General features: G+C 48.7%; 1 protein-coding gene across 1 annotated transcript; it reads right to left on the bottom strand.

Moving 5' to 3' along the window:
• Window positions 1-39,070: 39,070 nt before the first annotated feature.
• Window positions 39,071-67,357, bottom strand: LOC138489416 (zinc finger protein 420-like). Its single transcript, XM_069617135.1, has 2 exons — window positions 67,008-67,357; window positions 39,071-42,734 (listed from the first exon to the last, which is right to left on the bottom strand). The coding sequence occupies exons 1-2, from the start codon at window positions 67,029-67,031 to the stop codon at window positions 41,754-41,756; spliced, it is 1,005 nt and encodes a 334-aa protein (XP_069473236.1). The 5' UTR covers window positions 67,032-67,357; the 3' UTR covers window positions 39,071-41,753.
• Window positions 67,358-72,089: the final 4,732 nt, after the last annotated feature.

Below are 72,089 nucleotides of genomic sequence, written 5' to 3'. Positions count from 1 at the left end.
AAGTACCACACGCAAATTCAGCAGGGTACGTGTATCTCAAGGGTGCGCGTGAAGTTTCACACGCAAATTCAGCAGGGTACGTGCCTTTCAGGGGTGCGCGGGAAGTTCCACACGCGATTGTCCTGGGTACGTGTATTACAGGGGTGTGCGGGAAGTACCACACGCAAATTCAGCAGGGTACATGTATTTCAGGGGTGCGCGTGAAGTTTCACACGTGAATTCCGCAGGGTGCGTGTCTTTCAGGGGTGCGCGGGAAGTTCCACACGCGATTGTCTTGGGTATGTATATTACAGGGGTGCGCGGGAAGTACCACACGCAAATTCAGCAGGGTACGTGTATTTCAGGGGTGCGCGGGAAGTTTCACATGCAAATTCAGCAGGGTACGTGTATTTCAGGGGTGCGCGGGGAGTACTACACGTGATTTGGCCGTGTGGGTCCTCCCAGGTGTTCCCTCTACAACCTCCACGGCCCCTGCAGGCAGCCCACACCACAGGGGACTACCCTGCATCCCTGCTCATGTCCCGCAGGCAGCCCATCCACCATGGGCATGCCCCCCAGCCAAGCCACATGTCACCCTGCACTACTGATCAACAACGCATGTCTCCCAGCACCCCCACACCCCAGCACTGTGGGACACCTGCCAGCAGGCCCCCACTCATGTCCCCCTGCACCAACCCCACCCCCCAGCATCCAGGGGCACCCTCCACCATGCCCCCACTCATGTCCCCCTGCACCCACACCCCCCAGCATCCAGGGGCACCCTCCACCAGGCCCCCACTCATGTCAAACTCATGTCTCCCAGCACCCCCACCCCCCAGCAGTGCAGGGCACCCTCCACCATGCCCCCACATAGGTCTCCCAGCACCCCCACCCCCCAGCAGTGCAGGGCACCCTCCACCATGCCCCCACACATGTCTCCCAGCACCCCCACCCCCCAGCATCCAGAGGCACCCTCCACCAGGCCCCCACTCATGTCCCCCTGCACCCCCACCCCCAGCAGTCAGGGGCACCCACCACCAGGCCCCCACTCATGTCCAACTCATGTCCCCCTGTACCCCCAACCCCCAGCATCCAGGGGTACCCCCCACCAGGCCCCCACTCATGTCTCCCACCCCCCAGCAGTCAGGGGCACCCTCCATCAGGCCCCCACTCATGTCCGACTCATGTCCCCCTGCACCCCCAACCCCCAGCACTTCAGGGGCACCCCCCACTCATGTCTCCCACCCCCCAGCAGTCAGGGGCACCCTCCACCATGCCCCCACTCATGTCTCCCAGCACCCCCACCCCCCAGCAGTGCAGGGCACCTGCCTGCAGGCCCCCACTCATGTCTCCCAGCACCCCCACCCCCCAGCACTGTGGGGCAGCCTCCACCAGGCCCCCATACATGTCCCCCCAACACCTCATGACGATCCATAATCATGGCCCCCATGCCCACTCAATACACTGCCTACGCCACCCCAGTCCCAACACACCACCAGGTATGACATCCACCCGTCAAAGAAATCACCAGCACATGAAGCATCCCAAATGGCTAGTCTGCACATCAACACATATCCGTCAAACCCACACAATGACAGCATGTGAATGATAGAACACACATTGTGACATGCATGAAACCAAAGAGAGAATACCACACATTGAAGTACAAAATTATAATGTATTAATCAGAAAAGCAAGGCAATGAAATGGAACAGAGGAAAATGCAAATAATAAATGAAATCAAGCATGTCCAATAAATGAAAAAGATGCATGAAATCCAAATGAAAGGCAATCCAAAAGCAAGTCTCCAAAGTGTTAGTGTGCGAAAATAAATCCAATGTTCCAAAATAAGAAAAAACCATTGATCCATGTGAAATTTTTTTTTAAAAAATTCCAAATCCATTGTCAAACTATGTACAAGGTGAACATCCAGGGTCCATGTGCCCAATCCTTTAAATGAAACCTATAAAATAAAATAGTACTTAATGAAGAACTATATACAAGAAGTTGGGGCATTGTCCAAGCCCCCCAAAACAAAACAACCGAAAGGAAACTTAACACTAAAGAACTATTTTCAAGGTCAGCGGGCTACTCCGACAGCTCACTTGTGGATGTTCCGGGCCAGGGCATCATCGAACTCCTGTTTAAAGATGTGAAGGCAGGCGCTCTGTTACCAGTCTTTAGCTTCTCCTCCTAACGCACGTTTTCATGACTTCATCAATCTTCAGGGAGGATGAGTTTCTTTGTTTTTTCAGGCGGGTCTGCATTTCTGTTTCAGGTGTGACAAGTTAATTAGCTCTGAGGATTCTGGTACTTGTATTTTTCGCACTGGATTTTGCTGGCAGGTGACTGGAAACAACTCCCTCCATAGCACAAATCTTCCCCTTGATGCGGGGAGGGGGAAAGCCATGGTTGTGGATCTCCAATGTAAGGCATGATGGCCCAGCTTCACTGCCTTGTGAGCCCGGGACTCCTGGAACAATGTTTAAAGATGTGAAGGCAGGCGCTCTGTTACCAGTCTTTAGCTTCTCCTCCTAACGCACGTTTTCATGACTTCATCAATCTTCAGGGAGGCTGAGTTACTTTGTTTTTTCAAGCAGGTCTGCATTTCTGTTTCAGGTGTGACAAGTTAATTAGCTCTGAGGATTCTGGTACTTGTATTTTTCGCATTTGATTTTGCTGGCAGGTGACTGGAAACAACTCCCTCCATAGCACAAATCTTCCCCTTGATGGGGGGAGGGGGAAAGCCATGGTTGTGGCTCTCCAATGTAAGGCATGATGGCCCTGCTGCACTGCCATTCCCGGGATTTCTGTAACAATGTTTAAAGATGTAAAGGCAGGGCCATCATGCCTTACATTGGAGAGCCACAACCATGGCTTTCCCCCTCCCCCCATCAAGGGGAAGATTTGTGCTATGGAGGGAGTTGTTTCCAGTCACCTGCCAGCAAAATCAAATGCGAAAAATACAAGTACCAGAATCCTCAGAGCTAATTAACTTGTCACACCTGAAACAGAAATGCAGACCTGCTTGAAAAAACAAAGTAACTCAGCCTCCCTGAAGATTGATGAAGTCATGAAAACGTGCGTTAGGAGGAGAAGCTAAAGACTGCTAACAGAGCGCCTGCCTTTACATCTTTAAACATCATCATCGAACTCCTGGTCAATGTCCCGGAGGCGGTCCTCCTCCATGGCCCCGAGGGTCCGCAGGGCCGACGACATGTTCTCCTCCAACTCCCTGCGGATTGCCTCGAGGCACTCGGCCCACCTCAGGGCCCTCCGCATGGAGTTCTCCGCCCTGACCATCGTGAGCCGTGCCTCTTTCGCCCGCTGCCGCTCCGCATCTATGGCGTGGCCCAACCGCTGCCACACGGAAGACACTTCCCGTCCTGGGTCCTCTGGCCCTCCGGCCGATGCCTGCCCCTCCGATGTCGAAGGCCCTGAGCCATCATGGCTCCCACCTCGTTGCTGCTGCTGCTGTGCCTGTGCCCGTGCCATGGCTCCTACTGCCTTGAACATCCTCCACCGGCCGGGGTGCAGTCGTTGATGTGGCCACCCCTGCTGGACGTCCGACTCCCGACTGTGGCAGAGATACCTCCTCCACCAGCCTGGCCACACCATCAGAGGCAGCTCCACAGGGCACCCAGGTGACAAATGGGTGGAAAGATGGCACGGAGGATGACTGGCGCATAGGGTGTTCAGTTGAGGAGGGGGTCGGCACCAGCTCCAGCAAACGGAGGAATCCGGCCTGGGTGACCTGTCCCAGTAGGCCGACGCGGTCAACGAGCCATTCGAGATGACGTGCAGTCTCCTCATGAAAAGACTGCAGGTCACCTCGCATGGCCCGTTGACGCAACGCCACACCAGTCAGGACAGGCTCAACCCGTACCTGGATAGCCACGTCCGCAGGCAGTGGAAGGCCAGTTGTTGTAAACCCATCCCCTGCCTGAAAACAGGTCTGGACGTAGGCATCCCTGCTGGTGCAAGATGATGCAGTGACAGGATCAGGGACAGGATTGCACACAGGCACCTCCACGGTGGCCTGTGCTGCCTCCTGTCCCTGGTCCTGCACTGCACCACTAGCACCAGTGGAATCCCCACCTCCAGACCCCGTCTCTGTCGCTTGCACGGCCTCCTCCTCCACCAAACACCCCACCAACCTGGATGACTTTGTGCCATCTTCCCCCGTTGGGCCCTGTGGGGTCCCAGCTGCCCCTTCTGCTGCCGAGGAGTCCAACTCCGACCTCCGCCTCTTGGACCTCCCCCTGGCAGCTGCGGCCTGGGACGCGGCACCGGACTCCTCACTCCCCGACGAGATGACAACCTGGGAGGGGAGCCGGGCCTTGCGTCTCCGGCTGGCGGTGCAATCCCTGCCGCTGTGCTCCACAGCATCTTCTCCGCCCTCTTCATCAGTTGACGCTGCAGACAGGGAGAAATAAAACACAGGCATCAGGGCACTGTACAATGGACACATACACACATGACAGTTGTACATGAGTGGCATTTGGAAACCTCAGACATGGCATCACATTCGCCAACACACATGTCATTTCAACTCGCACACATGAGCCATACACAGCCATATTGCAACAGGCAGCACCATCCATACACATACAACAGCATGAGCAGGCAAAGGTGAGCCAGACATCACATGCAACACAGGGAGTGCACTACACACGCACACACACCACCACACTTGCATGCATGTGTACGCCTCTGCCAACTGTTGCAGTGTTCAGATTGGCATCCATGTCACATCTGCCAATCAGGCTTCCACATCCGCTGTCACATGCATCCATGTTGCATCACTGTTGCCCCCTTGTCAAATACACATACATGCACATGTACACAGTGCTGATACATGCAGCTGAAACCAACATCCAGGTGTGACATAACGAACATGCCTACTTACATACACATTCATCCAAACATGTGTGCCCAGACATCTGCATTTGGCATGCAAGCCTACACACACAAGCACCATCCATGTCTCACACATGAGAGCCCTCGCATGTGTTAGCCTCACGGCCCTGTACACCCCCCCCATTCTTGGCCCCCTAAATACACATGTGCAACCTGCACACTACTGGCACACCACCACACGCACAGCTTACAATCATGATGCATGTACACTTACCGCTCGACCCCAGACGGGTCTGCCTCTCAAGGACCTGGACGTGGAGCGCTGGGGATATGTGTTCCAGGACCCTCATCTGATCGTCCGACAAGTGGCCCCGGCGCCCCTTACCATCCGCTGCCTTCAAGAGGCGCCGGGCCTTGTTGAGGGTCCTGGACCTGAAGTACTCCCAGCGCTTCTTGACACGATGGAATAGTCGGACTGCCACCCACTCCGCGTTGATGGCAGTCACGATATCCGTCCAGATCCGAGTCCGTCCTTCCTTGTCGGCGCCCACATTTCCGAAGAAGGCATCATACTGCCCCAGGACTTGCTCCACCAGGACACCAACTTCGGTGGCAGTGAAGCTGGTGGCCCTCTGCCTCTCTGGCTGGGGGTTGCCAGTAGTGTCAGATGCCCGACATGAAAACCCCAGAGGCAGGAGTGGGTGGGCAACTGGGTCCTGGGGCTGGTCTGTGGAGCGATGGAATCCCAGTCGGGAGTCTTCGGTTCCAGCAGGGGTGGCCACAGCAACAGCACCCCTGACTGATGTGCAGGCAGCAAATGGCAGGGCACGTGGGCAGTAGGCAATCAGGCAGCAGCAGATGGCAGGTGGGAGCGTGCTCGGGGCTCTGGGGGGCAGTAATTCGGACTTCTGGGCAGGTGCGTGGTCTTCCGTGTGCTTACGCGTGGCCAGCTTGATACGGAGTGATTTGGCACGTGAAAATCAAGCACGTCTGCGTGTGATTCGAGGAAAGGGCCTTAGCGCGTAAGCGCGTCAGCACATGTACGTGAATTCATTGGCCCAAAGGCCCCCAGCGTGTAGGCGCGTCTATGACGTTACGCGCACGTGCGTTTTCCATGGCGCGTAGAAAATTTAAGCATGTCGGAGTGTCATAGCGTGCAATTGGTGGAAACGGCCTCAGCGCGTGTGCGCATCTGTGACATGCGTGCGTGGGCGTTACCCTATGACTGCACGTCAGAGTGTCAGCTCGTGTAATTGGAGGATAGGGCCTTAGCGCGTACACGCGGAAGTGACGCTGGACGTGTGGGCATGTTTAAAAGGTACGTGTAGAACGCCATTTCCATGTACGTGCTTTCCGTGGAGAGCGAGTGGGTGAAATCTGTACTTCTTGTCGGTTCACACGCGATTTACTTCACGGCGTTCCAAGTTCGTACTCCCTGTTACCGCTGACAGCTTTTTCTCTTTTTGTCTTTTTCCTGGGCCTGTTTCCTCAAACAGAGTTCACTTCTCCTGTTGTCCTGTCTCCTCAGACAGCGTACAATTCTTCTTTTGGTGGGGGTGTTGCCAACGCGCGTATTTTTCACGCGATTATTCCTGGCAGACGGTGAGTCGCCCACGTATTTAACATCTGTGCTTGCCCCGTGTGTTGCCTACCCCTTCAGAGGTCAGTCTAGGCTGCGTGTGACACGCATACGTTCATTTTTGTGTTTCTGGGTGCCACAGCGTAGTGCAGGTTTATTTTTCCACGCACGTGGTCTAGGAGGGGTTGTGTGCACATTATCTCCCTTTTTTGGGGTGCCTGTGCGTTGCCTGACCCGTCATCTTCCCCCAGGGGTCACATACAGCCTTGCTAGAGCACTAGGGTACGAATTCCATCTAGTACCCTACCCCTTTGAACCCCAATTGCCCAGGACAATAGTTTACTGCAACTCCCATACGCACAGCAACATCAGTGCCATGGTTGGGAGGCGAGCACGCAGTAAGGGTGGCAAAGGTGGCCGAGCCACAAGAGGTGGCTGTGGTGGATACGGTAGGGGACATGGCCAGGACTTGCAGGGTGCCCCTAGCCCCCCATGTGTGGGTGACCAGTCAGGGACACCCATGCCCCCCCGGTTGAGGGTAACGTGGCTGACACCATCCCTGCTCAGCCCTTGTTGGACCAGCCCATTGTGGCACCAGACCTGGCACAGGGTGATTCCATGGCTGACTTCCAGGTCAGCGGGTCTAGGCCATGTGTGGCGGTGCACGTTGGTGTCACCAGGCCACGTAGATCAGGGGCAGCTATGTCATCTGCTGCCCCGAGTAGGCAGGGTGGGGAGGCTGCAGGGGCAGCTGCGGCTCCATTCACCCCAGCTCTGAGTCTCCCAGCCAGGACAGTGTCGGTCCCAGTCCATCCTTCTGACGTTCCCCCTGACTACATCACACTTCAGCTAATGCCTGCACCAAGTCCCATGGTGAGTGTTCATTCCCACACTCCTAGTCCACAGTCCACCGGGGCTCCTGCCCCTAGTGTCCAGAGCAGCGTAGGACACTCAGGATCCCCACCACCTTCCAAGCGGAAGAGGAAGAGTGCTCGTCCAGTACAGGCTGATGCCCCAGACACGGCTACACAGTCCGGCCCACCAAGGAAGCCTAGCTTCAATCAGGCCGAACTTGATGCACTTGTTGAGTATGTGTCAGCACATGACAGCGAAATGGTGATTACTGCAAGATGCAAGACCACACCTGCACAACGTCAGGCACACTGGCAGACCATTGCGGACCTCATAAGTGCCCTTGGATTCGTGAGGCGCACAGCTAATGATTGCTACAAGCGCTGGAATGACCTGAAGCCCAGGGCAAAGAAAAAGCTGGCCTCAAGTCATGCCGCAACTCTAGTGACTGGAGGTGGGTCTCCAGCAGAGGACATAGAACTCACTCCACATGAGTATGTTGCTGGGACCTACGTCACGGAGGAACAGTTCCAAGGCGTGGGAGACCTGCCATATTACGAGGCATTGTCCGGTGAGTGCACATGCATGTGTGTGTCATCCATGTGCATGGTGTGTGTGTGAGGGCTTCAGATTGAGTGCCAGGTGAGGGTGTGTGTGCCTGAGTGGTTTGGGTCACCCATGTGCTTCATCCAATACATTCTGCGCACCAGGATTTGGGTATTGCAGTATCCCTTCTGGCAACAGTAGACATTCAGCCCAACCTCACGCCAGTTGCCCTTGAAGTGTCATCTTGCCACAACATAGTTGCGTATTATTCTGTGTTCATTCAGGCTGATTGTCTGCATTCCACCACTTTCACTAGGTATTTCTCAGTTCTATTGTCACATGTGTGACATGGCTATGGTACATGCCATCTGTGTGATGGCATGTGTCATGTATGTGTATTGGACATGCCAATCACAGGCCAATGTGTGATGGCACTGCTAGCCAGCATGCAACAAATGTGTTGGTCTTCCATCTTGGTGTCATCAATGTGTGCCATATGCCTCCCCTTCATACGCAGTGACGGTGCATGCATGGGAGGGTTATAGTCATGTGGGACATTTGTCAATGAAGTACTGTTTCTGTTGCTTCTCAGCCCTAATTGTGTGCCAAGGTGCTAATGCCTGTTCCCATTTCTTTTCTTTCATGTCTTTGCAGGGGATGACGCACTTGATACTGCTGGGGTTGTGGAGATGGTGCAGACCCAGGAGGGGTCTCAGGCCCGACCGGGCACCAGTGAGGGACGTGGTGTGGTGGTGGGTGAGAACCCACACTTGCTGCAGACCATCATCTCAAGGGGTGTCTCTGGGTGCACCTCCCCCGAGCTCTATTCAGGTGTCGATTCGGATGATGAGACCTATGTGCGGTCGCAGGTAAGTGTTTCTAGGAGGGATTCTGTACTGTCCAACCCACCTGCACCAGGGGTAGAACCCTCAATGGGGATGTCAGTGTTGGTAGGTCCGCCTTTGGTGGTTACGGATGCAGGGTCACACTCCGCAACATCTGATCCTGTTCCTGGGGCAGAAGATCAGAGGGGGAATGCAGTCGTGCAGCCTCAGGCAGTGCCGGCACAGCAAGGCGCAGTTCGCCTTGCCCCAGACAGGTGTGGTGCCCGCCGATGCGGTGGTCGTACGCCACCTGGCAATACCGCATGGGAGCAATCCATATATGGTATGGCAAACCAACGGGCAGCATCATCTGAGATGGTGGCTCAGGCCATGGATAGGGTGGCCACTTCCATTGTCCCCCAAGAAAGGCTGATTGAACAACTACAGCAGGCAACAGACTCCATTTGCCAGTCACACAGGGAGGACATGTTGGCGTCCAACAGGGACAGGCGGGCGGTTCTGGAGACTCTGCGGGAAGCCATTTCTATTGAGTCCCAGGGCCACAGAGAAGGCCTGAGGGTGGAACTCCGTAAGCTCAGGGTAACTCTTGTTGAGCTTGAGGCTTCAACTAACACAAGGACAGAACAGCAGCTGGAGCGGCTCACACATACACTCTCAGCTGAGATGCAGTCTACTAGGGAGGAGGTCCGGGCATCCCGTGAGTTGTTGCCTGGGGACCTCTGCACGATTATCCTCCAGAACCAGACCTTCCACACCTGCATGCTTGCTGCCATGGAGGACCAGACTAGGGCTTTGCGTGCGCTGTCTCCCATAGTGCCACCACCTCCTGATGCAGCTGCAGAGAGTGAGGAGAGCAACAGCAGCGATCGGGTAGCCGTGCAGGCCATGAGCCCATGGAGGTGTTTTTTTTTCGCAAGATCCACACAGGTGGGTTTTGGTGTGCACCCTGTCCTCGGACCTCCTGGGTGGCCTCCCCCACCCCCCCTGGCCCATTCATGGCCATTTTTGATTTTTGTTTTTTTATTTTTGAATTTTGAATTTTGATTTTTGATTTTTTTGGACAGTGTGTTGCCTTGTGTGGCTCCCGTGGGCATACGCTGTATTGTGGCTGGTGTTAGGCGGAAACCTGTGCAGTTCCCTCTGGGACCACTGCAAAAGATTTAGGACTACAGGCGTTGGCGGTGAACCCACTTGGTAGCAGCCTGCACCAAACAGATTCACTTGGTAGCTGTGGCTGAGCAGTCAGACTTCTCTCAAGAAAAGTTGGTCAGTATGTGGAGTATACAAAATAGGGCAATTCTTCACAGCAAGACAAGAAAACACGCAACAAGGCTTAGTGTAAAGATATTAAGGTATTTATTTATAACAAAACATCTATGAAAAACACTATGGCACTATCACGGCAAACAAATCAAACACCACCAGCTGCGTACGGGCTGCCTCACCCCGTGCCCTTTCCCCCTCCCATGCGCAGCGGGCGTGCATGTGGTTGGGGATGTGGGGGCACCACCATGTCCACAGCCAGGCCCCGGCGTGTTGCAACATTGTGCAGGACACATGCTGCCACTATGATCCTGCACACTACTGGGGGAGCGTATAACAGCTGCCCGCCAGAATGGTCAAGGGAGCGAAAGCGTGTCTTGAGCACTCCGAATGTGCACTCCACTATGCCCCGTGTTGCAATATGGGCTGTGTTGTATCTTACCTCGGGAGGCGTGATGGGGTTCCGAATTGGCATCATCATGTGTGTGCTCAGAGGGTAGGCACTCTCCCCTGGGGAGGTGGTGATGGGGATCATTAGTGGGGTATTGGCATTACTCTGTATCTGTCATGCATGCGTGTGCTGTGGCATTTTTACTCACCAAGCAGCCATGCATCGCCATGCCGCCCAGCTTCCATGTACCGGTTAAGGGTTGGCATCCTGTAAATGAAGCTGTCGTGGGTGGACCCTGGATAGTTGGCATATACTGAGGTGATGATTCCCTTGGCATCACATACTACCTGGACGTTGATGGAATGCCAGTGCTTGCGGTTTCTATAGATGTGCTCAGATGCCCTGGGGGGACGTAGAGCCACATGGGTGCAATCAATGGCACCAAGCACTTTGGGGAATTGTGCCACCCTGTAGAAATCCTGGCTGACAGCCTGCCTTTCTGCAGGTGTTCTGGGCAGGTATATGTGCCTGCGGACTGATGGGCGTGCAGTGATGATGGCCAACGCCTGGTGTAGGAACCGTGACTGCGTGGCCTGTGACACCCCCCCACTATGGCACTTGTCCGCTGAAATGATCTGGTAGCCAAGAAGTGCAGTACATTGAGGACCTTCTCCAGGGGGCTGAGTGCTTGGGAGCACAGGGTGGGTGATGTGAGGTCATCCTCCCACTCACTGACCAGGTCGAGTATTATGTGTGGTGGAAACCTGTACCTCCCATACACCTGGTCATCAGGCATACCAAATAGGCTGGTTCTGGGTGTGAAGATTCTGGCCCTGACTATCCTTCTCCTCCTGCAGTATCCCACGGCCACTGCTGCTAGGAACGGTATATTCATCCTGGCGTCTGAGCTTGTTTGTTGTTTGCGCACTCTTTTATATTGCGCGGGACATGCGCCTGCTTCATGCTGGCGTACGTGTTTCCGGATTGGACCTTTTTTTTGGCGCGTTGTAGGCGACAGTTTAAATCGTCCCGCCCACCCCAGCAATACACGTACCCCACTCTCACAGGCCCAGTCGCGTGTGGAACTTCACATGCACACCGAAATACACGTACCCTGCTGATATCGCGTGTGGAAGTTCACGCTGACCCATAATACACTTCCCTGATGAAATCGCGTGTAAGACTACCCGCGCACCCCTGAAATACACGTACCCAGGCAAATCGCACTGCTGGGGGGGTGAGGGGGTGGGAGACATGAGTGGGGGCCTGGTGGACGGTGCCCCTGGATGCTGGGGGGTGGGTGTGCTGGGAGACAGGAGTGGGGGCCTGGTGGAGGGTGCCCTACAGTGCTGGGGGGTGGGGTGCAGGGAGACAGGAGTGGGAGCCTGGTGAAGGGTGCCCCTGGATGCAGGGGGGTGGGGGTGCAGGGAGACAGGAGTGGGGGCCTGGTGGAGGGTGCCCCTGGATGCTGGGGGGTGTGGGTGCTGGGAGACAGGAGTGGGGGCCTGGTGGAGGGTGCCCCTGGATGCAGGGGGTGGGGGTGCAGGGAGACAGGAGTGGGGGCCTGGTGGAGGGTGCCCCTGGATGCTGGGGGGTGTGGGTGCTGGGAGACAGGAGTGGGGGCCTGGTGGAGGGTGCCCTACAGTGCTGGGGGTGGGGGTGCTGGGAGACATGTGTGGGGGCCTGGTGGAGGGTGCCCTGCACTGCTGGGGGGTGGGGGTGCAGGGAGACAGGAGTGGGGGCCTGGTGGAGGGTGCCCCTGGATGAAGGGGGGTGGGGGTGCAGGGAGACAGGAGTGGGGGCCTGGTGGAGGGTGCCCCTGGATGCTGGGGGGTGTGGGTGCTGGGAGACAGCAGTGGGGGCCTGGTGGAGGGTGCCCCTGGATGCTGGGGGGTGTGGGTGCTGGGAGACAGCAGTGGGGGCCTGGTGGAGGGTGACCTACAGTGCTGGGGTGTGGGGGTGCAGGGAGACAGGAGTGGGGGCCTGGTGGAGGGTGCCCCTGGATGCTGAGGGGTGGGGGTGCTGGGAGACATGAGTGGGGGCCTGGTGGAGGGTGCCCCTGGATGCTGGGGGGTGTGGGTGCAGGGAGACAGGAGTGGGGGCCTGGTGGAGGGTGCCCCTGGATGCAGGGGGGTGGGGGCACAGGGAGACAGGAGTGGGGGCCTGGTGGAGGGTGCCCCTGGATGCAGGGGGGTGGGGGTGCAGGGAGACATGAGTGGGGGCCTGGTGGAGGGTGCCACTGGATGCAGGGGTGTGGGGGTGCAGGGAGACAGGAGTGGGGACCTGGTGGAGGGTGCCCTACAGTGCTGGGGGGTGGGGGTGCAGGGAGACAGGAGTGGGGGCCTGGTGGAGGGTGCCCCTGGATGCAGGGGGGTGGGGGTGCAGGGAGACAGGAGTGGGGGCCTGGTGGAGGGTGCCCCTGGATGCTGGGGGGTGGGGGTGCTGGGAGACATGCGTTGGTAGGCAGTAGTCCAAGGTGACATGTGGGTTGGCTGGGGGGCATGGCCATGGTGGATGGGCTGCCTGCGGGACATGTGCAGGGGTGCAGGATAGTCCCCTGTGGTGTGGGCCGCTTGCAGGGGCCATGGAGGGTGAAGAGGGAACAGCTGGGAGGACCCACATGGCCAATTCACGTGTGGGACTCCCCGGCACCCCCGAAATACACGTAGGCTGCTGGATTCGCATGTGGAATTTCCCGCGCAACCGGAGTACACGTACCCTGCTGAAATTGCGCGTGGAACTTCACGCGCACACCGAAATACACGTACCCTGCAAATTCGCGTGTGAAACTTCCCGCACACCCCGAAATACACGTACCCAGGGGAATCGCGTGTGGAACTTCCCGCGAACCCCGTAATACACGTACCCTGCTGATATCGCGTGTGGAAGTTTACGCGGACCCATATTACACATACCCTGATGAAATCGCATGTAAGACTACCCGTGAACCCATGAAATACACGTACCCAGGCAAATCGCACTGCTGGGGGGTGGGAGGGTGGGAGACATGAGTGGGGGCCTGGTGGAGGGTGCCCCACAGTGCTGGGGGTGGGGTTGCAGGGAGACAGGAGTGGGGGCCTGGTGGAGGGTGCCCTACAGTGCTGGGGGTTGGGGGTGCAGGGGGACATGAGTTGGACATTAGTGGGGGCCTGGTGGAGGGTGCCCCTGACTGCTGGTGGGTGGGGGCGCAGGGGGACATGAGTGGGGGCATGGTGGACGGTGCCCCTGGATGCTGGGGGGTGGGGGTGCTGGGAGACATGTGTGGGGGCATGGTGGAGGGTGCCCTGCACTGCTGGGGGGTGGGGGTGCTGGGAGACATGTGTGGGGGCATGGTGGAGGGTGCCCTGCACTGGTCGGGGGTGGCGGTGCTGGGAGACATGTGTGGGGGCCTGGTGGAGGGTGCCCCTGGGTGCTGGGGGTGCTGGGAGACATGTGTGGGGGCCTGGTGGAAGGTGCCCTGCACTGCTGGGGGGTAGGGGTGCTGGGAGACATGAGTGGGGGCCTGGTGGAGGGTGCCCCTGGATGCAGGGGGGTGGGGGTGCAGGGAGACATGAGTGGGGGCCTGGTGGAGGGTGCCCCTGGATGCTGGGGGGTGGGGGTGCTGGGAGACATGTGTGGGGGCCTGGTGGAGGGTGCCCATCACTGCTGGGGGGTGGGGGTGCTGGGAGACATGAGTGGGGGCCTGGTGGGGGTGCAGGGAGACAGGAGTGGGGGCCTGGTGGAGGGTGCCCTACAGTGCTGGGGGTGGGGGTGCAGGGGGACATGAGTTGGACATGAGTGGGGGCCTGGTGGAGGGTGCCCCTGGATGCAGGGGGGTGGGTGGTGCAGGGAGACATGAGTGGGGGCCTGGTGGAGGGTGCCCCTGGATGCTGGGGGGTGGGGGTGCAGGTGGGCATGAGTGGGTGCCTGGTGGAGGGTGCCCCTGGATGCTGGGGGGTGGGGGTGCTAGGAGACATGCGTTGGTGGGCAGTAGTGCAAGGTGACATGTGGGTTGGCTGGGGGACATGGCCATGGTGGATGGGCTGCCTGCGGGACATATGCAGGGGTGCAGGGTAGTCCCCTGTGGTGTGGGCCGCCTGCAGGGGCCGTGGAGGGTGTAGAGGGAACAGCTGGGAGGACCCACACGTGTGGGACTTCCCGGCACCCCTGAAATACACATAGGCTGCTGGATTCGCGTGTGGAATTTCCCGCGCACCCCGAGTACACGTACCCTGCTGAAATTGCGTGTGGAACTTCACGCGCACACCGAAATACACGTGCCCTGCAAATTCGCGTGTGAAACTTCCCACACACCCCGGAATACACGTGCCCAGGCAATCGCGTGTGGAACTTCCTGCGAACCCCGTAATACACACACACGCTATTTTTCACACAGCGGGTATCCGTGTTTGTCGGTACCCCTTTGCACCTCATTTGTCCTAGAGGGCCACAGTATGGATCATTCATCATAGCTGTATATGGGTGCTTTTTGTTAGCGCACATTTTGGTGCACATTTATTTCAGGCGCAGGGACGCTACCGTCTGCTTTCTTGTGGCGTACTTGTTTGGCCCTGTGCGCGTCTTTGACCGTGCGCTGGTTTGCCCTATTCGATTCCATGAATACGAGTTGTAGGCGAGCGTGTGGGCGTTCCGCGCACTTGCCTCCTGTACTTCCCCCGTGACGCCCATATTTTCAAGTGTTGTTCCCCATTCCGAGTGTTCCCCCCGTGTTCCGCCTACTTTTGTAATGTGCGCCGCCCTTTGTGCGATTTCGCAGCGGCCGTGGCGCACGCCGTTGGATGACCTTTGCGCCTGCGTGCGCCGCACACTTTTTCAGCACACATCCAATATTTTTCTCGCGCACGGACTTCCATGAATCGATGTGCGCTGGTTTCCCTGCGATTTTCGCAGTTGCACTGCGATTTTCGCACTTTTACTGCGAATCGCACGTTTTGGCACCTCTGCGCTGGAATTTTTGGTGCACATTAATTCCATGAATCGGCCTGTAAATTGGATGCCGCTGCGGAGGAATCCGTTAATGCGGCAGATCAGGCACTAGTACCAGCACATTTAAAGACTTTTGATGATCATATAGTATTTAGAGAACAACTGGGTGTGTTAAAAGATTGTTCTCACAAAATTAGATTGAAGAATGATGCAATACTGTAGTACAAAAATTGAGACCAGTTCCATTGAATGTAAAGCCAGCTGTAAAGGAAGAACTTGAAAGATTGCTTAGTGATGGTGTGATTGAGAGAATAGACTCTTCAGAATGGGTGTCACCTTTGGTGATAGTGTACAAACCAAATAGAAAATTGAGATTGTGCATAGACCTTAGATGTGTCAATAAATGTGTGATTCCTGATAGGCATCTGTTACCAAATATAGCTGAAATGTTAGGTGCCATTGGAAATGCTAAGATTATGAGTATGTTAGATCTAAGGTCAGTTTACCACCAAATAATGTTACATCCTATGTCAAGAGATATTACAGCATTCATTACCAGTGAAGGTTTGTTTCGGTGCAAAAGGATGCCTTTTGGTCTTGTATCTGCGGCATTGGTGTTCCAATGTGTGATGTATCATCTTTTTAATCAAATGCATGGAATTTTGTGTTTTCAGGATGATATCCTGATTTATGGTAAAGATCAAATGGAAAGTGATGATAGATTATACAAGGTATTAGATATATTTAAAGATGCTGGACTTACCTTGAGCAAAGATACATGTAAGTTCAATAGATCTACCATATCTTATTTGGGTCATGAAATATCAGAAAAAGGAATTAGACCTAAAGAGGGTTTAGTTAATAACATCCTGAATTTTCCTAGTCCAGAATGGCTGAGTATTACGCAAAGTTTATCCCTGAACTAGCCAGTAAGACATTTCAAATGATGAAGTTAATTAAAAAAAAGTGAGGTTTGATTGGAATGAGTTATGTGAAAATGAGTTCAACAATATCAAGTTAGATTTGAATGCTGCAACCACTCTTAAAGCTTTCAATCCAAACAATCCTAGTATTATTACAACTGATGCCAGTACATCACGGTCTTGGTGCTGTTTTGTCGCAAATGGATGGTAGAAGTGAGTTTCCTATTGCGTTTGCGTCACGAGTGCTAAAACAAGCTGAGACACACAATTCCACAATTGAAAAGGAGTTGTTAGCTGTAAGATGGGCTGTTGAAAAATTTAGATCATATACATGGGGATCTAAGTTTGTGGTCAAATTGCCCTATAGATTACACGTGTTTCAGCAAGGTGCATTTCTCAAATCAGGGCATATCTAGGTGCAATAAATCATGAGTGAAAATAGTACGTATGCATTCAAAACACCATATTCCATGTCGCATTGCAGAGATCAAAATGAGAAAGTCAAGAGAAAAGTTCAGTCAGCCATGACATAGAAAAAAAAAGACCAGCAATTGACATATTACCTGTATACATTTCCATTAGAGTTAAAAAATTACAGAGAGAAGGGGTGGGGGATAGGGGAGGATGAATGGGGGTAGAGAAAATCAGAGATACACAAAAAATGAAAAATTAGTGAGTGGCTGTGATTAATCAATTTTGTGCTGAATGTGCAGTAAGGTAAAGGGTCCTTTCTTATCCAACATGGTTTCTTGTAACCATTACTGAAGATGTAATAACTGGGATCAATCCCAACTGCGAGGTAGAAGGATGGGGGAGGGAGGAAAAACAGTGGCGGTTTGTATCATTAGTTATACCAAGTCTGCTTGTTCCGTTAAGTTTCGGTTCAGACCTAAAGATCCTGATCTTGTTGTGTCAGGGGGCAAAGCTTGCGCTGCCCTTGGCTCTATGTAAGTGAAAATGCATTTTTAAATCCATTCAGAGTTCTTATTAAGATGCACAGTTTCTGAGCATGCTACATTGCACTTAGGTATCAAAGAGTCATTGATTGGCACTCATGCCTGTAAATGTTTTAAACACTTATTTAAATGTAAAAAGCCATAAGTGGCAAGTGCGCTACTAATTACTGCCTTTGGCTCTATGTAAGTGAAAATGCATTTTTGAATCCATTCAAAGTTCTTATTAAGGTGCACAGTTACTGAGCATGCTAAATTGCACTTAGGTATCTAAACGAATCATTGATTAGCACTCACAGATGTTTCAATTATCCACAAACTGTGTTGTGGTTGTTTTTTTACACAGAAGATAGATTTAAATTGGGATTTGGTGTTTTCCCAAACCCATAGTTTGATACTTTGTAAATATTGCACTACACAATTACTCGAGGTATCAAAAAGAAGCAGCACTTTTTACTATTTTGTCACACCCGGTCGTATGTGGCCACGATCGTTGCCCGCTTTTACCGTCGTCACCGCCAAGTAGATTACCTTTATACCCATGGAATCCAATTTCTTCCCCTCAGTGTCTGGGGTTACAGATGAAGAAGATGACGAACTCGATGACTTCTTCCTGGCGGCTGCCGAGACCACCGAGTCTGGCGACGGTTGAGACTGCAGACACTTGGGCACTGATTCCGTCACCCGGTACTTTTTTATCAAGCCAGTCTCTCTTGGCTGGGGCTGAGGCAGGGTTCTTCAGCAGTGCCAGCCCCTTATCCCAGACGACGTCCAGGAGTGATACCGACAGGATAGCCTTCCTCTTCGCCTCCCAGTGTTGGTACAGGAAGCCCTCCTTCTTCTTCTCCTCTGGGGTGAGCTGGAAAAGCTCTGACGCCCGGTCAGTCATGGAATGAAAAGATCCCACTTCGTCCGGTGGAGAAGCTCTCGGCGCCGGTGATGCAGGATCTCCCAGTCCTGCGTCATTGTCCGTATCCGTCACTGTGTCCATCCTCAATCCCCTGGGTGGGGGGCAGCGAAGGTTGGAATGAAGGCATAGGATGTATTTGTATTTGTATTTATTTTAGTTGTAAAGCACATCAGGCCCACAGGCATCAGGGCGCATAAAATTGTAGAACAGATGTTACAGTAGCATATAATACAGAAAGAACAAGAAACAATTAATTACAAAGGCGTTATAGGGATAAGCCATATGGCTACATACATTAAGAAACAGATCATACCCAGAGACAATAATACAACTAGATCTCTAACTCAAAGTTAGGGATCACCAGACTAGTCATACAGGCTGAATCAGATAATTTGTGCGAAGAGCCAAGATTTCGATTTATACTTGAAAGAATGGAAGGACGTCTCAGTTCTAATGACGTTTGGTAGGGAGTTCCAAAGCTTGGTGGCCAGAACAGGGAAACTCACACTCCCAGCTTTTTGTTGTTTAAATCGAGGCAAGGAGAGGCTATGTACTTGGGCCGCTCTCCGGGGGCGGGCAGAAGTATGGAGGTTAAGGCGGTTAGAAAAGTAAGGAGGGGTCTTGTTAGCTAAGCTCTTGTGTGTCTGGGCAAGAGTTTTCAGACAGATTCTATGCTTGACTGGAAGCCAGTGTAGATTTAACCTGATGTCAGAGATGTGTTGGTTTCTAGGAAAATTTAAAGCCGCTCTGATGGCATTGTTTTGTGTGATTTGTAGATTTTTAATGTTGGAATGACTAGTGCCAAGATAGAGGCTGCTGCAATAGTCTATCTTGGACATATTGAGAGTTCTTGCCAAGGTGATAAAATTCGCAGTGGTCAGGAAAGGTCAACAGGCAGAGATAAGTTTGCAGGTGTAGGCCAAGGCTGACCTCACTGCATTGGTTTGTCTGGTCAGGGATAGTGTAGAATCAAGATAAATACCTAATGTTTTAGAGTCTTTGGAGACCTTTATGACATTACCGTCAATGATGAAGGACTTAAAGGAGTGGTCTAGTTATTGAGGCGTTGTCAGGTAAACTCCTCCTTTCTCCCGACTTCACCCCTGTTCCCCGTCTTTCTTTAATTCCTTCCTGCTCACCTGGGGGTATCTCTTCCTTTTCTGCTCCAAATCTCCTTCTCCAGACCGCTTGCTCTCTTGTCTGATGATAAGACCTACCCCGAGAGGAAGCCACCCTGCCCCTCTAACTCGGGGCAAAGGGGCCCCCGAACCGGGGTAGACCGGTGTAGGGGAAAAAGCCGAGCGGCACAAAAAACCCCTTGTTGCAGGTCTTGTAGCAGGGCTTGGCAGGACCACTTCCGAAAGTAATGCGACTAAGCAAAGTGGAGAGAAAGAACTAGAAGGACGTGGGAGGCAAAGAGGAACGGAAGGAGATGGCAGAGAAGGAAAGAGAGGTAAGGGAGAGAACGGTGACAGCAGCCACGGAACGGAAAACTGCAGCGTACCAACCCGAAGCCTGACGCGAAGGTTGCAACGCGCGGGCTTCCGGGTTGGATGACGTTAAATGGGCTCCGCAGAGGAGGGGCGGAAGACTAGACCGCTGCAAGCGGACGCCGACAGCGTGACGGCCGAATCAATGGCCGCCCCATCGCCAGCGTCTCCATAGCCGCCAACGGCGGCCGAGCGTGACAGTATGCCCCCCTCCAGAGCCGATCCCCCCGGGCTTACCCGGATGAGCCCGGTGAAAACTCCTGACCATTCTGGGTGCATGAACATAGGATTTGGGCTCCCAGGAGTCCTCGGAACTGGGGTAGTTCTTCCAGGATACCAGGTATTCCAACCTGCCCCTACGATATCTGGAATCACGGATGGCCGATACTTCGTATTCTTCGGGCAGGGATTTGGCATAACTGGACAGCCCTGTAGCCTTTTTAACTGAAAGGTGGGGATCAACCAGACGGAGGAGAGAGGAGTGAAAGACCGGGTGTACCCGGTGCATGGATTTGGGAAGTTGTAATTTATAAGCAACTGGATTGATCTTCTTGATGATCTTATAAGGCCCTACAAATCGGGGGGTCAATTTGGTCGAATGTACCCATCTAGGCAAGAATCTGGTGGACAACCAAACCCGATCACCCTCCTTCCAATCAGGGCAGGGCAAGCGAGCCCTATCAGAAAAAACCTTATACTTGTGCCTAGCGGCCGCCAAACTCCGTTGAGCGGTAGAGTGTGCGGCCGTTACCTGATCCAAGGTAGATTCAATAGTGGGTATATTAGAGGGTGAGGGAAAAACAGGAAGTACACTACGAGGGTGAAACCCATAAGAACAGAAAAAGGGGCTAAGACCCGTCGCCGAATGTACTGCGTTATTGTAGGCGAATTCTGCCGTGGGCAGAAGGTTAACACAATTGTCCTGATTCTTGTTGATGTAACACCTAAGGTATTGCTCAAGGGAGGCGTTAAGTCGCTCCGTCTGACCATTGGTCTGGGGGTGGAAGCCAGATGATAAAGCTCTTTCTATCCCTAGTCGGTGGCATAGGGCTCCCCAAAATCGAGATGTGTATTGGCTACCTCTGCCAGAGATGATTTTATCGGGAAGACCATGGAGTCTGAATATGTCCCTAAGAAAAACCTCCGCCATCTGGGCGGCAGACGGTATTCCTTGTAGTGCAGAAAAATGCGCCAGTTTAGTAAATGAGTCTATAGTAACCATGAGACAGGTCGAACCCTGGGATAAGGGCAGGTCTACAATGAAGTCAGTAGAGATTTGAGACCACGGTCTGTTGGGTAATTCTGGTTGCGTCAATAACCCATATGGTTTGCGGGTTGTATTCTTAGTCTGTGCGCACACCATACATGTTCTACAGTGACGTCTCACATCCTGGGAGAGCGATGGCCAAAAGAATGAGCGAGAGATCAACTCTGTAGTTCCTTTAACTCCTCTATGTCCAGCGGTCACATGGTTATGGCCCCAGACCAGGACCTTCTGCTGTAAGGTTTTGGAGGGAACATACAAACGCTGTCCCACAAGCAAAAGTCCTTCCGACCAACGGATCTGTGGACGTAGATTCCCAGGTATTAAGGTGACTAAGTCCGGTCTGGTTACCATCTTGGTTTTTTGCAGGAAGGAAGAAACTAATCCCACAATCCTGCTTTGGGGAAGCAGAGGGTTACAGACTGGAGGTGTGAGGTACTCGGAAGACTGACTTCTGGATAAAGCATCGGCCAGACTATTCTGAGTGCCTGGTATGTATGTTATAGTAAAATCATATTGGCTAAAGAAATGTGCCCAACGGGCCTGCCTTGAGTTGACACAATCCATACTTCTGAGTACCTTCAGGTTCTTATGGTCAGTACGTAGTACGAAAGGATGGGTCCCGCCTTGTAGTAGGTGTCTCCATTCTTCACAAGCGACCTTAAGAGCCAAAAGTTCTTTTTCTATTACGGAGTAATTCCGTTGGCTTGTTAAAAGAGTTTTAGAAAGATAGGCTAACGGATGTTCCTTGCCATCACTGAGTTGAAGGAGAACAGCTCCCAAGGCGTTGGCCGAGGCGTCGGCCTCAACAATGAAGGGCTGATCCTGATCCGGTTGAGACAGAATCGGCGCTGAGCAGAATCTTTTCTTCAGGTCCATAAAGGCTTGGTTGGCCGATTCCAACCAAAGAAAGGGCTTGGCATCCTTCTTCAGTAGAGCGGTTATGGGAAGCACGATCTGTGAGAAGTGATTGATAAATTTTCTATAGAAATTGGCCAACCCCAGAAACCGTTGGACGTCCTTTAGGGATGCAGGAACTGGCCAGTCCAAGATGGCAGAAACTTTTCTCGGATCCATCGAGATTCCTTTTTGAGAGAGGATGTATCCTAAGTATGGAATAGAAGGCTGGTAGAAGAGGCATTTCTCAAGCTTGACCAATAGCTGTTGCGACCGTAAACGCTGGAAGACTGTCTGCAGATGACACACGTGTTCAGAGTCGGTCTTCGAGAACACCAAGATGTCATCCAAATAAACTATGACACTGCAATACAACAGATCGGAAAACATGCGATCCATAAAGCGTTGGAATATGGCTGGTGCGTTTACTAGGCCAAACGGCATCACCCGATACTCAAAAAGGCCAAACGGGGTCCGAAAGGCAGTCTTCCATTCATCCCCATGTCTAATTCGTAGGAGATGATAAGCACTACAGAGGTCCAATTTAGAAAATATTGTGGATCCTTGGACGGCTTCTAGAATGTCTGCTATCAAAGGCATGGGGTAACGGTCTCGCACCGTGACCTTATTCAGGCCACGATAATCAATACAGGGCCTTAGCTCCGAGGAATCCTTCTTAGGTATAAAGAAGAGAGAAGCACCGGCCGGGGATTTGGAAGGTCGAATAAGGCCATTCACTAAATGGGAATCCAAATATTTGCGAAGGGCCCTCTTTTCCATAAGAGACAAGGAGAACATGCGACTGAATGGCACCAGGGCATCAGGCAGCAACTCGATGGCACAGTCTTCCGGCCGATGTGGGGGTAGTTCCAAAACCGAGTTGTCTTTGAAGAGGTCCGAGAATTTGGTCAATTCCGGAGGGACCTTACAAATATCGATGACTCCATATTGTAGAGGAGTAAGGACCTGTACCGGTTCACCTGAAGGAGGGAGTCCACAATTGTGTTTACAAAATGAGGAAGTGAAGGCCAAAGTGTTCTGTGTCCAATCTATAAGCGGATTATGCTTCCTCAACCAGGGGATTCCAAGAATTACTGGGAAATGCGCTGCTCGGATTAAGTCGAACTGTAGCTGTTCCGAATGGTGGAAGATGCGAACCGTCATGGTTTCTGTGGAGTGGGTAATAGGACCCGACGAAAGCGGGGAACCACCGACTCCTTCAACCTTCTGGACTTCCTCCCTTTGTACCATAGGGAGCCCTTGTTTATGTGCCCACGTCGTATCCATAAACACTCCTGCAGCACCACAATCCAACAGGGCCATGGTGGTAAGGACTCCCGTCGAGGTAGTCAATTGGATGGGGACTGCCATGAGACGTGAGTCCAGCGTGGTTGGGTGAGGAGCCACCGTCACTGTAAGATAGGGACTAATAGTCCGGCCTCGGTCGCTCGTCCCCTTTAGTTCCGAGGTCGTTCGTTTCCCGACCGTCTCGGCGGTACTTCGGGACAATTTCGAAGCAGATGGGAATCCGAGCCACAATACATACAAAGCCCCAATTCTCTACGGCGTCTTCTCTCTTCGGATGACAATGGAGTTCTGGCTGAACCGACTTGCATAGGTTCTTCCTTGTTGCTGGGGTGAGCTAGAGAAGGTAAGGAATGGGTACCTTGCGGAAGGGAGACAGGGGATTTATGCTTCTTTCTTTCTGTCTTGCGTTCGTTCAAACGATACTCAATCTGGGTAACTATGGAGAACAAATCCGACAGGGTTGTGGGACGAGCTATTCTTGCCAGCTCGTCTTTTATCTCCTCCTTCAGTCCACGACGGAATACAGTATACTGGGCCTGTTCTGGCCATCCTGCGGTGGAAGCCAAGCGCTTAAAGGTGGATATATACGTCAACAGGTCACTAGAACCCTGTTGAACGTCCAATAGCTCTTCTGCTGCCACATGAGTAATCTCAACTTGTTCAAAAGTCTGGCGCAATAAGGTCACAAAACCACTGTAATTATTAATCACTGGATCGTTGTTTGACACCCAGGGAGTGACCCATGCTAATGCGTTCCCTGTCATGTTGGATACCATGAACCCCACCTTGGTGTGATCAGTTGAAAACAAACCTGGTCTGAACGTGAAATACATAGAACATGCTTCCAGAAATTCTTTGAGGCGCTTCGGGGTCCCGTCAAACTTGCCAGTAGACAAAGCCATGGGAGGCAAATCGTGATCTCTGGGTTCTCGAGCAGTGATCAGCTGTCTCAATGCGAGATTGTCAGCCTTAACGTTCTGTAATTCTACGTTCAAGGCCTGGACTGCGGCCACTAACTCTTGTACTTGTTCGGGGGTGGCCATAGTTACTTCCTGGCGTTGCAATCTGTCAGGTAAACTCCTCCTTTCTCCCAACTTCACCCCTGTTCCCCGTCTTTCTTTAATTCCTTCCTGCTCACCTGGGGGTATCTCTTCCTTTTCTGCTCCAAATCTCCTTCTCCAGACCGCTTGCTCTCTTGTCTGATGATAAGACCTACCCCGAGAGGAAGCCACCCTGCCCCTCTAACTCGGGGGAAAGAGGCCCCCGAACCGGGGTAGACCGGTGTAGGGGAAAAAGCCGAGCGGCACAAAAAACCCCTTGTTGCAGGTCTTGTAGCAGGGCTTGGCAGGACCACTTCCAAAAGTAATGCGACTAAGCAAAGTGGAGAGAAAGAACTAGAAGGACGTGGGAGGCAAAGAGGAACGGAAGGAGATGGCAGAGAAGGAAAGAGAGGTAAGGGAGAGAACGGTGACAGCAGCCACGGAACGGAAAACTGCAGCGTACCAACCCGAAGCCTGACGCGAAGGTTGCAACGCGCGGGCTTCCGGGTTGGATGACGTTAAATGGGCTCCGCAGAGGAGGGGCGGAAGACTAGACCGCTGCAAGCGGACGCCGACAGCGTGACGGCCGAATCGATGGCCGCCCCATCGCCAGCGTCTCCACAGCCGCCAACGGCGGCCGAGCGTGACAGGCGTTGAGTGGTGCCCAGTATGAGGAGCTCAGTCATTTCATCATTAAGACAGAGCTCATGTTGGTCCATCCAGGCCTGAATAACCAGGTATATGTCGTTCAAGGATTTGGTGTCAACTGTATAATCTCCTGTGATGGGGATGAGTACTGGGTGTTGTCAGCATAGTTAGTTTATGAGACACCCAAATAGTCAAGAACATCAAAAAATGGTTTAGTAGACACATTGTAGAATGTAGGGGATACACAAGAACCTTGAGGGACCCCTACAATGAATAGGAGCAGGTTTAGCAGAGTCTGAAGGGGAAACAGCCCGCATGGATCTGTTGGATAGAAAGGAACTAATCCAAGCAGTGGCAGAATCAGAAAAGTGGGTGACAGATCTAAGGTTCTGGCACAATATTTGGTGATTGACCAAATTGAAGGCAGCAGAGAGATCTAGTAGTAATAACAAGGCTAGTTTCCCATTATCTTTCAAGACTTCGATTTGTGTTTTAAGATCGATCTAGGCCGTTTCAGTACCATGCCTAGGGCACAAGCCATATTGTCTCAACCCAAGGAGATTGTTAACTTCAAGATATTCCTGGATCTGGAGATAGGCCGCGCGATCTAGTATTTTGAGCATGAAAGGGACCATAGTTGTCACAATCACACCTATTAGGGAAGAGAGTTCGACACTCTCTCCCAAAACCACAGAAGCCCGAATGAATCGACCCCTCCCACCGTGGTTGGCACAGGTACCTGATCGTATATACACAGGATACCACGTGGCAGCCAATGGGGGGAAGAGGGATTAGGGAGAGGTTGTGGATAGGGTGGGGGAATTAGTAACACAGGAAAAAGGAGTAGGGAGCACCTAAGTTGGATAGGAATGGGGAAACACAGGGTTAAAATCTAACCTGCAAATATCTAACACACAAATCTGCACTTCCTTGCACTCTGGCAAGGCACATAAACCTACCCCCACACTGTTCCTGACTGACGTGATTAGATACACCTTAATACATGTACCACAGTTGATGACACATAGAGCGCACTAGACTTTCAAGCAAAATGCAACAAACAAGGGAATAATATCCCTGCATGAACAAACAAACACATGGCCCCTTTTCTGGCAAAGCAACAGAAGCACATTAACGTACATGAAAGTTAGCACATGGTAGACAGTCCCAGTTCACAGCACTAGAACCCAAGCCCAACACTTGTTTCATGTCCACTAAGAGACTTATTCTCTTAGATCTGAATTGTATGCAATCGTATTCATGTCAAATTCATGCCCCTTATAAAAGAACAATCAACTTTTCCCATTCGGACTCAAAAGCGTTTCTTTCTTAGCACGTGTGATCCGATACAAGGAAAATTTGTTTCCACAAACACACGCCGTGATAATTGATTTTGCAACCTTCTTGCAATGAGAGAACACTAGCAGGTCATAAATCACAGTGCCCACTCCCTGTAGTACTTAGCTTTAGTCCGGGAGCCCCTTGAGACTACCCGGATGAAGAAAGTGCTGCATCAAAGAAGACAGTCTGGCAGCGTGTCCACTCTCCGACCTGCGTGTTCCTCCATGTCAGTAAATCATCCAGCCTTTGGGCAGCGAAACCTCCTCCGTCCTCCTCCAAGTCAAAATAAGCCGCACCTATCTTGCGCCGTTGCTGACTGATAACCCTAATTGATTGCAATCAGCTGGCAACACGTGCAAAGACAGGACTACATAAAACGCCCAGGGGCTGCTGGAAGTTGAAGTCTCTGCCCCTGTAGCTGCCCAACCGTGTTCATCTCACGTACTGCAGCACCCCACGTCTACCCCATCCTTTATTCCTGACAGTACCTCCTCTCCTAGGGCTCTTCCCAGGACCTGGTTTCTCCGGATGTCGCAAATGGAACTGCTTCACCAATCGGGGAGCATGTACACCCATAGCTGGTTCCCATGAACAATCCTCAGGGCCATAACCTTTCCATTGGATTAAATACCACAGCTGTTGATGTTTTCGTTTAGCGTCCAAAATACGTCTTATTCATATTCCGTCTGACCTTCTTTTTCAATAGCTGGAGGTCGCTTAGTGATTACCCCTGGATCTGCGGGTTTAAGCAAAGACACATGGAACACTGGGTGTATGGGTAGAGTCTTTGGCAAACATAATTTCATTGCTGTGGCAGACACACATTGTATTATTTCATAAGGCCAAATAAATCGCGGCATGAATTTGCGAGACCCCACCAATGATAGGTTCTTAGTTGATAACCACAGCCTGTCTCCTAATTGATACTTAGGCCCCGCCTGCCGCTGTTTGTCAGCTTGTACCTTATATGCCTTTTTGGCTTGCTCCAAATTGGCGCGTGCTTTCTGTCTGATTCCAAGAAGCAACTGTTTGCGCTCTTGTAACACAGGAATGTTTTCCAATTCCGGTAAATGTTCCGGTATCCTGTTCTGTTTGTGGCCATATAAACATTTGTTGGGTGCCATGCCTAAAGAGGCACGTTTAGTGTTGTTATATGTAAATTCAGCCAACCATAATGCTTGCACCCAAGATTCCATACCATCTCTGAGATAACACCTTAAATATTGCTCGAGTGTCTGGTTAACCCTTTCCGTCCGGCCATCTGTTTGCGGGAGATAACTTGTGGATAAAGCACAACTGATTCCCAGCATCTTACAGAAAGCACGCCAAAATCTGGAAGTAAATTGAGGTCCTCTATCTGATACAATACTTTTTGGAAGACCATGAAACCTCACCACATGTTCAAGGAATAGTTCTGCTAATTTGCCTGCCCCTGGTATTCCTGCACACGGAATGAAGTGGGCCTGCTTAGACAAGTAATCTACCACCACCCATATGGTATCGAAATGACGGTCGGTGGGAGATCTATAATGAAATCCATGGAAATGTGTGTCCACGATTTCTCAGGAGTAGGTAAAGGTTGTAACAAACCCCTCTTTTTCACATGATCCGCCTTGTTGCGTACACAATTTTCACATTTGAACAAATACATTTCCACATCTTTTCTTAATTCAGGCCACCAAAAGTACTTTTCCAGAATTGCTTGCATCTTTCCTTTGCCTGAATGTCCTGCGAGTGGAGAGTTATGGCACCAATACAAAGCATTATTTTGCAACTCTTTAGTGGGTAAATACAATCGTCCATTATGATAAGGCAACCCCTCCCGCACTGTTCTGGCGGGATGACTGTCCCTCCATTTTCGCATCTGAGGTGGTCGCAAACCTTTTTTTACCTGATCCACTAGTTTCTTAGTGATAGTGCCAATAACCTTTCTGCAGGGATGATTGCCTTTACTTCACCCACTATATTGACTAGATTCTGTTGTCTGGTCAATGCATCAGCCTTTCCATTATTGCTCCCCAGCCGGAATGTGATGACAAAGTCAAATTCATTAAAATACTGAGACCAGCGAAGTTGCCTGGGACTCAGGATTTGCGCAGTCTTAAAGTATTGCAGATTCTTATGAACGGTCACCACCACTACCTGATGTCTGGCCCCCAACAGATAATGTCTCCATTCCATAAATGCAGCTCGAATGGCCAGCAGTTCTTTGTCAGTAATGGAGCAATTCTGCTCACAGCTAGATAATTTTCGAGAGATGAATGCTACCGGATGCCATACTCCTTCCTCATCCTTCTGAGATAAGATGGCCCCTATCGCCACATTGCTAGCATCCGTCTCTACTTGGAATGCTCTTGCCCTGTCTGGATGTTTCAACAATGGAGCGGTAGTGAATGCCCTTTTCAATTCCTGAAAGGCTCGCTCTGCTTCGTGATTCCACATAAATGTCACTGCCTTTCTGAGTAAATGGGTGATGGGTGTTACTATTTTCGAGAAATTGCTAATGAAACGTCTGTAAAAGTTGGCAAACCCTAAGAAGGATTGTATATCCTTTATGCACCGAGGCAAAGGCCACTCTGTAACTGCCTGTACCTTCCTTGGGTCCATTACAATACCTGCAGGAGTCAGTATAAATCCTAAAAATTCGACCTGAACTGTGTGGAAAGCCCACTTTTCTAATTTCACATACAGTTGGTACACCTGTAACCGTTTTAACACTGCTCTTACATGTTTGACATGTTGCTCTTGAGATGAAGAATAAATCAAAATGTTGTCTATATAGACAATCACAAAAACATCAATGAATTCTCTCAAAACCTCTTGCATAAAAAACGGAAAAGCTGCTGGCGCATTACATAAACCAAAAGGCATGACCAAATATTCAAACAAACCGAACTTAGTCCTAAAAGCAGTCTTTCACTCATCCCCCTCCTGTACTCGAATCAAATGGTATGTTCCTCTTAAATCCAACTGATTATAGATTTGTGCTGATTTCACCTGATCTAACAGAACTGAAATTAATGGCATCTTTCAACTCCTCCCGTAGGCCCTGGTAAAAGAGCACTGTCTGTTTCGCCACTGGCCAGTCTGTCTCAATCACCAACCTATTAAACTGAGTCACGTATGTAACTAGATCGCGTGATCCCTGTCTTAATCCTAATAATTCTTTATCTTGTGCTAGGGACACCTCCCACCTGTCAAATAACCTGCCAAACTCCGCCAGAAAACCATCCCAATTATATAACAAGGGATCATCTTTTTGAACCAGTGGCATAGCCCAGGCCGCCGCATCTCCAGTTAAGTAAGAGATAACAAATGCTGTTCTTGCCTGAATCGTCTCAAACGCTGTAGGTTTACAGAGGAAATGGAGACGACATTGAGTGATACACATCATATATTTTCTGGGATCCCCCGAGAATCTTTCAGGAGCTGCCAATGGTACACTACTGGGAGGTTGCACGATTACGGTAGACCTTTGACTGGTAGAAGCTCCCATAGCTGAAGTTGCACTAGTCCCCTCTAACAGAGTTCTTTGAGCTACTAGACTCTGTACTTGTGCCTTTAATGTGGTAGATTCTTGTCGAGCCTGAGCCAATTCAACCTGAATCTCTTGAAGAACCTTTAGCACATCGGCCAAAGGCGGAGGAGTGGTATCCATTTGGCTTGGGTGGTTGTTATTATCCCAATCTGGGGGCGGCTTATTTTTTCACAATCACACCTATTAGGGAAGAGAGTTTGACACTCTCTCCCGAAACACAGAAGCCGAATGAATCGACCCCTCTCACCGTGGTTGGCACAGGTACCTGATCGTATATACATAGGACACCGCGTTGCAGACAACAATGGTTTGTACAAGAAATGCAAACGGCACTGGTTCATAAAGGTTCCAAATTTCTTTGGGTCTCCCACAAATCTTTCTGGTGGTGCTAATGGAATATTACCCGGAAGTACCACCTGTACAGGGGTTATGGATTGAGTTTGTGGGATTGAGGAAGCAGCAGCTCCACTGGGTAATGGTGACCGCCCTGCCTGGGTTTGGAGCAGTTTCCGGGCTATATCATCAGTCTTGTCTCTGTTGATTATCAACTCGCACCTCAAGGAGTTTGTCTCAGCGCGGGCTGCATGCACTTCAGCTCGCAACTCCCCCCGGAGCTGGGACAACTGATCCACTTCCGAGGTTTCTATTGCTCAGGCAGAGTGGTTTACGGTAGGCTTCGTGTTCTGTCACGCTCACCTGGGTCTCTGCGGGAGAAATGGAGTCCTCTGGATCCTTCCGCTCGCACCTCGAGATTGAGAAGCAGACCTGCCAAGAGAGATTTGGTGTTAAGAGGGGTTTTGTGAATTAGCTTTCTAAACCTCCCTCTGACCTCCCTGTGTCCCTGTGGTTTGTCTTCCCTATATGGGGTGTGGCTCACCTTTTGTATTAGGATGGCGCGCCCTCCATCCTGCATCCGCAAGGGTGCTGAAGTCTGGGATTTGGAGCAGAAAGCTCACTGAGTTCAGGCTTGTGAAGGTGCCCTTACCGAAGTTCGCCCAGTTTCTGCACTGGGTATGTCCGTGAGTTCAGGCGAAAGAAGAACCCGCAGGCAAGTCCAACCAGTTACTTCACTGGATTGCGTGTGGTTTTTTTAGACGGGCGGTTGATCGGGCAAAAACTGAGCGCTGTAGTAATGTTTATTGTCTTTACAGGTTTCAGAGCGGGCTGCCAGCCGGTTGCGGACGTTGGAGAGAAGAGTTCTGCAAGCCTCGCCTCGAAAGGTAAGTTCTGTGGTCGCGTGGGAGATCAGGGTTTATTTTGCATGCGCGCTTACTTGTTCTTGTTATGACTAGTTCTCTTCTTTCTTCCGCAGATCGTGCCTGGAGCACGGAAGGACTGATAAGCGGGTCCGGAGTGCTGGAGAACAGGAGACCGGGTCCGGAGAGCAGGAGAACTGGAGATCGGGTACTGAAGTGTGGATAGAGGCGGTTCACCTGATCGCATAGAAAAAACAGCTGACGGTGATCCCAGGATATCCGAGCAATGAAGGGAGAAAACAGGTAAGTTCATTCCAAAGTGATGAGCGACTGAGGCAGGCCGGAATCCAGGCGGCGGCGAACGTGTGCACAAGGCAACAGAAGGCACACGAAGCATGGACCAAATCTTGGGTGTGGCTTATATAGGCAGCCACACCCAAACATTAGAGCGTGCTTTACAGTTTCTCACATTTCCTGGATGTCCCTAGGCATCCATGTTGAGAGTACAGGAAGTGGATGGGAAAACAAGCCCATAAGAAGGTGTTCCTACTAACAGTTTCTCAGTTCATGTTTTGCTTGCCAGGCCCTTGCCCATCTAGCCCCTGCTCATGTCTCAGGCCTCACCCCACGTGTTTGTGTTCCCATGCTAGTACCCATGACAGGATCAGAGTATGAATCTGTGAATTTATTGAGATTAGGAAGGATAAGAGGGAGAAGTTTATCTCTTCTTATGTCCCTCTTGTTTCTGGTCGGGAGGACAGGCGCAATTGTAGGTGGAGGGTGGAGGACTGCATCAATGTTAAAAGTAATAATATGGTGATCCGACCATGCGCATGGTGAGTTGGATAGTAGACTAACATTACAGTTAGCGTCTGCTAACCAGTCAAGAGTCCTCCCTTTGAAATGGGTAGGTTCTTGGATGTGATGGGTGAATCCAAAGTCAGTTAAGGTATCAGCAAAGTCTAATGCAGTGAGGTTGTTGAGATCTTGTTGGCCCAAGTTGAGATCCCCTAAGAGGATGATTTGCGATTTAGTTTTAGATTTGTCTAGAAGTAAAGTTGTGATTTCATCTACAAAGGAAGTTGCAGGGCCAGGCGGTCTGTAGGTGTATGGTCGCCGTTTGATTGGCAGAGAGTGGTAGTTTGACAGACAGTAGCTCAGCGGAATCAATGTTTACATTAGGTATAGCTCTCAGACCAAGAGAATTTTTATGAATAAAGGCAACTCTACCTCCTCTAGATTGTGTAGTATGGCGGTCACATCTAGTGATGGAGTAATTGGGTGGTATCGTGAGGGAGAGTACAGGGCCTGAGGCTGCATGTAGCCAGGTCTCAGATATTGCTATAAAGTCAAGCTCTTGAGTCTTAATAAGATCAGCTATGTCAAGTGCATGTGCTGAGAGGGATCTGGCATTGACAAGAGCACCCTTAATCTGTATATTTTTACATACTGGAGCTATAATGTTATGATTAGTTTTAGTGGTGGGAGTGGAAGGTATTGGATGGAAATACGGTCATGCAGCCAATCACAGCTATCCCAGCCAAATGGAGGCTAAGTGTGCCGAACAAAATTGTGTTCAGCCATCTTTAAGTATTGGCAGCCTTGTGGATCTTAATGGAGGCAAGAAGAAAACAGGAATCTTGCAGCAAGGCACAGATCTTTTGTCTCCTCCTCCTCTTCGCCGGTGGCTGCCCCGGTGTCAATGGGGTCACCCGTGGTGCCGCTGGTGCTGTTGGAGCTGTTGGCAAACCGCCTCTGAATCTCTGACACCAGCATGTGGAGTGTTGAGAGGATATCCTGCGATAAGTCTCTAGGAAGCACCTGAGGGACAGGGCGTTGGGCCCAGCACCCATGTCGTAGTCCCAGTCGACGTTGTTGATGTCGTCGTCTTCTTTGCCGCCGCCTCCGGTGGGCATCTCTTCGACATTCCCATCGTCGTCACCACTGTGGGTGGTGTGGACAGAAAGTATCTATTCCTCGTCTGCCTGGTGTTCTTCTCTGCTCCCCCCTCCTTCGGATCCTGAGGGGTCGGTCCTGGGCTAAGCTCTGGCATCCTCTTCTCCAGAGTCTTTTCTATCGGCTTGAACAAAGACTCTCGCCTGACAGGGAGAGACACTCTGGCTGCCGCCGTGGTGCCCTGAACAGTGTTAGCCCGTTTTGCCTTAGAAAGGGAGGCCATCACCATCTCAATCGAGGAGGATGATTTGGCCTGGATCACATGGCCCTTCACGGGGAGGTCGGCCATCTTGTCCTGCTTGACCTTCTCCGTCACGGGCAGCTCGGACACCTTGTCCTGCTTGGCCTTCTCCTTCACGGGCAGTTCAGACACGTCCTGCTTGGTCTTCTCGCAGTGCTTGGCCTTGTGTTGGGCCCCCATGGATGGAGCGCCCTCAAAGGACTTAGAATCCCGCTTAGGTTGGCTGGATCCAGAAGAGGCATGACCCTGAGAATCACCTGGGGTAGAGGCCCTGGTCTTGAGCAATGCCACCAACCGGATGTGTCGATCCTTCATTGTGCGCTTGGTGAAGCCATGGCAGATCTCACAATCCTCTTCTTTATGCGCCAGGTGTAGACAATACAGGCACTGGGAATGCTTGTCAATTAAAAAAACATTCTGCAATCCGCATTTGGTGCACAGCTTGAAGAGGGAAGCTCCGTCCTTCTTCTCCTCCGAGATTATTCCAGCGCGGTGTAGGCCTGAAGACTTCTGGAAGCTTCCAAGAAGAACACTCAATGATTTATACCTTTGCGGGGAGATGAAAGGTGCCGAAAAGCTGGTCCCCGATAATCGGAAGGATAAACAAAGGCGCACACAGTCTCAATTGAACCGAAAAGAGAGTTTTCCTAGCAAAACACAAGAAAAAATGCAGAAAGCTCGAAGAGGGAAACGCAAGGATTCCTAACACTTGAATGTGCTGTAAAAATATGAAAATGCCTGCCAGAGGAGGGGCTTAGGTAGAGGGCAGTCATTGGCTGGGGCAGTATGACCCAGTGCTCAGTGATTGGTTCATAGGAGAAAGACAGTTTAGAAACAAAACTGAAACAGTTTTTTCTTTTACTGAGGATTCCCAGCCTGATGACAGGGAATATTCATGAGCATGTGACTCCATGCCAGACCCCATGCTGGAGAAGGCTACCTTACACAAATAGGTTAAATGCTAAATATGGCTACTGTGAGAAACCTAGGGATGTTCTCCCAAGTAGAGCCCATCCATATCTGATAAGTCCCATAGGAGCCCAAACCCTGCTGCCAATAAAAACCACAACTCCCAGAATCCCTGCTATCATGCCTTCTACCTGGATATTCCCAATCATTCTTCTTCATGTTCCTCTGATAATTCATTCCTGAACATCCAATTTATCTTGATAAAACACTACTGTTCCCACAATCCCTCTGTTCAGTTAATGATCCCGGCTATTCCCATTTGCTTCACAAACCCTACCAATCCTGTCCCTCTGATTATCATTTTCCGAACTCACAGTCGAATGTTACCAACAACCACAGTTCCTACAAACCCTCTTACTCATTTCACAAACCTTACAAAAACCCCTCTAGTACGAGGGTTATAATCCCATACAACACCTCTTCCTCTCTATATCCCATAGGATATTCTGACACTCAAACCCCCCTTTTCTGACATGAATACATTTGACCGACACAAATGACTAAAACTCTTTACCTGACATGTCCCAACCCAAGGGTCAGGCAAAATAAGGCAATTGATAAGAATCACCAACACCTGATGGTCTTTTCCCTCCCCCAAAGAAAAAAAAGGTGGAGCACAAAAGTACACTATGAGCAAGGCAGACCGCAGAACATGAGAGCTAACTCAGCACATCAGTTCAAGAGGAGGAGAAAGACGGCACATACCGATGCTGTGACAAGGAGAGAAGCAACCTTGCCCTTTCCGACTAAGGCCCGTGAACTCTCTGCAGAAGGAATCATAAGACCGCAAACAATAGCCAGCGTGTGTTGCAGCAGATGTCAATGGTACATGAGACACTCCTCCGCTGATAACCAAGCTGGGGAGAGACGCTAGACTCCGGGGTACCGACATTGAGACAAGATACTCTGAACAACCAAGCGGTTCATCACAGCCGGTGAGTCGAGGGGAGAACTAATGAAAACCGAACTGTTTTGATTAAAAGCCACAAAGTAGCAAGTTGAGAGAAGTGTTAAGAATAAAGGGGAGTCCAGCTGAAGAGGTATTCGGCACCACATTGGTGCTCACTCGAGAGACTCTGGTCTATCCCGTGTTTAGTGAATCTGCAAATAGCAGAAGGCCTTGGGAAGGCGGTAAAGGATTGGTTAAAGTGGTCATACAGGAGTCTTGCAAAATCCTCTGTACATTCGAAAGACTTTGACCAACAGGTGATTACGAAAAAGGCATGATTGATGAAGTTGGCAAGAGTGAACCCGGCAGAGGGATGCTGACAAAGAGGGGCAAAGTCTAAAGCCCCAAGAAACAGTGTGTTGACAAAGGTGAGACCGGAGAGGGATCTCCATGGGAACTGTTTAAAAAGACAATTAGGAAAGGAAAGCCATAGTGAACCCAGTAGAGGGAGGCTGAGATTCAAAAGGGGTCTGCACTCGGAAGAGGGGGACCCAAGTGTAAGAAGCCATCACACTAAACCCCACAAGGCCCCGCGGAGGGAGGATGATGTCCGAGATGGGTCTGAGCCCGGAAGAGTGGCAACCACGGGGTGAAGAACTATCACCCGAACAAAGAGAAGAACTTTTTGAATTGACTTTTTGTTTTGGAACTTTGAATCGGACAGACACTCGAAAGCAAGAGAACATAGTTACTCGAGGTCCTTTTAATATTAAGAAACGTTTTAGGGATATGCACCAGGAAGAGGGGGATCCAGCAGTGAATACATCACCCAAAGTTTATCGAGAACATGAACTGTTTATTTTGATAAGACTGAATACGATTTGTTAAGGGTATGCACCCGGAAGAGGGGAACCCAGGGGTGAGCACATCACCTAAGAGATACGTGGAACAGAACTTTGTGTTTGTTTGTTGATATCAGGCCTTCTAAGGCAAAAGACTTTTGAGAGTAAAGAGACCTGGCCATTGAGAACCTAATAGTTGAAACAGAACTGTCGACACGTGCTGGAAAGGCTTGAGTGTGTTTTGCGATCAGAAGACCCACCTTATCCCGTGCTTAAAACGTGGGGAAGGGAGACCCCTGGCATTCATATCCTGACATATTATTTGAGAACACTTCTTTATTTTTTAAACCCTACCCCACTCTCTTTCTATATTTAGTTGTAAGGATTTGGCAATAGTTTTTTTTTTTTTTTAGGATAGGCCATTTATTTTGACAAGACGCCACACGGACTGCCTTATTTTCATTTGATGTTCAAAGCTTGCTCCCATCTCAGATTTAGGTTTAGGTTAGGCATTTTGCCACCCTGCATTTATTGTTCAGTAAACACCCTTGAACTGTGATCACTTTTGTCTGTCTTTACTGTTGCCACCATGTGTTCCTTACACTACCTTACGCTATTAGGTTACATTCAAGATAAGCCTACCTTGTACAAATAGGAGAAATGCAAGATGTGGCTGAACAGCACAACTAGGCTAAATTCAAGATATGGCTACCTTACACAAATAGGCTAAATTCAATATATGGCTACCTTAAACACTTATGCTAAATGCTAAATATGTCTACCTTACACTATTAAGTTAAATGCAAGATATGACTACCTTACAAAAATAGGTTAAATGCTAAACATGTCTACATTACGCTATTAGGTCAAATACAAGATAAGGCTACTTTACACAAATAGGCCTTATGCAAGATATAGCTGACTAATGCAACTAGACTAAATGTAAGATAAAGCTACCTTAAACACCTATGCTTAATGCTAAATATGGCTACCTTACACTATTATGTTAAATGTAAGATAAGACCACCTGACACAAATAGGCTAAATGCAATGGATTACTAACTGCAAGCTCTGGAACACCACTTACAAAGGAAAGGCACCACTGACTCACTCAGCCAATTGCTATCCAGATGGGAGGAGCAAGGACAAAGGAGCAGAAACAAAGAAAGGACTACACCCCCAAAAGCAGTCCTCTCTAGAAGTTGAACCAGCACAAAAAACAATTTGGAAACTCCACTGAAAACACTGAAAAAACCACCAAAAAGACTACAAACAGGCTGGAAACTTTGTACCTGGTTTGGTAATTAGTGGTTCACAAATGTGTAGATTAATTGTGTATCATCCACATAGTTGTATCAGGGGATACCAGCTTTATTGGTGATGTCAAGTAGGGGTGTCATGTAGATGTTGAAAAGTAGAACTGAATATGTGGATCCTTGGGGTACTCCACAAGTAAGTGGGTGGGTTTGGGAATTATAGGGGCCCAAGATGCAACACTCCTAAACCTCTCCATAGGTAGGGACGTGTTGAAGAGAGAAAGATCCAAGATTGATTTGATAGCGCTATATGCCAAAGAGATGTACAGAGCTAAAATCGGTACAAGTAATATAAAACAAATTGAAAAGCTCAGGTTAACCAGTAAGCCGGAAGGTCTTAAATGTGAGCAGAAGGCAGGAAAAGAACAGAGATTAAAGAGAAAAGAAAGCACGTTCCAGCATTTCGAGGCCAATAGAAAAAAGAGCAGAAATAGGACGAGGAGGAACAGTAAGAAGAAAACAGGACTGAAAATGAAGTGGACCTGATGGAACATGCAAAGAAATAAGAGAAGAAAGATAAAGAGGGGGCAAGACTGTGAGGACATTTGAAAACCAGACACAGAAAGTTAAACAACAGCCGTGTCTCAAAGGGAAGCCATAGGCGAGAGGCAAGAGCAAGGGCAGCAGCATGGCAGGAGGATAACGAGAAAAGAAGGCGAACAGCTGAGTTATAGATAGAACAAAAAGGAGAGAGATGAACTGCAGGAAGACCTAGTAGAAGGAAATAACAGTACGGAAGAAATTAGAGAAGAAGCTAGAACTTTAGTAGCAGAAAAGGAAAGAAACAGCATCCACAAACGATGCGTACACCAATTTATATAACCAAATCATCCACTTGACTTTCATTGACTTCATTCATTCACGGTGTGTCACTCTTTCTGAACTCTCATGCTGGACTTCTTTTGCATCTTGTACTCGTGGTGGCCCTGAATCATGCTGTTCCCATCTTCATCTTGTATCCTGGCTTGCAACATTATGTGTTACTACTGACTTCTGCAATTGTATTCACTCTCCACTCTTGCTTCTCCACTGTTTTTGACTGCTTACTCTCTTTACTCTCCTCCTTTCCCTTCTCCCTTTTCCTACCTCCTCCCCTTACTTTCTTCTATGCACTTACTCTATCAGAATTATCCCTGGACCTAATATTATAGCAACCTCGTCTGTTTCTTCCACCCTCCCATTACTGTTTTTTTTTCCTCCCCACCACCCCTTCATCACTATCTGAAATGTCGTCAGGCCTAGTATGATAGTCCCTTGTTTTGTTCCTCCCCTCCCTTTCTGCACCCCTCTCCCTCACCTTTTGTTTTTCTCTGGCTCTACCAGAAATGTCGTCAGGCCTAGTACGGTAGTCGCCTGTCTGTTTCCATTTCCTTCCCACTCTTCCCCTCCCTTCCTTATCTATGTCTTAGCTTTTAGCTGAAATGTCGTAAGGCCGAGTACGATAGTTGATTTCACATCCTTACTGTTCATGGCCTGTAAGAATGTGGTTGTATTTTCCCTTGTTCCCTCCCTTGCCTTAAGGCTCTTTGAAACACATTGTGTATAGGCGCTATATAAATAAACGATCATATCTCATATCTCATATCTCATACCCCGGGGCACAGCAAAAAGTAAAGGACACTGCCATACTCTGAGCAGCAGACCTAACGTAATATCAACACCACCAAAGCATCCACCCACAGAAGAAATCCACTAAAGCTGTCAAACCCCAAGCCATCATCCAGCTACCCAAAGAAGACATCACGCCTTAGGCAACAACATTAAATGGTTGACTCTCCCAAGAGCAAAGCTTAGGTCAACCAACACACATTCAACACTCAAGTACTGACGTACCCCCGAAAAAAAGTTGCAAAATGCAAAATCAGACCATCTCCCCACTGAGAACACCAATGAACAGCACCTGTTCATTTATCGAGAACCAGAACAAAGCTAGAGTCAAGCTATTGCATCCCAAATATTGATCCTGTTGCAGAATGGAGGGAACTCCCTGGAGCATCATCCATGCATGCATTAGGTGAATCCAGCGAAAGCCGGGGAATACCAGACAACCACTGACCACTCAGAGCTCAGCGAACACCGGAGAAGTTACTCACCCGAGTGACTACTGATGGAAAACACAGATCATCTTCTTTTAGTAGCCATAAAAGTACAGAACATGAATAAATACATTGAATACAAGAATTTTAAAACCTTAACACATACCGATACATTTATAAGACAGAATACGAGTCGTAAAACATCACAGTCCCATGGATAAAAGCACGGGTAATCACAGTGACGATCATAATTCAAATCGAAACAATAAGAAATATGCAGTATTGAAAATAGATGAACAGATGAATAATTAAAACAACAATAAAACTAATGCTGTAGTTGAAGAACTATTTCAAATGTGTAATACACAATCAATCAGACTAATTATTATATTTAATTACTATAAAACTGCATAACAATATCAGATTGCGGCATTCGAGGTGAATTTAAATAAAAGAAAGAGGATTAGGAACAGCAGCACAGAGGTAACCCTAACTGCATAATAGTCTACTATCAAGTTACAACCAGGCACTCTAATTCATTCTTTCTTGGATGAGTCCATATTGGCTCATGACAATGCCAAGATTATACATCGTATCCACCAGGCCTGTGACGGCCTGCTGAAGGAATAGTGAGGAAGTCAATTGATTGAAGACCCCATGCAAGTTCCTCATTACGGAAGGTCATTTTGTTATAATCTTGGCCACCCTGCCCAGTGGCGTGAAAACTCCTAGCTTCAATAGTATCTTCTCTCATGATTGACAAGCAGTGTTTTCTGATGGCATATCCAATAGATACATTTATTGATAAAACTGTCTTTCCCCTCCTGTTTTCCTGATGTTAATTTTGGTTCATTAGTCATGTATAATACTCCTCGTCCATGGTTATAATCATTCTGTCTGGTGGTCCGGAAAGGGTGCCAGTACATTGCTACCAGCACCGTTATTTCCGGACCGCCAGGCTTGTAATGAGGCCCTATGTCTTTTGCTATATAACCTCCCCTGGGCCGATAGCCAATCCCCACGACAGTATGAGGTGCATCATCTGAGGCTTTGGGGCCTTTTACCACGTCATTACTAGGTGGCACATGGCCCATGTTTGGGGATGGATGGCTTTAATATGATTTTCAATCACCTGGAAAATGGGATTCCCTTAGCAGCAGGCATTTGATTTGTTCGCGGTAAATGGGTAGATACAGCGATCCGAGGTGGGGGTCTACCCGCAGGAGGATTCATCAAAGTAGTTAGGTTTTTCAGATCTTGCTTAGCTAGGCCAAACTCCTTTTTAAATCACCAATCGCTTGTCACAAACTTCTAATTTCAGCCAGTAACAAAAATCAATTGGAACAATCCCCCAATCTGTGCGCAACGTGAGGGTTCTGGGACTTGATTTCCATTTTGCTCACCATGGTTCAACATAGGAGTGGCAACAGTGTTATCTGGATTAGGGACCACTATACCAGTTCACTGCTCCTTGACCAAATTAGTGGATCAAAGCAACAGGAAATTTTTGATTCCTTTGGAGATAACAAAGGGGACTTGCATGAAGTCTTCCTCTTCTGAATCGCCAGTTGATGGCTGATTATTGGACAACTGGTCACTTGAAGGAATCGCCGGGCCCTTCCAGGTGCAATGCATCTCAACTGGAAGGACATCATTACCTCCACCATAAGATATGGAACCAAGTCAGTGGTGTATGCTCGACTGGCTCAAGGGGCAGCTTTATTCTGTCTCCCCCTGCTGCCTCCAAACAATGTTAATCTTTTTAAATAAAAGCAGATGCACATCATAGGCAGAGTGCAGGGGACAGCCTCACCGTTTTCTTTGGGCTTTGCTGAGTGCTTGATATTCAGTGTCTTTTAAAACAGAGTGGGCTGGGCCAGCAGAAAAGCAAAGGAGAAGTACAGGATGCTGCTGAGGTGGCAGACTGCCGTGCCCTTCTCCTTGGGCTTCAGCAAGGGCTCGATATCCAAACTCTGAAGGTCTGCAGCAGTTGGCCAACCTGCTGAGCTATCATACTGGTAATGGTGCATGAGCGATGCAGGTTAAAGTAGATACTCGCTGTGGGTGCTTGACCTATGATCTGTTTCTTTTTAATATATTTATAATATGCAGCATTCACCCAAAAGGCATGTTGGTGCAGAGTGCTTGGCCCACAGGAGAGCGCAGCAGGGCTGCTGACTTACCAAAAGAACAGATTATCATCAGGAAATGGAACACTGGTTGGAAGGGAATTCCACTCTTTGGCCCCAATATCATCTCTAGCCTTAAGATGGAGCACTTGCGAAACTGTTAAGAATATACAGGTTTTTCTTTGCAAAATATCTCTTGCTTATATTTACAATAAATGATGCACTGTTGTCATGGAAGTACTTGCCCAACATATACATGGCTTTTAACTATATGAATGAAGCTTTGCTCACTCTGTACACTGGTGAGGGTTTCTTCCCAGTGTGGGATCTCGTATGAGTCATTAGACTTGATGCACGATTAAAGTGCTTACCACATTCTGTACACCCCAGGGCTTCCCACCAGTATGGATCGTCTGATGCACAATCAGAGCCGAGATGCAAGTGAAGCTTTTCACACACTCTGAGCACCGGTATGGTCTCATCCCAGTATGGGTCATCTGATGCAGGTGCAGAGGTGTGAGCTCCGGGTGAAGTTTCTCTCACTCTGTACACTGGTAGGATCTAGCCCCAGTATGGCTATTATGATGCAGGTGCACACTTGATTTCTGAGTGTAGCTTTTCTTACACTATGTACACTGGTATGTCTGAACCCCAGTATGGATCCTCTGATGCTGCTGCAGATGTGAGCTATAAGTGAAGTTTTTCTCACATGCCATACACTGGTATGGTCGCTCTCCAGTATGGATCCTCTGATGCAGGTGTAGTTCTGAGCTCCGAGTGAAGCTTCTCTCACACTCTGTACACTGGTATGGTCGCTCCCCAGTATGAATCTTCTGATGCACGTGCAGATATGAGCTGGAAGTGAAACTTTTCTCACACTCTCTGCAGTGGTATGGTCGCTCCCCAGTATGGATCCTCTGATGCTGATGCAGATTTGATCTCTGGATGAAGCTTTTCTCACACTCTGTACACTTGTATGGTCGCTCCGCGGTATGGATCTTCAGATGCCTGTACAGGTGTGACTTATAAGTGAAGGTTTTCTCACACTCAGTACAATGGTATGGCCGAACCCCAGTATGGATCCTCTCATGCAGGTGCAGATTTGATCTCTGAGTGAAGCTTTTTTCACACTCTGTACACTGGTAGGGCCGTTCCCCAGTATGGATCGTCTGATGCTGATGCAGATGTGAGCTCTGAGTGAAGCTTTTCTCACACTCTGTACACTGGAAGGGTCGCACCCCAGTATGGATCCTCTGATGCCGCTGCAGCTGTGAGCTGTTAGTGTAGCTTTTCTCACACTCTGTACACTGGTATGGTCGCCCCCCAGTATGGATCCTCTGATGCTGCTGCAGATCTGATCTCTGAGTGTAGCTTTTCTCACACTCTGTACACTGGTATGGTCGCACCCCAGTATGGCTCTGCTGATGCCGGGTTAGATATGAGCTCTGAGTGAAGCATTTCTCACACTCTGAGCACTTGAAAGGTGTTTCCCCTGTGTTTGATCTTGGCTGTCTTCTCCTCTTTGATGTGTGATTAAAGTGCTCATCACATTCCGTGCACTCGTAGGACTTCTCCCCAGCATGCATCCACTGATGGCTGTTTGTTCTCTGTTGAAAGAAGCAGAGGTACCCTTTATTATTTTATGTCATCGTACAGCCTACAAATCAATTGATCTACCACAGAGCTGATAATCCTTGTTGTACAACACAGTAAAAAACTCACTGGGTGATCCTGTGAGAAGCCACACTTCTGAGCCTTCACCAATTAGTAGAGAGACATGGATAAAATGTGCTTGTTGGGAGAATCCTATATGGACCTACACATAAAAGATTGAGTGCAAATCTAGTCGTATTTGCCCCCATACATGAACAGATGAGACCGGGGAAAGTAGTTCACTTTCACTGCTTGATGCAGTATTTTTCTAAAACAAGAAATTCATTGGGGACAAATAGAATGCTCAATGAGAGGCTATCGACTATGGGACGATATTGTGTGCCTCACATATCCCGACCCCCAGATCCGGCACCTTCCTCCCCTCTGGTTGCCCATCCCTGTTCCTCCCCCCACCTCAAACTACTACTCCTGTAGGACCGCCCCCACAGTATACACGCACCTACACCCGACCAGTCATGCCCGTGAATAAGGCTCCTCACCTTCCCATCTGCAGATCCCACTCTCCGCCTTCTCTAACCAGCCCAGCCATACAAGCGCATCTGACTGGCTCAGCAGCCTCATGACTGCACCAGCGGCTGCACCAACCTACCTATTCGACAAAATCCCACTTAACTTGCCCATTTACCACTCTGCCACAAATACTGTCCTAAGGCACAAACCCAAAGACCACAAATACCCCACAGCATCCCAAACCCCTCGTGAGAAAGGATGCCTCCACACCCAACCTAATGCTCACCAAAAAAGAAATCACCTCCTGCTGGAGAAGTGTACTTACTACCTACCCAACCAGACAATCCATGGTTATGTACTGCTATACTGCCTGCACTCCCCCTTTCAACCTCCTGCACCCAAAGAAAGAAATGCCTGATATAGACAGCGAACCAACTACCTACCCAATCAGACAATCCATGGTTATGTACTGCTATACTGCCTGCACTCCTTTCAACCTCCTGCGCCCAAAGAAGGAAATGCCTGATATAGACAGCGAACCAACTACCTACCCAATGGACCTGTACTGCTATATTGCCTGCCCTGCCCCCTCTCAACCTCCTGCACCCAAAGTAAGAAAATCCTGCTTGAGACAGCGAACCTACTAGCTACCCAACCAGAGAATCGATGGACTTGTACTGCTACACTCTCTGCCCTGCCCCTTTCAACCTCCTGCACCCAAAGTAAGAAATGCCTGCTTGAGACAGTGAACCTACTTCCTACCCAACCAGAGAATCAGTGGACCTGTACTGCTACACTGCCAGCCCGGCCCCTCTCAACCTCCTGCGCTCAAAGTAAGAGATGCCCGCCATAGACGCCGAACATACTACCTACCCAACCAGAGAATCAATGGACCTGTACTGCTATAATGCCTGCCCTGCCCCTCCCAACCTCCTGCACCCAAAGTAAGAAAGGCCCACCATAGACAGTGAACCTACTACCTACCTAACCAGAGAATCAATGGACCTGTACTGCTACACTGCCTGCCCTGCCCCTCTCAACCTCCTGCGCCCAAAGTAAGAAATGCCCACCATAGACAGCAAACCTAATACCTACCCAACCAGAGAATCAATGGACCTGTACTGCTACACTGCCTGCCCTGACCCTCTCAACCTCCTGCACCCAAAGTAAGAAATGCCCGCTTGAGACAGTGAACCTACTACCTACCTAACCAGAGAATCAATGGACCTGTACTGCTACACTGCCTGCCGGGCCCCTCTCAACCTTCTGCACCCAAAGTAAGAAATGCCCGCTTGAGACAGTGAACCTACTACCTACCCAACCAGAGAATCAATGGACCTGTACTGCTACACTGCCTGTCCTGCCCCTCTCAAACTCCTGCGCCCAAACGTAAGAAATGCCCACCATAGACAGTGAACCTACTACTCACCCAACCAGCGAATCAATGGACCTGTACTGCTATAGTGCCTGCCCTGCCCCTCTGAACCTCCTGCACCCAATGTAAGAAATGCCCACTTGAGACAGTGAACCTACTACCTACCCAACCAGCGAATCAATGGACCTGTACTGCTACACTGCCTGACCCTCTCAACCTCCTGCACCCAAAGTAAGACATGCCCCCATAGACAGCAAGCCTAATACCTACCCAACCGTCAAATCAATAGACCTGTACTGCTATAATGCCTGCCCTGCCCCTCCCAACCTCCTGCACCCAAAGTAAGAAAGGCCCACCATAGACAGAGAACCTACTACCTACCTAACCTGAGAATCAATGGATCGGTACTGCTACACTGCCTGCCCTGCCCCTCTCAACCTCCTGTAGCCAAAGTAAGAAATGCCCGCTTGAGACAGTGAACCTACTACCTACCCAACCAGAGAATCAATGGACCTGTACTGCTACACTGCCTGCCCTGCCCCTCTCAACCTCCTGCACCCAAAGTAAGAAATGCCTGCACGAGACAGCGAACTTACTACCTACCAAACCAGAGAATCAATGGACCTGTACTGCTACACTGCCTGCCCTGCCCCTCTCAACCTTCTGCACCCAATGTAAGAAATGCCCACTTGAGACAGTGAACCTACTACCTACCCAACCAGCGAATCAATGGACCTGTACTGCTACACTGCCTGCCCCTCTCAACCTCCTGCACCCAAAGTAAGACATGCCCACCATAGACAGCAAGCCTAATACCTACCCAACCAGAAAATCAATGGACCTGTACTGCTATAATGCCTGCCCTGCCCCTCCCAACCTCCTGCACCCAAAGTAAGAAAGGACCACCATAGACAGTGAACCTACTACCTACCCAACCAGAGAATCAATGGACCTGTACTGCTACACTGCCTGCCCTGCCCCTCCCAACCTCCTGTGCCCAAAGTAAGAAATGCTCACCATAGACGCTGAACATACTACCTACCCAGCCAGAGAATCAACTGACCTGTACTGCTACACTGCCTGCCCTGCCCCTCTCAACCTCCTGCGCCCAAAGTGAGAAATGCCTGCGTAAGACACTGAACCTACTACCTACCCAACCAGAGAATCAAGGGACCTGTACTGCTACACTGTCTGCCCTGACCCTCTCAACCTCCTTCACCCAAAGTAAGAAATGCCTGCTTGAGACAGCAAACCTACTGTCTATTCAGCCTGGAAGTTAATGAATTTACCTATTCTTGTCCCCACTTAGGTGCCCCCCCCAGACCACACTGCATTAAACCAGTGGTTTCAGTATGCTCTCACATACTCTGTGTCCGCCCGTTAATAAATACTTCTAAGAATGCGAGTTTAGAGTTTAGAGTTTACTCTGTGTCCTCCCCAATTAAATCGTACGAGTTCACCATGTGGGAGAGGGTAAAGTTCAGAGCGTGGAGGGCAAAACCAGGTGTGTTAGGAGCCTCTTGTGCTGTAGGGTGCATATTAATAAAGCTATCCTCTTCCTGCGACATATCCCACATTGAAAGATCCAGTGGTGAGGCCATTTGCGTATGACCCTGAGGCTCAGATGTGAATAGTGACGGTGATTGCGAAAGATTTGCATCGCTCGCAAATTGAGGGCCTGGAGAAAAAGAGATATGACGCACTTCTAAAGATGTTTCTGTTTATCTAGGCGATGCACCGCCTCCTTTCCAAGAGGCACCATCTTAAACAGTCTCTAGAGGACCTGCATTGTTATTTCTGTTTGTACTTTTGCAGGATAATTGTAGTAACGCTTCATCATATACAAAAGCAACAAACACCACTTGCTACCCAACTTCCTCTACCTTGTGAACAGGGTGGTAGTTCCTATAAGTGATACTTATTTCACTTAGCTGCAAAGATCACATGAACATGAATATTAGCAAAAATATAACAACTTTTAATTCATAATCCAATTGTTAAAACAACCATCTGAAAAGCCAATATATAACGATGGTGTGACTAAAAAAAACAAATCACAGATGTACAGACAAGTAGATATTTTCTCAGAGAGCTTCATAGTTTGGATCAAAGCATCATCTTTATGCATTTTACAAATATATCATGAAAACGTCTTATTTCAAAAAAAGATCTTTCCTATCTATACCAGCAACTGTGATGCTAGTATCAAAGTGATGTGAAAACAACATGACATCCTATCTTTTGTCATGACACGTCTACACCAACTAGTGTTTCGGGGGAGAGGCATCCACCACAACTGATGTATCTTGATGTAAAGTGTGTAGTCTGTCCCCTTCTTCAGGACGCTGTCAATTTTTCAGTGTATAATCCAATATACATACAAAGAAGCAGTCATGTGATCAGCATATACTGGGCCTCATTCCGGGTTTGGAGCTAACCATGGAGTAATTAGCTCCATGGTGCCTCCGAAACCGTCCCAAATCCGGCATGGTGAATGGAGTAATTACCGGTCCATTCCAGGGTTGGAGGGACCGGTAATTCCCCATTCACCTTTTGCCCTTCCCCATTCCCATTTCTGCCCCATAGGGCTCAATGGGAATGGGGAAGGAGGTAATTATGGCACCGTAAATTACGGTACCGTAATTACCTCCGAAGTACCTTTGCGGGTCCCGTACTTTACTCCTGCTAAAAGCAGGAGGTAAGGAAGGACCCGCAAAGGGACCTCGGAATACAGAGGTAAGGGATTACCGGCATCGGCACCCTTACCAGTGCCGGTAATTCCTTACCTCCAACCTCGGAATGACCCCCACTGCCTGTAAATGCAAACAAATAAAAGTGGCTTACTATTAAAAACCTCATATTCATGTGACCATAATGGTTTCATCTAGCAGCACAGGGGCTAAGCACCCCACTGACCTGCTACTCACGTAGCTAGTTCGTTCATGTGGGAGTCAATTTTCATTGTTTGGCATAACTATTTTGCCCAGTGGATTATTCCTTACTGAAAGACAGCAAAAAACAGCAGAGAGGAGAGGTTATGTAGATTCTCTCCTTACTGCTACATAGACAAATCTATGATATATTCTGTTTTGAACCATTACCTGTTCATGGTAAGGTATAAGTACGACATTCTGGTGCATAACCACCTTATTTGGAGTGGGCGAAGAAAAATCTCCAGATAAGGTCAGCAGCGTCTGTTGTTGTGGTGCTGCTGACATGAGAGAGAGAAGAAGAGGGGGAGGAGGGGAGAGACACAGACCAAAATACGTTTAGCCTACATATTTCCAGTCATGAGTACTGTTACCAGATGTTACAAATGTGGACGTTTGCACTAACTTCTGCGGCGTTTGCGAGGTAATCCGAATGCCGTGATTACATTTTGTGACAAAATGGCAGTCCGCGTGTCAGTAATCCGCTGGAGCCTGCTGATCGCGGAATCTTTCAAACTGGAGAGTTTCCTAAGATTCAGAGATAGTGATTTTAAAATGGACCTGCATTTACGTATCTGTTCTACAGGTCCTAATGGATTAATGGGGTTATCGCTTTTTTTTTGTCTTACAAAATGGGTAGTGTATGGCATTAGATACCCTTGTGGTCTCCTATACATTGGGAAGAACAAAAGAATAGTGAAGACACACATATGTGAGCGTAGATCAGCTATAAGAAACCACACTGCAGATAAACCACTGGTGGCACACTATGATGCAACAAAACACACCCAAGACGAAATGTATTGGTTTGTAATTCAAGAAATTCGAGCACACCCACGAGGAGGCGATACGGATCTAACCCTGAGGAAAACTGAACAAAGATGAATTTATAACTTGGACACAGCAAAAACTGGTTTAAATCTAGCTGTGGAGTGGAATCTCTTTTATCATTGACTCAGGAAATGCAATCCACCTTCCCCGTCTCTATTGAGCTACAACGCTATTCCCATACATTAAGGGTCTCCCTGTTCAGATATTCCTTTCATTTGTTTCATTCTGAAACATCTAGGGTGACCCAGAACAAGGTCCTACTTGTGTATTACCATGCACACATTTTTTAGTGTGCGCACTGAATCGATATCGCTACCATGTGATGGTAAACGCAATCACTTATATGTACACTATTTAGCACCAAGATGTCACTGAACCCTTATTAAACATGGTCTCTCGTACAGGAGAAACAGATTTAACATCTGGGTACGAGCAGAGAATAGATTAACAACATCTATCCCTTGTGTAACCATCCGCGGCACTAATCCAAGATGGCCACCATGTTGTGCGCACACAGATGTCAGTTGAGCGGTCTAGCTTAAGTATGCCTTTTTCCAACATGGCGGCTGGATGCACACAAGCCACCACGGAAGCGTTGCCGCGAGACGAACATACAAAGATTTCCATTCCTTACGAGTAAGTGAAGCGGTAACCCAATTAATCGATTAGGACCTGTAGAACAGATACGGAAATGCAGGCCCATCTTAAAATCACTATCTCTGAATCTTAGGAAACTCTCCAGTTTTGAAAGATTCCGCGATCGGCAAGCTCCAGCAGATTACTGACGCGCGGACTGCCATTTCGTCACAAAATGTAATCACGGCATTCGGATTACCTCGCGAACGCCGCAGAAGTTAGTGCAAACGTCCACATTTGTAACATTTGGTAACAGTACTCATGATTGGAACCATGTAGGCTAAAAGTTTTTTGGTCTGTGTCTCTCCCCTCCTCCCCCTCCCCTTCTCTCTCTCATGTCAGCAGCACCACAACAACAGACGCTGCTGCACCAGAATGTCCTACTTATACCTTACCATGAACAGGTAATGGTTCAAAACAGAATATCTCATAGATTTGTCTATGTAGCAGTGAGGAGAGAATCTTCATAACCTCTCCTCTCTGCTGTTTTTTGCTGTCTTTCAGTAAGGAATAATCCACTGGGCAAAATAGTGATGCCAAACAACAAAAATTGACTCCCACACAAATGAACTAGCTACGTGAGTAGCAGGTCAGTGGGGTGCTTAGCCCCTGTGCTGCTAGATGAAACCATTATGGTCACATGAATATGAGGTTTTTAATAGTATGCAACTTTTATTTGTTTGCATTTACAGGCAGTATATGCTGATCACATGACTGCACCTTTGTATATATATTGGATTATACACGGAAAAATTGACAGCGTCCTGAAGAAGGGGACAGACTACACACTTTACATCAAGATACATCAGTTGTGGTGGATGCCTCTCCCCCGAAACACTAGTTGGTGTAGACGTGTCATGACAAAAGATAGGATGTCATGTTGTTTTCACATCACTTTGATACTAACATCACAGTTGCTGGTATAGCTAGGAAAGATCTTTTTTTGAAATAAGACGTTTTCATAATATATTTGTAAAATGCATAAAGATGATGCTTTGATCCAAACTGTGAAGCTCTCTGAGAAAATATCTACTTGTCTGTACATCTGTGATTTGTTTTTTTAGTCAAACCATCGTTATATTGGCTTTTCAGATGGTTGTTTTAACAATTGGATTATGAATTAAAAGTTGTTATATTTTTGCTAATATTCATGTTCATATGATCTTTGCAGCTAAGTGAAATAAGTATCACTTATAGGAACTACCACCCTGTTCACAAGGTAGAGGAAGTTGGGTAGCAAGTGGTGTTTGTTGATTTTGTATATGGTCTATTCCTCATATACCCTTGCCCCCTTAAAAAAAGAGGAAATCAAAATTTTGCTCAAACGTGTTTAGTAACGCTTTATCAGTCAATGGGGAAGTCGAGGTCAGAAGGGAGGGGGCAGAAGGGCTCATTTGGGGTGCTGGAGCCAAACGTGTAACTGTGGTCAATTATGCCCTCCTGCACTACCCAGGTCTGGAGTTGTTTGTGAATTACTCTGGCAAAAACATTTGCCACACTCTCCAACAGGGATACTGGCCTGTAATTCCTGGGATGCTGTCTCCCTCCTTTTTCATAAATAGGAATGATAGTAGCATTTTGCATAGAGGGAGGCACTTTGTTGATCCTGAGAATCACATTAAACAGCCTCCATAAAACCGGGGTCCAGACAGTCAACTCATCCTTAATAAGGTCTACAGGAATCAGATCCTGTCCAGGAGCTTTCCCCACTCGTTGAGATAAGATACCGTTCTCTTTTTCCAATAGCTCAAATTGCACAGGACCCAGGTTAATTTCATTGACTGAACTCCCATCCTCCACTTGCATTAACGGGTTCCCCAGGACATCCTCATGCTCTATCAAGCCAAGTGATTCTTCCAAATACTCGGGGTGATATTAGCACCTAGATCATTACTACCTCTCTCCCTATTCCCACTGATAGGTTTCCTAAATGTACAGGTGTCCCCAGTGACGGAAGCTTCCTGCAGTCTTTCCCACTCTAGACGTACTAAATTATCTTTTTATGCTTGATCAGGAGTTTATAATGGGCTCTCAGACGCCGCCACTCAATATTGTTAACACTCAAGTCTCCTTGCATTCTTCATCGAACCACTAATTGGATTCAATGGCATGTTTCTTGACACACTGGCTAGGTTTAGGGATGAAGGGTTGTATGTTAGTAACAAGGTTATCAGATATGATGTAGACCCCACTTACTAATATCTCCATCCATGGGTCCAGCTTCCACTTACATCTCCATCCATGGGTCCAGCTCCCACTTACATCTCCATCCATGGGACCAGCTCCCACTTACATCTCCATCCATGGGTCCAGCTTCCACTTACATCTCCATCCATGGGACCAGCATATACCTACATCTCCATCCATGGGACCAGCTCCCACTTGCATCTCCATCCATGGAGCCAGCTCCCACTTACATCTCCACCCATGGAACCAGCCCCCAATTACATCTCCATCCATGGGACCAGCTCCCACTTACATCTCCATCCATGGGACCAGCTCCCACTTGCATCTCCATCCATGGAGCCAGCTTCCACTTACATCTCCATCCATGGGACCAGCATATACCTACATCTCCATCCATGGAACCAGCTCCCACTTGCATCTCCATCCATGGAACCAGCTTCCACTTACATCTCCATCCATGGGACCAGCATATACCTACATCTCCATCCATGGAACCAGCTCCCACTTGCATCTCCATCCATGGAGCCAGCTTCCACTTACATCTCCATCCATGTGGCCAGCTCCCACTTACATCTCCACCCATGAAACCAGCTCCCACTTACATCTCCATCCATGGGACCAGCTCCCACTTACATCTCCATCCATGGAGCCAGCTTCCACTTGCATCTCCATCCATGGAACCAGCTCCCACTTGCATCTCCATCCATGGGACCAGCTCCCACTTACATCCATGGGACCAGCTCCCACTTACATCGCCATCCATGGAACCAGATCCCGCTTACATCTCCGTCCCTGGACCCAGCTCCCACTTACATCGCCATCCATGGAACCAGATCCCGCTTACATCTCCGTCCCTGGACCCAGCTCCCACTTACATCTCCATCCATGGGACCAGCTCCCACTTACATCTACATCCATGGAGCCAGCTCCCACTTACATCTCCATCCATGGAGCCAGCTCCCACTTACATCTCCATCGATGGGACCAGTTGCCTCTTTAATCTCCATCCATTCCAGCTCCCACTTACACCTCCATCCATGGAGCCAGCTCCCCCTTACATCTCCATCAATGGAACCAGCTGCCACTTACATCTTCATCCCCAGCTCCCACTTACATCTCCATTCATGTAACCGGCTCCCACTTACACCTCCATCCAGTGCTCCAGATAAGATTTTGAGGTGGGAGTATTTTACTCCCTATTTTTAAACTCAGAGAGTAAATGTGATTTTAAGAGAGTAAAAATGGCTTTTCTCTTTTGCAAGAGAGTAAAATGTATGTGACATTCAGTCAACGTGTGCAAAAACCGTATGGAAATCATTACTATGCGGCAGCTTTCTGCACTTTGACAGAATACACCTTTCATTATTTCTGTAAAGTCTGGCCATTTGATCTCTCCTGTATATATTTAAATGTTGGAATCACAAAAACCTACCCGATAACATAGTAAAGAAAGCATGAATTGTATTGTGTGTTTTGAGGTTCGATAGCAGAATTGTCTTTTGATGTTTAATGAAAGTTCTCATTTCTTGGAGCTATTACTACCTAATGGTATGCCAATGTTATGATACAACAGTGCAGAGAGGCAAGGATTCTATGCTAAATTCTATATCTAATCTAATGGTCAAATGGTTATGTATATAGCGCTTTTGGCAAAGCGCTGTACATGGAACCTATTTATCACAATTAGCACCAAACCAAAGTCAGTACTCCTTTATCGGCCTCCAAAGGATGAAAGGCTGAATTGGCTTTGCCTGGATTCGAACCTGCAACCTACAGATCACGCACAGATTGCAGCAACGAGTGCTCAACTCGCTGAGCTATCTTATTAGCTTACATCCTTCAGAGGTCGGTTAATTGAGTATCGACTGAGGTATAATAATCACAGTACCTAGATGTTGGACAACCCATTCATGAAGCGCTACATAAAGTTTACCATCTGGATTATCACAGGGACACGTTTTGCAGAATTTCTATTTCAATTAACAATGACACTTTCATTTGTTTGTTTTTGAACAGCGCTTGCACTTCCTGGAGAGTCAGGTGGATGCTTTAATTGTAGTCTTGAAGATTTGAGAGGCTAGAACACCTGTGATTGTGATTACACCAATCACTCACCCTTGAGCAAAGACTCTGCTATCACTGACCATTTATAGTAATGCACCCTATTGACGGCAAGGTTGAATGTATGTAAACTGGACTGTGCATAGTCATCTCTTTAACACACTGCTTTTATAATTATAGTGTAAATTGAATTATAAGTGTAAAAATGATGTGCTTCCGCATGATTAGGCACACAGCACCGGAACTCTGAAAAGTACTATTGCGCAATACTGGTTTGCTTTCACTGGAAAAAAGCATAATTTGTTTCAAAATATTAATTCTCAATTGGAACTTAGTTTTCCATCTTATTAATTATACAAGCCTAAAATTCTAGGAAAGTAAATATGCACAGTACTTCTGTTTGCTCCATGAGCATCTACACACAACACAGCAGAAGCTGAATGGAAAGAAACCATTCCTTTTATCAAAGTCTGCAGTTTCATTTTTTGGAAGACTTCAGAGAAATACATTCTGTTTCAGAGGTGGCTTGCAATTACATCCATGTAGATAAAAATCAAAAGCAGCCTTCTGGTTTCTGTCAAGTAACCTGACCTTTGCACTGCCCTCTGCTCTAAACCTGTGTGTAAATGTACACAGGAAAATAATAAAGCTGTCGTATTTACAAGATTTTCATGCGTAAAAAGGCCTTGTACGCACCTTATCTGGAGGCCTGCCTTCATCCATGGAACCAGCTCAATGCTGCGTTTGACACAGTCAGCTGTCCCTCCCTCCTACACACACACCCTCTCTAACATGGTCATCCACAGCACTGCCCATCAGTGGATCTCTTCAGACCTAATGGACTAGTCCTTCCACACCATCCCTCTCTTAGTGGGTGTAACACATGAATCAGTTATTTGATCACTTCTCTTCACCATCCTCCCTCCACAAGCCAATCTCTTCTTTTGATGTCTCCTAACAGGTCCCCTATTCACCAACAACACCCAAACCTTCTACCCTTTCCCATCGTTCAATTCTGAGCGACCCACCCATATATCCGACTGTCTCACTAGCACCGGTCACTGAATAGCACTCCAGTACTTAACACTCAACTGCTATAAAACCAGACGGTGTCTCAAAAAAGTGCAACACCCCTCCCTATATCCTTCCTCTGTTCACACCAGCCCCCAAGGTATGCAAACTTGGGGTTTTCTTTGAGAATGAGCCAAAGCTTCAACATTGCATTACGTCTACAGTCACGGCCATGAAGATCAACCCACTGAACAGATGCAAAATCCACCCCACCTCACCTAGCACTCTAATAAAACCTTAATTCCCATTTGCTCTTCTTCTCAGGCCATTTGACGACTGATCTGGCCTTCCACTAGGCCTTCCTCGATACTACATTGTTTCTCAACAGGATACTGAACGTTCTGACTCGCACCATTGCAATCCCCCATGTTTCTCTCCTGCCAAGGTCCACTGCCTTCATGCAGGAAAGCTCTTCTACCCACTGCATTCATGTAGGATGGCTCTGCTACTGACTGCCATCATGCACGATGGCTCCACCACATACCTCCTTCATGAAGGATGGCTCAGCTACCGACAACCTTCATGCAAGATGGCACCACTACCCACCTTCTTAATGCAGGATTGCTCCACTACCCACCGCCTTCATGCAGGATGTCTCCGCTACACACCGCCTTTATGCAGGATGGCGCCCCTATGCACCACCTTCATGTAGGATGTTTCTGCTACCCACCGCCTTCATTCAGGATGGATCTGCTACCCACCGCCTTCAAGCAGGATGGCTCTGCTACCCACTGCCTTCACTCAGGATGGCTCTGCTACCACTGCCTCATGCAGGATGGATCCGCTACCCACAGCCTTCATTTAGGATGGTTCTGCCACCCACCACCTTCATGCAGGATGGTTCTGCTACCCACCGCCTTCATGTAGGATGGCTCTGCTACCCACTGCCTTCAAGCAGGATGGCTCTGCTATCCACTGCCTTCACTCAAGATGGCTCGGCTACCACTGCCTCATGCAGGATGGATCCGCTACCCACAGCCTTCATGTAGGATGGTTCTGCCACCCACCACCTTCATGCAGAATGGTTTGTGCCAACTGCCTCACACATGATCTTATATCACCCAAACAATCTATATCTAGAATGTACCCCCTTCACTACAAGCCCAAACTCAACCCTTAATTAAATCTAATTCCAAAACCAATGTCCCTCAAGACATCTGACACTCCTAGGCAGTCACCACCAACTACTTTCCAAGGTGCCCTCATAAATGCCCGCTCCCTGGGAGCTCATGCCATTGAAATACACTACCTCATTACAGAATCACAGCTTGACCTCCTAGTAGTTACGGAATCCTGGCTTCACCAAGCCTCCGGTCCCCTTTTGACTCTCGCTATTCCACCAGACTACACCATCCTTAGAACTGATAGGACCCACTCACATGGAGGAGGTGTCGCCACCATTACCAAGACCAAACTCCAGTTCAGATCTTGACCTATAGAAAACATTGCAGGCTATGAAACACTGCTTGTAAAATTTCCTATAAAAGAAAAAACTACTATCAATCTAGTAGTGATCTATAAATCTCCAAACACCTCACCCAGAAATTGATATCCCTTTACTACTAGCTCCACTCATAAAACCTAATACCAAATATATCATTTTGGGAGACCTGAACTTAGGTTTTAATGACAGCCAAGACTCAAAAGCAGAAGCACTACACTCCTCCCTGAAGGATAAGAGCTTCATCCAATTAGTGAATGCCCCTACTCATATCAAAGGCAGAAACTTAGATTGGATCCTCTCACTCAACACGTCTATAACCATCGACTCTATCTCTCCTTTTAGTTGGACCGACCACCACAACATCAAATTCACCATTAGGCCCATTGAACCCCCATTAAGCAAACCTAAAATAACCAATACCTACGAAACTAGAAATTCCCGGAAACTTACTCCTGAAAACCTAGTGCTGTTGCTTTCCAAAGCCTTAGACACCGTCCCAATTTCCATTGACAACCCCTGCCTTATAGCAGACACTTACCACAACTGCCTCACCTCTACTATCAATGCTATAGCTCCTCTTACCACCAAAACCAAATGCTCTGACAAACGATCATGTTTCTGGTTCAACGATGATCTAGTTTCACTTAGGAGAACCAAACACGCTCTTGAACATGCCTTCAGAAATCACCCCACTACAGAGTCTGAAAAAGCTTTACAGGAGGTAAATAAATCCTACAAAACAGCCATCATCACCTACAAAGCTAATGCTTACAATGCGCGGATCAGCAACGCCGCCTCTGACTCGAAAGAATTGTTCTCAATCCTAAAAGAATTGGAAAATCCAGTCCCAGCCACAAATTCTACCAACCCCAGTAAAGAGTGGTGCACCACTATTCAAGACACCATAGCAGCTAAGATTGAACTACTCCAAAGCAAAATCACAACCAAAAAGCAACTACTAGCAGATAAACCCGTCATTGCCAATCACCCTCTGACCTTCTATGAGAATACCAACCCCCTCTTCCACTTCACCCCAGTCTCCCAAAAATCAGAGTTTGATACCATGGGCCTCATTACGAGGTATGCCGGTAGCCATGCCGCTATTGGCGGCATGGCTGCCGGCAAAACCGCATCCGTGTCCGTGTCCTCGGAATGAGGACTTACCGGACCATTCCGAGTTCGGATGGCCCGGATTTTCCTCACTCGAGGACACGGACACGGTTCATCCCCATTCCCATTTCAGCCCCCATTGGGCTGAATGGGAATGGGAGAGGGAGTAAACAACGGGCCATTACGAGATGGCCCGTTGTTTGTTCCCTCTTCCCCTCGCGGGACCCGGTATGCACGCCTGGTTTTCCCAGGCATGCTTAACGTGTCCCGCGAGGGGACCTCGTAATGTGGCGGAACGGGTTGAACGGCGCCGCAGCCTTTTACGGCGCCGTTTAACCCGTTCCGCCAGGGTCGTAATGAGGCCCCATATCTAAGCTCAAAGGCCCTCATTCCGAGTTAGGAGGTAAGTTCCTGTTATTACCGGCATGGTGCAAATAGCATGTCCGAGCTGGCAGTAGACCGCTAAAAGCGGCCTATTACGACTTCGCGGGCACGAGCTTTGCGCCATGCCGGTAATATACCTAGTGCCATGCCGCAAAAGGGCCCCAGAAAGCCCATACCGGCATCAAGCGCACGGTACATAAAACTACCGCAATAGAGTAAAGCAGCAATAGCGGTGACCGTAAATAGCAGTGAACGTAATTAGCGGTCACCGCTATTTACAGTCACCGTTAAATAGCGGAACCGGAAACAGCGTCATCGCACAGGAACTGGAAGGAGCAAGGCAGCCATCTTTAAAAGCACAATCCATTGCCATCCTCACCGCACAGGACCCGGAGCCATCCAGTAAATACTGACATCGACCATCAATACCTGCATCATGCCGAAAGCACCAAAAAAGGGAGCTGCCCGCCTCAGAAAGGAGCGCTTTAGCCTGGATGAGCTCCAGATGATGGTGGACACTCTCCACGAGCATTCAGACACCGTTTTTAGCGGTGACATGCAGAGGGTGACGATGGTTAAAAAGAAGGAGATCTGGGCCATGGTAGCTCAGAAGGTGAGCGCCGTGGGCAACACCCCCCGCACCACCAAGGACTGCCGAAAACTGTGGGACGGCTGAGGGTGTGGAGCATCCTCTCGGCCAACAGAAGCCAGGCCCTGGAGACAGGAGGAGGGCCAGGTTCCCCCATCAAAATGATGCCGTGGGAGGAGACGTGTGCAGCCATGATAGGGCCAGAAGCCATTGAAGGGGTTGGCGACATGGAGTGCGGGGCAACGTCATCCGTCGATGGAGATGAGTGTCCAAAGTCAATACTGACAACGCATTTGTTATGAAAGTCACTGCCAAGGGCTGGGCAAGGTGTCACGTCATGGTTGACCAAACCCTCCCGCCTTCAAATAATGCCGAAACAAGTGAGACCCAGGCAAATGCCAGGTGCAAGGCTGTAATCTATATGGCACATACCACACGAAGAGGCCCATTCCGTGAGGCACACAGGGCAGTTGATGTAAACAGTGTGCATGTGAGCCAGCACAGTACCCTGCCAACATGAGTGACCCAGACATATGCATGCATTTACAATCCAAACATAGATCAATGTGCCGCTCACCACCCAAATGGCGACAACCCACTAGAATTCCATTGTGATATTGTACATATGTCCAAATGCTGAATTTAAAATCATCGCTCATGCCTTCCACCCCCACAGGCAGCGAGCATGACAGCGAGGACCAGGCAGGCAACCGGCCCAGTACCTCCAGGGGCCAAGTCAGGGCCCGCTGTCTACCTGCAAGCAGTAAGTCACTGCAAGCCACACCACCGGCTCCTGCAGGGCCCATGGAGGTTGCACAACCCCCACCCCTACCCCACCCTGCATTGGCGCAGGACACATGCCCCACGCCACACTCTGAGGAGACCAGTGTGGCTGGGGAGAATGCAGGCACGGGCCCCCTCGATGTTCCTGACAGCCCCTCATCTGTATGCGGAGCAACTGAGGACACTGATGTGATTGTCCACACCCCTGACGCCCAAACCAACCCCCAGGTGTCATACAGCGACTCCGGTGAGAGTGATACACCAGGGCATACAGGGTAAGCAGCCACACTGGAACATGCCAGTCCTGTATCCACTTCCCTCACTGAAGCAACAGAAATACATGCAAGCCCAATTCCCAGCGGGCCAACCACATCTGCCACATTAGCCATGGATGTAGAGAGCTCTGAGCAGCTCACAGGCCTCATTAATGAGTTCATCCGAGACAATCAGGAGTCCAGGCAGGAGTGGCATGATGAACTCAGGGCACTGGGTGAGGTCATCACAAGCAGCACGAACCCGCTCTGCGAGGTCCTTGGCCGGATTGCAGACGCCCTGGAGGCTGCACCTCCTGCACGACAGCCCCAGCAGGAGGACACACATTCTCAAAGCTCCTCCACCCAGACCAGCCCGCTCCGTCGCTCACAGCGTACATTGTGCCGCCATGACATGTATCCCCCTGGCTCTGGGAATGCACATTGACAATGCTGGCATACATGTGTGGCCTCTGTTGTCCTTATGGGACTAGTGTGCGGTTGTTGTGTGGGGTGGAAGTGGGGATTGAGGGTGTGTTTGGGAGTTATGTGGGGATGGGGTGGGGGGTGAGGGTGTGTTTGGGAGTTGTGTGGGGAAGGGGTGGGGGTGAGGGTGTGTTTGGGAGTTGTGGGGGTTGCGGGAGGGGGAGGGTGGTGGAGGGTTTGTTTTTCACATTTTAACCTTCTAATTCAATACACCGGCTGTTCATCAAAAAAACAACAGAGTGGACATTCATCATTGTGCATGTGTCATTTAATGTTTCACAGTGCATATTGTACATGTATCCCCACACCCAGTGCCCGATGTCCTGACATCCTCACACCCTCTGCTGACTTGTGTGTCAGAATTATTGTACAATCAATGACTGCCGCATGGCACATCCCGCCTGTGCATCGGCACCATGATGCTGTCCTGCCACTTCTTCCTCCTCCTCCCCTTCATTATCATCAGGTGGAAGCAGCTCTATGTCAGGGGGCAGGGGTACGTTCCGACGGATGCACATATTGTGCAGCATTACACATGCCATGGTCATCTTGGCCACCTTCTCATTGCTGTAGATAAGTGCCCCACCCGACCGGCTGAGGCAACGAAATCGTGCCTTCAACAGGCCAAAGGTCTGCTCAATCACCACACGCGTACAGGTATGGGAACAATTGGAGTCCTCCTCGGGCCTGTTCTGTGGGGTCCAGACAGGGGTCATGAGCCACAGCTTCAAGGGATAGCCACCATCCTCTGCATGAGAGGGGAATGAAGGTAAGTGTTTGTACATTCATGGCGGACGACTGTACTAGTCTTACCTGGCAGCAGGTAATTTCTGCCCATGCCCACATGTCCCTGGATGCATTGGCCCCATTTCTGACCCCGCTATGTGTCCTGTGCAATGGGATAATGGAGTGGGTAGCATCCTCAGGATGGGTTATGGTGTGCACTCACATCTTCTTGCACGTGCATCGTATATGCATGCAGCAGTGTTGGAGTGAAATCATTGCTGTGTTGTGTTCTGTGAGATTTGGTAGTAGGGAGTGTTGGCTGTTGTCAGTAGCATATTCGTACCACGCTGTGGTATCCCTGTTGGGCACTCCCAGGATGACTCTCCGGTGTGGTGATATGCTGGAGGCAGCGACATAGTGCATATGCAGTGCATAGTGCTAGATGCCTTTACGGTGTGTGAGGTCCGCTGATGAGTGGTGCATGTGAGGTTGCAAGCAGGGCCTCCAGCTCCAGTAATGCTAATACTATTGGTATCATCTTGGTGTGGGAGGGGGTATGGTGTGTGGGTGTGCTCCTTTTGTGCTGTGCCAGACTCCATTGCCTCCACCTGTGCTGATTGTGTGCCCCTGTGGCTCTTGGAAACACTGCTCAGGGTTCTTAACACCTTCTCGGAGATGCCGGTATTTACTCCATGCCGGCAAGGTACTTTTCGGGCTTCAGGAGGCCGTTATTTGCATGTCTGCATTACTTGGGATCAGCTCCGGTTTACGGCATGCCGCTAATATTGGCATGGTGTGTCGCACGTGCGCCCCTAGACCGCTATTTACGGCCTCATACTTTACAGTGCCATAAATAATTATCTGGTTGGTCAGAATAGCCCAAAGCGGTAAGCGATGCCGGTAAGCCTTTACCGGCACCGTTTTTCCCTTACCTCCAACCTCGGAATGACCCCCAAAGCCTCTAATTGCAAAGGAGACTCCCTCCCAGTGCAAGTACTTCAATCGTGTGCCCACACTCTTACTCCGATCATCACCAACTTTGTAAATGCCTCCTTTAACACCAATCTGGTCCCAGCTAGTATCAAAGAAGCCTGGGTTACTCCCCTTTTAAAGAAACCTACCCTTGACTCCGCTGTGCCCACTAATTATAGGCCAATAACAACAGTCCCGTTTCTTCTTAAAATCCTCGACAAATTAACTTACAATCAAGTCCAAGCACATCTAGAACAGTACCAACTCCTTGGTACCAGGCAATCCGGATTCCGTCCTAATCATAGTACGGAAACGGCTCTCCTGGACCTTAAAATCCAGATGGATACCATCAGAGACACAGGGAAACTCTGTATCCTCCTCCTACTCGATCTATCCACAGCGTTTGATCTAGTTGACCATAATAAACTCTGCTCTACTCTAGCCAAAGACTTCAACTTCTCCACCGACGCCACCACGTGGATCAAATCCTTTCTTGCAGAACAAACCTCTGGGGTCTCCATAGGTAAAGAAGCTGCCAACCCTATCCCAGTCCCTATTGGTGTACCTCAAGGCTCTTGCCTCTCACCCACACTTTATAACGCATATACTAAGCTTCTCTTCTCAGCTCTAGACGATATGGGTGTCATCTACACCAACTTTGCAGATGACATTCAGATCTTCATCCCACTCTCAGGGAATTACACCCAAGACACACAGACTATCAACAAAATATATGCCATAATTCAAAATTGGATGGCCTTAAACAGCCTCTGTCTCAATGATGAGAAGACAGAGGTGCTCATCGTGGGATCCCAGTCTAAAATAGCTGCATTTCATTCTGACTACTCCTCCATCAATATTGATGGCACAATGATACCGCTACTGAAACATGTAAAAACTCTAGGTGTCTACTTAGACGCCAACCTCACCATGACCAAACACATTAACGCCCTCTCATCCTCCACCTCTTACACTGCCAAACTAATTGCCCTAAGCCGCCAATTCTTGGCACCCACCAATTGCATTACTCTGGCCAGGGTGTTGATCTTGTCAAGACTTGACTACTGCACCGTATTATTACTTGGAACATCCAATGCTATCATTAATAAACTACAGCTAATACAAAATAAAGCCCTACGAGCCACCCTGGGAATAAGAAAATCCGACCACATCTCCAAGATCAGAAGAGAACACCACTGGCTGCCCATCAAAGCCAGAGTAATCTTCAAAACCCACTGCACCACTTTTAAATGCCTCCATAAAAATGCCCCCATTTACCTGAACCACGCTATAGCTAAAAAAGAAACTGCCAGATCCCTTAGATCCAACAACCACGCACTCTTAGCAATCCCCCGGTACAAAAATACCAGAGCAGGCGGCAGTAGTTTCCAATATCTAGCCCCCAAACATTGGAACACTCTCCCTCTCCTCATCAAAAATGAGGAAAACTTCACAGGCTTCAAGAAATCTTAAAACACGTAGCTAATCAATCAATTCCAATAAACCACTACTATGCTACCTGAAATAGGACTGCACTTGCGCGGTACCTCTGTTTTTTGTAAATAGCCTTGATTATGTATCTCTTCATTGCCCGGCTGTTAACTCTTTTGTTTTCACCACTGTGTATGTATTCTGTGTTACTACTGTTGCAAACCGTTCTGCAACTGTGCCCGATTGGCCCCTCTAATTAATGTTTTAATAAGCTGTCTGTAACCTCGCTGTGATACCTAAGGGTCTGGGCGTGTTACAAATGCAATAAATAAATAAATAAATACAATTCAATTCTGCTACCTACTGCCTTCATACAGGATGGCTCTGCTACCCACTGCCTTCATGCAGGATGGCTCTGCTACCCACCGCCTTCATGCAGGATGGCTCTGCTACACACTACCTTCATGCAGGGTGGCTCTGCTATCCACTGCCTTCATGAAGGATGGCTCTGCTACCCACCATCTTCATGCAGGTTGGCTCCGCCACATACCACCTTCATGCAGGATGGCTCTGCTACCCACTACCTTCATGCAGGATGGCTCTGCTACCCACTGCCTCATGCAGGATGGCTCTGCTACCTACTACCTTCATGCAGGATGTTTCTGCTACCCACAGCCTTAATGTAGGATGGTTCTGCCACCCACCACCTTCATGCAGGATGGTTCTGCTACCCACCACCTTCATGCAGGACGGCACTGATACCCACTGACTTCATGCAGGATGGGTCTGCTACCCACCACCTTCATGCAGGATGTCTCTGCTATTCACAGCCTTCATCTAGGATGGTTCTGCCACCCACCACCTTCATGCAGGATGGTTCTGCTACCCACCACCTTCATGCAGGATCGCACTGCTACCCACGTCTTCATGCAGGATGGCTCTGCCACATACCACCTTCATGCAGGATGGCTCTGCTGCCCACATTCTTCATGTAGGATGGTTTTGCCACCCACCACCTTCATGCAGGATAGTTCTGGTACCCACCACCTTCTTGCAGGATGGCTCTGCTACCCACAGCCTCATGCAGGATGGATCTGCTAGCCACTACCTTCATGCTGGATGGATCTGCTACCCACTACCTTCATGCTGGATGTCTCTGCTACCCACCACCTTAATGCAGGATGGCTCTGCTACCCACTGCCTTCAAGCAGGATGGCTCTGCTACCCACCACCTTCATGCAGGATGGCTCTGCTACCCACCACCTTCATGCAGGATGGCTCTGCTACCCACTGCCTTCAAGGAGGATGGCTCTGCTACCCACTGTCTTGATGCAGTGCCTTGATGCTCCTGCATTTTATCATATTGTACCCTTCTTTCTCTCTTTCAGTGCCATGATGCATTTGGCGTAAGTGTGCTCTACAAATTCCAATAACATAACATGCAGGATGGCACTGCTACCCACCGCCTTTAAGCAGGATGGCTCTGCTACCCACTGCCTTCATTTATGATGGCTCAGTTACCCACAGCCTTCATGTAGGATGGCTCCATGACCGACCACCTTCATGCAGGATGGCTCTGCTACCCAACGGCTCAAGCAGGATGGCTCTGCTACCCACTACCTCCATGCAGGATGGCTCTGCTACCCACAGCCTTCATGTAGGATGGCTCAGTTACCCACCACCTTCGGCAGGATGGCTCTGCTACCCACAGCCCTCATGCAGGATGGCTCTGCTACCCACAGCCCTCATGCAGGATGGCTCTGCTACCCACAGCCCTCAATCAGGATGGCTCCGCTACCCACAGCCCTCAATCAGGATGGCTCCGCTACCCACAGCCCTCATGCAGGATGGCTCTGCTACCCACAGCCCTCAATCAGGATGGCTCCGCTACGCACAGCCCTCATGCAGGATGGCTCCCTCTCACTCTGTAGGAGATGTTTGTGTTGTTAGGTGCATGGTTGCTTGATCCACCCCAGCTGCTGCTGACAGGAGGATAACCAGAGCGCAAGCACTGTCTTGGAGGAGTTGCGGTGATTCTTTACAGTTAATGGTAATATGAGAACAGCAGCACCCCCATAAGAGGGTAGCGGCCTAGTATTTGGAGATATACTTGGTCATCGTGTTTGTCCTGCAGGAAAGCCGGCATCACACTGAGGTTGCATTGTCTGTTTGCAGGATTTGAAGGGGGCGTGGATAGACCTTGTAAGTCACCAGAGCACCAGGCTCTGCAAATGTGCTTGTATGTCCCATTCTTTGTTAATTATTAGTGCCTTTCAAACTGTAATTAATGTGCTGGTTTTGAAGCACTAGCAACTAGTGACCCGCCTGCAAAATGAAGCATTGCCTTGGAGCTCACAGAAGAAGCAGATCATTGCTTTTAACCGGATCACATCCCAATCCCGGAAGAAAGGACATTTTGAAACACAAAATGGTGTGTATTTTTTATAAAAGTTGATATTAAAATAATGAAATAATTTAATTGTGCTACCATTATTACATTTTAAAAAGAAACAGTTTAAAATGTTCATTTATTATTCTCACTTCCAGTAAATATTGTAACCATACTACAAATGTTACATTCATGTAGTAAAGTACATTATTAAAACCTAGAAAAACCATATGAATGATTTTCTGATATTAGATACATGAAACTTATTCTGATGATTGGTCTAATTATAATGAGAGCCGGGAGCCTCTGGAACGAGCTTCCTCTTAATTCCAGAGCGTGCTCATCGTTTTCTGTTTTCAAGAAGGGCCTGCAGACAGCACCGTTCGGCTGATTTTTTTGAGCTAGTAACCAAACACTTGTATCCCCTGGTTGCCTCTTTTTTCTGCTTTATGTATGTTTGTTTTGTTTAGTGCCCCCATGCCCACGGGCTCTCGTCTTTTACGCTTTATAAATACATTAAATTTAAAAAAGTACATGATGTATTTGTTTAATTTATAGATGATTTATCTTTCAAAATCAATCGTAATGATACATTTCTTGCAATGAATAATTTATGTATGAAGTCCATTTTCTTTTTGCAATATGTGCAAGGTTTGATTCAAGCCAAAACACAGTAAAACAAATTATTTTCTGATATGAGATTGTCACACTAAGAAGCACAGTCCTGGACACGCCAATTGTACTGTAAATAGCCATTGTATAACGGGTAATGGGATAAATAGCACTAATGAGGGCCCTTTACTGCTTCACATAACTGCAAAGAGCATTTTGGAGAACATATGAATGCCCACAGAGGTTTAACTTTGACAAATATCTTTGTGATAGATGGGCTGTATGCTTGAATTGCCAAGTACATAAGGCACATTACAATGGTGCTCATTTAATTCTTCACAATGCTAACCCAAGTATTTAGGGTGTCATATACTCTGATGCAGACAGCCTCTGAGCTTTGCTTTGATGCTAACTGGCTGTGGCCTCTGCTACTCAGTTGGGGTAGCCATACTTCTCATATTTCTTTTCTCATATGAGGAGGGCCTCGCTATGTTTGGGAGACCCACAGAATTTTAGAAGAGGATAGGCCGGGCTATTAATGTCTGTGCATTTGGAGATCTGTACATGCACAGAAATCCTCAGAGAATGATACACTTAAGATGATAGAGAATACACAGACAGTGAATGCATTGCAATGCTGCTGGACCAAGTGAGACTTAGATTTGGGTTCTGCTGGGAATATTAAACCTATTTTTGTACACCCCTGGGCGAGTACAAAGTACACAAGGGCTCCTGGAGTGCCATATGTGAGGGTCACAGCTAGCAGAGAAACGTGGCATGTGCAGTGCTCGGCACAGCACCCCACGCATCTCCTTGGTGCCGCCCTGCAGAATGCCTGAGGGAGTGGTTGCCAGGCAGTGCATTTATTCTCATTATTACAGCCAATAGCAGAAGCCGGGAGACATCGCTTTGTTTCTGGAGACTCGCCTGCGTTGCAGGAGACTTGTAGGTTTGCTTCAGTACCATCATCCCTCCCTATTAAACCCCAACGCCGCCTTCCTTTACAGGGAATTATAAGTATAAATAGTGTGCATGGTGTACTGGCAATCTATAATGCACCTTGCCCAGGTTTTCCACTTGTATTTTCCTCCTCTGCCACCTCCATCATTTCCTGCTCACTATTCACTGCCATTGTAAAGTTCCCTGTTAGGCCATTGGCTCACTCACCAACCTTATAATTTATGCAGTGTTTCTGATAGAAACACTCAGCTTTCCCTTCCATGAATACAATGATATTTGCTGCACACCTGAAAAAACGCCACATGCCATAAAGGGCTCCTTCAGCCAGTCCTGTTTGTTTAGACAAGAGCACGCTGCATGCTGGGAATACCAATAGTTAAATCCACATATTTAGTGGGACACGTGAAACTACAACTCCCAGGATCTAATGTATTGTTGTCTAAAAGGCTGAAGATGAGCCCCGTGGCATGGGTCCATTTGCCAGCAAGGACTCCTGTCCCCAAAGAAACAAACCAGGTGGCATCTCACCTCATCTGGCTCCTGCCCAGCCATTTCTCCTCAGTGATCTGGGATGGCAGCCTCTCCTGTGATCTTGGGTGGATTCCTCCCCAGTGATCTTGGGTGGATTTCCCTCACGTGATCTTGGGTGGATTTCTCTCTAGTGATCCGGGGTGGAGTCCTCTCCAGTGATCCGGGGTGGATTTCTCACAGTGATCTTGGGTGGATTCCCCTCCAGTGATCTTGGGTGGATTCCCCTCCAGTGATCTTGGTTGGATTCCTCCCTAGAGATCCTGAATGGATTATTCTGCGGTGACCTCTTGCAGGATTCGGAGCAAACCCACTAAGGAAGAGAGGAAGGTCCTGGGAGACTGGGTGATGTGGAGGGTCCCAGGACTACACTGAGGCTGCGCAGAACAAGAGACACTAATCACCAAGGACAAGAGACACTAATCACAAGATCAAGTGACACTACTCCCCAGAGCATGCGCAAAGACTATCACCACTGAAGCTCCAAAAGTCTGCGTTAATTGACTGTTAGAACACCCCACGCCCCCTGTAGCCCCCCAGGAACCACTCTGAGAAAGAGTGAGAGTAATCTCCTTGTCAGATATCAGCTAAATGCCCGTTTTACAGGCCGGCTATTGGGCAGCTCCTCCTGGGCACATGTGTCCACCTTCCCTCCTTAAATGCCATGTTTAATGTGCTGGAGCATCAGCACAGGGGCTCTTCCTCCCTTCCTCCCTCCCTCCCTCCCTCCCTCCCTCCCTCCCTCCCTCCCTCCCTCCCTCCCTCCCTCCCTCCCTCCCTCCCTCCCTCCCTCCCTCCCTCCCTCCTTCCTTCCTTCCTTCCTTCCTTCCTTCCTTCCTTCCTTCCTTCCTTCCTTCCTTCCTTCCTTCCTTCCTTCCTTCCTTCCTTCCTTCCTTCCTTCCTTCCTTCCTTCCTTCCTTCCTTCCTTCCTTCCTTCCTTCCTTCCTTCCTTCCTTCCTTCCTTCCTTCCTTCCTTCCTTCCTTCCTTCCTTCCTTCCTTCCTTCCTTCCTTCCTTCCTTCCTCCCTCCCTCCCTCCTAAAGAGAAATGCGAAATGCTGCTTAACATGTCTGCAATGTTTAAATAACAGTTCCCAAGCAGTTGTAAAGCTTTTCCCTTCTACAAGCAGTTAATGTTTTCTTTAATCATGAGTAAGCTGCTTATACAATGCAAACTGACTGTTTATTCATTAGCATGTAATGAACAATTACAAAATGTTTATTGCATTCTAAATTCATACGGTCAAATTAACATACATGCCAACCCTCCCGATTTTTCAATTGAAAATATTGTTATTTTCCACTGCTCCCTCTTGCCTAAGTAATTATAACACCAATGCAATTCTCTGGGGAAATTACATTCTCCCGATTTCTGTGGTGAATTCCCCCACTCACTGGCTCCAAAATGTTGGCATGTCTGTATTAACCACTTCCTTGCATATGACTTGATTATCAGTTTAAAGTATTTACTTGACGTTTTCAAATCAGCATATAAGCAATGGGCCTCATTACGAGGTAGGTGCTAAGGGATTACCGGCACCGGTAAGGGCACTGGTGCCAGTAATCCCTTACCACCCTATTCCGGGGTCCCTTCCTCAACGCATGGTTTTATCAATATCTCCAATATTTTACACTTGCTGAATCCATTACACGTGGGGCTCACAATTTAGTTATCTTCTCCTGCAGAAAGAATATCTCCTCATCACCCGACCACAGGAAACGGCAGTCAGACCCTCGCTGGAAGACACACATTCTGAATGGCAACAATCACACAGCCACAGACAGAATGCTGCACAGGGATTGGCTAAGGCAAGGGAAGGCGAGAGCTTTCCCAGGGTTTAGTTTGCAGTAGTGCGATCAAGGAAGATTAACAGAAAATGATAACAAATCCCAGAGTTTAAGGACAAGACACTGTACTACGAATGGGCAGACCACAGCAGGTTTGCCGAGTTTCCACAACCATGTGCCTGCAAAGTAAACAACTTGTGCAGAAAAAACAAACCTTTTGCCGTAGCTGGGAGAGAGATTTTGTAACAGAAATCGGAGAATCGAATTCTCCCATTGGACTGTATTGGGGTAAGAACTATTTTGGGAGGGAGAATGTAGAAAGTAGCATCTTTTTGGTGAAGAAATCGGGAGTCTCACACCTAAATCGGGAGAGTTGGCATGTATGCTTAATGAAGGTCACACGTTGGCAGAAGTTGAGTAGGAAGACATGAAAATTCATGTCCATAAAGATAGTGTGATTGTATAAAAACACAGCACCCGGTAGGGCAAACAGCACTTACAGAGCTCTCCTTTATGAACAAGAAGTAATGCAAGACACCGTTATCCACAATTCAATCCTAAGTAGGAATTAATGAGCAACACAGAAGTTTACATGTAGCTCACATCACATGCATGCATACATGCCAACATTCAGACACAGCTGGGAGGGAGATTTCCAAAGGGAAATCGGGAGACCAACATTTCCCCATAGGAATGCATTGGGGCTACAGCTATTTCAGGTGGGAGACAGTGAAAAATAGCCCGATATTTCGCTGAAAAATCTGAAGTCTCCCGCATAAATCGGGAGGGTTGGCATGTATGTGCATGTAACAATGATAAGTCCAACTCATAGAACCACATAGTGAACGAACATCAGAGCTCGTGTAATAGAATCATATAGGAACCAGTGATTAGTATAGTAGTTCACACCTAAGTCACGCCACCTAACTGTAATAGTGAACAAAGACAACTGTATGACAATATACACTGCACACACACAAACACATATGCGCAATTATGTAAGAACACATTTTGTCCGCAGCTAGACCCCAGCGTGTAAGGTCAGGGTCTGGACAAATGCAATCGTGAGAAGCAGGAAGTACATGCAAGTAACCTTTCCCCCAAGACAGTTGCAAAAATGACCTGATAGTACATAGTTCATAATGACGGGAGTCGTATTCTAGTGCCAACCGTTTAGATTATCTAGGACGGAACTTAATTGTTATAACTTTGTTTTACACTATCACATCTCACATTCCGATTGGTTAAGAGTTCTGCACTTACTCATTCCACCTCTATGCCTCCTGGAACAGCAAATGGAATATCAACACTGAACTTTACATGTTTTACCAATCATTATCCAAACACAGAATGTGAGAAAGGATATGACTTTACTGCATATGAGCAAACTAGCATGTACGCCACTTACACCACATAGGTAGAATAGGCCAATAAAATTGCATAATGTATGGAAGCATATATACAGTAACTCACGCAGGCCAATGACTGTTGAAGAGAGTTGTAACACATTGTTTCTTTTTGCTTTCTGCAACCATCATAAAATCATCGACTCACTCCACTAGAATTTGAATGTCTGTTAGATATCTCCCTGCCCTGTCAGTTACAAAAATGTTTTGTTTTTCTCATATCTCGTTCATATCATTTTTGCTCTTTGGATTCCTTTTATTGACACAAGTGGGACTTGCTACTGAAGGCACAGAGTCCCCAAAATAGAAATATAAACTTTAGTAAATGGACACATCCAGAAGGGAATGAGACCAGGAGAGTGGATGAGAGAAGTATAAAGGCTTTATGTAAAATCAGCATACAGAGAACTCTGCTGCCATGAGAGCGCTCTGCCAAACATTACAATGGTTGTACAATATATACTTTGGACGCGTCACTGTGACGTTTCCCTATAGTGGCACAGAATCAGGTCGGGATTGGTAGAGAACACAAATACAGTATGGCAGTATGATGTACGTCTCCACAGGATTGGCTGGTCCCGAGCTGATGCTTCATGTGCACGAGGGTTAGCCGGACTCATCTGGCGAGCGCGAAGATCAGATTAGTTTAGCGGGAGGGTGTCACTGTCTCTAACTAAACTACTTAACATGTTCTGGCACAGAATGAATAATGTAAGACATAAACAACCCCTAGAATGTGGGAATAACTATAAACACATTCCAGTACAAGCCTTTGTAGAGGTGAGAGGTGCAGGGGCCATGCTCTGCAGTGCATTATCAGTGAGCTAGATCTGACCGGTATTCAAGGGCTCAAGACATTCGATTGATAGGTGTTGGTTTGAGATGAAATATATGAGGATATGAGAGCAGTTATATTGGGGGCACTCTAGGGTGGTCAGCTACTAAAGGTCACACTTCTGCTACATGAAAGTGGGAATGAAGGGGCACTGGGGCCAATCATGCAATAACTCCCAAGGGTGGGGGTAAAAGGAGCAAGACCAGGTTTGTGAAAATAGATGGGTCGCAGCGCGGTCACACACAGGGTGATGAGCTCAGCGGAAGAAAAAAAAGAATACACTGTTGAATTGTAACACTTCACGCTAGAGCATCCGTGAGACATGGGTTTGTCTGACACAGACACCAGAGAAAAAGGTGGGGGCCGTCAATGTTTGCTGTGCGCAGCACTGCAGGAGGGGAGAGGAGGCTTCACATTCATTGGAACGCGGCCTACTCCAAAATGGAGTCAGAGGTTTACACAAATTGGACTCTGCCTGCGACCCGCAGTAGGCCCCCTTCTACTGGGGGCAGGACTTCTTCTCTGGCACCAGTGATGCGGGAAGGGAGGCGTCCCTCCTACTATCGCAGGGGCCGGTGATCCCTTCTGTGTTGAATGTATGGGGGGGCAAAATGACCCCTCCTTCCCTACATTCCCCCCTTTCGTTACAAAAGTAACAAACTACTTTTTGCTTTTATCACGGTTGATATTCTTGTAATGCTCTGCCTCCATTACGGCTTCGTCCCAGGTGGGGGTTCCTTTTATAGGCATCCATGCCCTGCACACGCCCTTAAGCTCTGCCCCCGTCTGGCATATTCATCTGGGGTACATGTCATGTTTATTCCCCCATCCCCATCCAGATCCACCTATGCCTCCTTATACCATTCTAGTTCCTGAGGTTCTTTGATGGTTGTGTGGTATAAGCGGTCTACCTTATCTCCATGGTTGCAGTATACTGCTGTCATGCAGAATTTAGGCTCTGCTTTCTCACCTGTCTGTATTTGTGTGTCTTTGGTTGCTGGCCCCTTTGCTGGACCGCCCATTGTCACCATCATCATTGCGGTACTAGGCATTGA

This window comes from Ambystoma mexicanum, chromosome 9, assembly GCF_040938575.1.
Source record: "Ambystoma mexicanum isolate Mex_15411 chromosome 9, UKY_AmexF1_1, whole genome shotgun sequence".
NCBI lineage: Eukaryota > Metazoa > Chordata > Amphibia > Caudata > Ambystomatidae > Ambystoma > Ambystoma mexicanum.
Note: the sequence above shows the minus strand (reverse complement) of the source record. Positions and strands in the feature narration are given on the sequence as shown.

Bases quoted from the DNA above. Each gene is read 5' to 3' on its own strand.
- LOC138489416 (XM_069617135.1), bottom strand. From the start codon at position 67,031: ATGGCTGGGCAGGAGCCAGATGAG. The intron at 42,735-67,007 runs GTGAGATGCCAC...TTCTTTCAACAG, and splicing joins CTGGGCAGGAGCCAGATGAG to AGAACAAACAGCCATCAGTG.